The sequence below is a fragment of the Vitis vinifera genome, chromosome 2 (genome assembly GCF_030704535.1).
Source record: "Vitis vinifera cultivar Pinot Noir 40024 chromosome 2, ASM3070453v1".
In the NCBI taxonomy this organism is placed as follows: domain Eukaryota; kingdom Viridiplantae; phylum Streptophyta; class Magnoliopsida; order Vitales; family Vitaceae; genus Vitis; species Vitis vinifera.
The window spans coordinates 19,000,681-19,072,769 of NC_081806.1; the positions used below are offsets into that span (position 1 = coordinate 19,000,681).

General features: G+C 34.2%; 2 long non-coding RNA genes across 2 annotated transcripts; one reads left to right on the forward strand and one right to left on the reverse strand.

The window, feature by feature from the left end:
* The first annotated feature begins 6,102 nt into the window (after positions 1-6,102).
* LOC104882796 (uncharacterized) lies at positions 6,103-12,155 on the forward strand. Its single transcript, XR_009467318.1, has 8 exons — positions 6,103-6,222; positions 7,255-7,329; positions 8,743-8,919; positions 9,001-9,105; positions 9,173-9,242; positions 10,369-10,831; positions 11,815-11,907; positions 12,012-12,155. It is a non-coding gene; the product is annotated as an uncharacterized LOC104882796 (long non-coding RNA).
* Positions 12,156-31,640: 19,485 nt separating this feature from the next.
* LOC132253252 (uncharacterized) lies at positions 31,641-53,131 on the reverse strand. The gene is made up of 2 exons (XR_009465105.1): positions 37,897-53,131; positions 31,641-37,792 (listed from the first exon to the last, which is right to left on the reverse strand). It is a non-coding gene; the product is annotated as an uncharacterized LOC132253252 (long non-coding RNA).
* Positions 53,132-72,089: the final 18,958 nt, after the last annotated feature.

A 72,089-nucleotide genomic window follows, 5' to 3' on the forward strand; every position in this document is an offset into this window, starting at 1 on the left:
AAATATATTTATATCATGTTCAAAGGTTGCTTGTGTTTTTAGGCTCAGGAGTGACATCAGGACCACTGTTTTTGCAGGGTATCTTTGGTGGGGAGAGAGAGATGGATTATGGATGAGTAGGATGAAGTAGGAGGTGGTGGAAAGGGAAAACCAAATTTGGAAAGTAGCGTTCACATCCCCTGGACAAGTGACATCATGCCACATGCCACAAAAAATACAAGCATAAAATAGTGAAAGCCAGATTATTTTCCTCATGTGCGATGGCATCATTGTACAGGTTCCTGATTTGGATGGGAAATGTGGTGGAAATGGAATTTTACCATCAAAAAAATAATTCCCCTTGTCAGACTGAAGTCTTTGCTCCTGTTTCTTCTTTCTACTCTCATACCTTTTCATTGGGAATCAATCAGCTTCCTCGTGCATCTATGCAAACTACACCAAACCCCCCCTTTTTTTTTTCGAAGTATTTTTTTTTGTGTCAATATTCATACTGTCCCATGCAATGATTCTCCTTCCACCCATCCAACCCTTAGCCCCTTCCTGTTTATAATCAATTTGACTTTCAAAATCACATAATCCAATGTTTCAAAATGTAGGAATGAAAAATTAGTTCCTTATTCTAAATGTAATAATTTTTTCTGATAAACTAAAAATAAAAAGAATATTAAAAAAGAAATTTAAATTTTAAATTAAAAATCAATTTTCCCCCTTAAATTGCTTCTAACCAAACCCAAAAATCATATTTTGGTTTGTAGAAGTAAAGTATAAGGTTAAAATGAAGGAGTCAAGAATTAGTACTTACAAGTCACTACAACCATAAAATCTGAAAATTACTTATCATAATTCCTTTTATGACAACAAACGAAATAAAAAGTAGAAACAATCATATAATTTATCTCTTTTTGGGTGGGAGCTGGTGGAGGGGGCATGATGAGGGTGTTAGAGTTGTGAATCTAACTACTTGGATTTTATCTGATAGGCCACAGAACATAGGTAGGGTTGTGAAAAGTAATAGATTATTTATTTATTTATTTATTTAATGGGGCCTTTGAATCGAAGAGCAGAGAACATGGCTCATTTGTTGAAGGTAAGGATTATTCTATTCTCTATTGGGTGATCTGCCTCTCCTCCCCACCTTCATGCCTCCACTCTCCACCTTCTGCCTCTCCTCCCCATCTTCCTTTATTTTTTTCACTCCCACAACCTTTCACATGGACTGATGGGTAATTTTCAGTACTCCTACTTTCAGAGTAAGAAGAGAAACTTCAAGTTCTTTTCATCTATACTAAAATAATTGAGATAAAAAATTATGCACTGCAATTGATAAATAGAGAAAATATTTGTAATTGAAATGATGACTATATTAAAATCCAATAAGATCATATATGAATCCATGGCAAACACTCTGTTATGCCAAACGGAAGAAAATATAAGAAAGAACAATATTCCAATCAGGAATGAACCAAAAATGTCAAATATAACAGCATAATGAGACCAAGAAATCACTTATAAGAAAAACAATCTTAAATCTAAAGGGCCCAAGACAAGAAAATAAAAAAGGTCATCCATGAAAGGGAAAACCTGTCGGGATTAAAGAACTGCAACAGAAAAATCTTGGCAAGCCTCAAGAGACCTCATCCATGAAGTTCTTTTAGCATCTGAACGAGTTGTGGGTTGAATAAGGCTGAAGCTTGCTAGAATTCAGCTGCGCACTCGTCGTTTCTGCTCCTCATGGCACGTTCTGCTGGTACACATCCCATTCGTCTAGTGCCCATCGGATTCTCTTGTTGTTGCATGTCGGATTCCCCGCGGTGAGTTTCGATGGAGTTGACAATCGAGTTCTACATGATGACCAAAAAATGTTTGGGTCGAGCCATCCTCGCCACCTCTTCACAGATGATTTGCTGCATATTGAAACTGCTATGGTGTTCAGTTTGAAGGAAAGAAGAAGACGACATCATAGTGAGGCTGGGTGCTGTTGATCAAAATGTGCATGTGCGGAGGGATAAGGAGGGAGAATTAGTGGATGGGAAGCATGGGTGGCTATTCATTATGATAGATGGTTTTGGGCAGCCCAAAACATGGGCTGTGTCAGAAGAAAGACGTTTGATGTGTGGTAGAGATAGGTTTTTTTGATTGCCTAAAGAATAGGGTGTTGCAGGGTATGGCATGGTCTGAAGTACTTGTCTTGAGCAACTAAAAATAAGCTTTAAAGAGAGAGTGGTATGGGGTTAAGAAACTTAAGATACGTTTTAAGCCATCTGAAATATGAGCAGTAGCAAGTAGCAACAAAACACAATTGATGGGTGTGAGAAATGGGAAGCTAGGCTAACGACCTATGGAGAATATTGATGGACGGATGCATGGGTTAGTTTAAGGTGTGTTTGGTATGTTTTAAATGATATGAAAGCTAAGTATAAATATTTCATAAAATCATACAAGTTGCATATTTGTTTTTTATTTACAAAATTAAATTATTTTATGTTTTGATGTGTGATTTTTAATATCATGTACACTTTACTTATGATTCATGATATCTAAAAATAATAATTATTTTGGCATGTTTATTATAAAAAAAAAAAATAACACATTTTGTTTTATATTTTAATATATGAATTAGATAACCATAATAAACTCAAATTATAATTTTGTTTTTGGTTCACAAAGTATTAAAAAAAGAATTGCTTTGATATATATTAATAAACTCAAATCTTTATTTTGATTTAGGATTCGTGTGATGTTAAAAAATAAAATTATTTTATCATAAAATAAAGCTTTGAATATATATTTAATAATCTTAACATATTATTTCTCAATTTAATCATTCAATATATTGATTAATACCTCAATTTCTATAATTTATAAGATAAAGTTGACAAAAAAAAAAACTTGAATCTTATTAAATCATTTTTTTTTTAAAAAAAAATACCTCATTCCAATTCATTATCAAAACCTTATTGTATTTTATATTTTTAAAGAATATGATATCAATTATTATATTATTTTAAAACATGAATTTATTTGTAAGAATTGAGATTTTAGAATTCTAAACAAACCTAAATATGCTATAACTCAATCAAAAAAACAAAGTCCTAAATTAATAATTAAGGATCACTACACACGAAATAGGGATCCACTTAGTCTCTCCAAAATATCTAATTGAAAATCCAAAACTAGTCATCGATATAGTCTTAGTGGACCATCAATTAATAAGAGCTAAAAACAACTCAAAAAATAACCACAATTGCACATTAAAACATCAAAGGATATAGGAGGACAATCTTATATGGAATGTGTCAAAAGAACAAAATAGAGGGTTTATAATATTCTAAGAAAAAAAACACGTTACCGTATATACATAATCTTCTTTCTTAGTTTAGACTTTAATACGATAGTATAAAACTAAAATTGTTTTTTTGTCAGCCACTTTATTAAGCCAGGTTTAAGTCTTTTCATACTTCAACTCTATCCCAGTTCATTTATGCTATATCTTTATATTTTAATACTTAGGGTTCATTTGCTTTCATTCGTATTTTTCAATTTTATAATTTCAAAGAGATGCCCAAATAATATTACTTTAAGCGCTTTTTTAATTTTTAAAATTTTTGTTGGTTTTAGGATAGAAATTGTCTATTTGATAACTGTTTTTGAGAATAGTTTTTTTGTTCTCTAGAACAAAACAAAAAAAAAAAAAAAAACATTTGATAATAAAAAATATGATATTTTTAGATAACATCTTTTAATTATTTTCTATTATCTTCACTTGTTTTTTATGGTTATTTTTAAAAATAATTATACAAACATATAGAATTATTAAAAATAAAATATTAAATATAAAAATCATTTTTTAAAAAATATTAAAAACAGATTAAAAACATTTTAGGTTTTAAAATAAATATTTTTTTTTTCACATAAAACATTAGATAACAATTTTTAAAAAGTTTTTGAAAACTGTTACTAAATATACCCAAAACGTTTGAATTTTCAAAAATAGTAAACATGCATGTTGCGTGTGTAGTAGTTTAAAATTTGCTCTTGTATGGCAAAAACATGCAACATGTTAATTGTTGACTTTTTAATAAAGTGATTCCCGACAATGTTCCTAATGGCCATTGGAGAACTTTAATTTAGTAAAAAAAAAAAAAGATAAAGTACAGAACTCGTCAGTTGATTTTTCAATTGTTTAAAATTCATTTAGACATTTTGATAAATAAAAAAAGCACGAGTTAATCCGGTCAAAAAAAACAAACCAACAATTCCACAGTTTCCACTAAGTAATTACCTCACGGGTCATGTGTGAGCAATGGGGTGATTGTTTTTTACTTGCATGTGAAGCAACCTTACTCATTCTAAGGGAGCTAGGAGCCTAGGAGTAGGGCCTGTTTTCCCACCCTTCAATATTATTATTTTTCGAAAATAAGTTTATTTGGTGAATTGTTTAATTTTAAAAGCATTTTTCAATCTGCATCAAATAAAAACTTGTTTCCAAAAATAATCATTTTGTCTTTTGTCCAAGTTGTAATAGACACCACCATTGATTTTTCTTTGGTTAGAATACCCAATATATGTTGACTCTTTTTCCTATTAAGCGTGACAATTTATTTTGCAAATATTAAATATAAAAATTAATATAAAATTTATTTTAAAAATATATTTAAAATATTAAAAACAGTTTAAAAACATTTTAAGTTTGAAGTAGATTTTTATTTTATAAATGTGAAAGAATAATTTTTAAATGCTTGATATCTTTATGTTTATTATTTTGTACCATCAAATTTTAAAAAAGAAAATGGTTAACAAATATGAGTGATATATCTTAATTCTAAAAACAAAAAGGTAAAACCAAAAAAAAATTATAAATTTTATTATTTACCCATTTTTCTAAAGACAATTTCATAAAAAGGAATTATTACTTTGGACTGTATTTGGCAATTATTTCTGATAATAGATTTAAAAAAAATAAGTTTTAATATTTTGTGTAGTGGAGTCACATGTTATCTACATCCTAACTATCTAAGTGCTGAAATGCTGTTGCAGGTTAGATGGGAAGTGGAGACCTATTTATAGGCTATAAGATAGTAGTGAAGTGGAGAAGTGGAGAAACTGTCATATCCCCAATCATTATCCCTAAATTGTTAGCTACTTATAGCATGTCAAAATATTGAACATTACCACCCAATCGGTGGAGAAAAAAAAATAAAAAGCGGGAAAAAAAATCCATTAAAAAAGTGTTGAGGAAAAAAATTCATAAAAACTTATTGCTATATATTTAAACATTTCTGATATATATAATTAGAATCAAGGATAAAAATACCAATAATTATGGATATATCGATATTTTAATTTTAGGGATATATCAGAAATATCAGAGAAATATCAATGAATATTTTTTCACAAATATTGGTGGAGCAAAAATTATTTAACATTCATAGGAATGCTTGGAAAAACTGTAAAAATGATAAAATAAGCAAGAATACACATTTTTAAATTATTTTGTAAGTATAATTGATATAGATATGATAAAAAGAAAAAAAAATTAATAAACAAATATATATCGATAGATTCGATATTTCAATTTTAAGAATAACAAATATGCATTTTGGAAATGTATAAAATTAGAATTGAGTTCAAAATTTTTTTTATTGAATAAAAATAATTTATACATATGACATTGCAATAGGACTTAGTATCAAAATGAAGATTGATATGGTTCTATTATGTTGTTAGATGAAGGGAGCCTATCTTGTTGAAGACAATATTTATTTTCAAATTTTTAAAATACTTTTATTATAACATGTTTTATTACATTTTAAATGAAAAATGAAAAAAAAATTTATATAATATTTTATTTGAGATTTAATTTCTACAATTTTATTAAAAATATGTTGTAAAATTTTTTTCTATTAACATTAATTTATTTAAATAATTAAAATTATTAATAATTTATCTTATGAAATTAATTTTAATTTCTAAAATATGGCCTATAGAAAGTGAAATTTATGATTTCATCGAGATGGACAATTAATATATATTTTTATAGGGGGAGGAAAATTGTTCTCATAATTTGTTTCCTTGTTTTTTTATTTGTACTAAATCTAAAAATCAAAAGGCCACTCACTTCCTCTGACTCGGCCATGAAAAAGCCATTTCTCAAGTTGCCTTCCACAAGAGAGAATCCCTAAAAAGGCCATTTTTTCCTCTGCCACTCTCATTCAAACGCAGGTACTAATCTAATGAGGTTATTATTTCTATTATTATTATTGCAATCCTCATTTGATTCCCATTAAAATCCATTCCCCATTCCATTTCCGGGAAGATACTTCCTCGTTTGATTTTGGAGACAATCCATGCAAAAACCCCATGGAAAACCATAAAAAAAAATGTTTTTTTTTCTTTGCTCTGTGTGGTTTCTGGATGTGTTGTAAGGGTCTCTTAGCTTTTGTGCCATTGGATTTCAATTTTTTGAACCCTAACTCCACGATTTTTGAGGCAGGCTGAAAAACTCAACCTTTGCCTGCAAATCATGGTATTACCGAATAGAATCTGATGCTTTTTTTTTTTTTTAAAAAAAAAAAACGGATAGCTTTTGTATCCTGTGCGTGGGTTAGAGTGGTAGGAAATATCAATAAATTTTCCGAAAAATCGGTAAAAATACCAATTAATACCGAAATATCAGATAAATTTTGGAGAAATTACCGAAATTTCCGTGGACCAATAATTGGTTACGAATTTTGTGTTGGAGCCGGCTGATCAATGATATTTCTCTCCAAAATAGTATTTTATTGTTAATTATTATGAAAGCAATGATAAAAAAATTTATTAAAAAAATATGACAAATTTTATGCTAAAATTATTTATTAATCAAAAATTGTTTCTATGAAAAAGATAAACATGAAATATGAAAATTCTAAAATTATTGAAAGAAAAATATTATAAAATAAATATCATAAATAAATTAAAATGGATATTTTATAATTCTAATTTATTTATTACAAAATTCATTATAAAATATTTTATTGCTATGTAATAATGGTCCATAATTTCCATCCCATTGTAGAAATAAAGCAAAGCTTTCTTAAACTACATTGGTACGTAATGATGATCCCATTTTTTTAACCAAAAAGTAGAACAAGAAACATGAAACCTAGATAAGAAAAAAGCAAACAAACAAGGGGAAAAAGAACTAAGAGTTTTATTGGAGATTGATGTTCTATTTGTTGTTTAAAAGTTCATCTCCTTGTACCAAAAATGCAGGTCCTCCTAATCATGGGTTAGCTTTTTAATTTCTCAATCACTAGAGGACAATTTCAAGGGACAAGTCTTGTTAAGGTAATTCTTTACTCTAGTTTCTCTCTCTCTATACTTTGCAATGAAACTCCAACTTGTCAATACTTCATTTTTTTTAATGGACATTGAACATAAATAATCAAACTTGCAGTTGAGTTATTTGATGGTTAGTAGATTTGGTCTAGTGGGTGGGTTCACTTTTGATTTAATTTGATTCCATTGAATGTGACGTTGATGACTTTATATTTTGAGTATTAACTTTTGTTTGTTTGTTTCCAAGTGTAATTAAATTTCTCTACTCATGAGTTTTTAAGTAAATATATTTCCATTTTCCTTTACTAGGCAAATAACAAATATGTTAAAGGATTTAAATGTATTTCATTTTAATGTGTTTATGATACTTAGATAGGATTTAAATAAGTTCATGCATGAAACATTAGACTTCCCGTTCTAGCATCCTTGTATGACAAAAATTTCTCTTATTACATGCTAAGGACATTTAAGTTGTCAAAGAATGCAAATGGTTCATTGATGAACTAGTTTGACGTTGACAACTTCTAACTTTGTCTAGCATATGAATGAGACTTTTTCTTTTTCTTTTTTTTACAAATGATGCTTGAATTGTCCAATTGGACAATATAAGGAAAACATAATATCTTTGAAGTTATGCTCTTATGCTTCATTCATTTTTTAGAAATTTTGACAGTCGTTCCTTTTGTTCTCTGAGTGCATATTTGGACAAGGCTGAATAATATGCCTTCTCCATCTTGTTTATTTGGAGAACTATAGGGAAATGCTGTCGAAATTTTTCTAAAATGAAACGAAACATAATAGTAGTTGAAATGTAGGGATTATGTTTTCCTATATGGGATAGGAACCACCACCTAAACTAGGAAGTTGAAGATGTTATAATGCATAAGACATGTAGTTTAAGTTGATTTTAGTTTAACAAGATAGAATCATGAGAGTTAATTATGTCTCTTGGTTTAATATTTTGATATATAAATTTATTTTAATTTTATAGATATATGCATAATAAATGATCTTCGACGATTCGCTATTGAATAAAGACTTAAAAAAATGTAACATATATTTATTTCTCATTTGTATGGTAGTGCATAAACTAGATACAAGCATCCCCAAAGAAAATCAAATATGAGAATCCTAGAGATATACAACTATTTTCTAAAACAGTTTCAGCAATGTTGGAGGGTAAACCGGCACCTAAAGTTGACTTTCCAATCAATGTTTTTGGGATGAAATTTCAAACCTTCCTCTTGACAACTGAAATGAAGGATGTAATTTCTGCAAAAGAGTTGACTATGAATTTTATATGTTTCTATATTTGGTGATATTTTGTTGTAAATCTTTATGTTACATTCATGATATAAATAAGTAGAAACTGTTTTTTTTTTTTTTTTTTAAGTAATTCTAAATTGGGTGATATTTCATTAGGTGGCTGCATGAACATCTGGATGATACACTACATGAGAAAATTATATTTGTTCATCTAGGAATGGTGTCCAAGGTTGGAACAATAACCCCACAAATTGAAAAAAGAGCAAAGTTCATTGTTGATCGCCTAATTGACTCCAAATTGGCAGATTTGATTTTTCTTCCGTATAACCCAAGGTAAGTTGTTAATTATAATTGTTTTTAATTTCTTAGCCTTATAAATGCTATTTATCTAAATTATATGTTAATATATTGTAGGTTTCATTGGGTTTTGGCTGTAATTGACCTCAAATCACAAACAGTCTACTATTTAGACTCACTATTACAATAGCCATACCAAGATATAAAAGATATTGTGAACATGTAAGTCTACCATAATTTTAGTTTTCATGTCTCAAAATAAACACTAATGTAATCTTATTTTTTGTAGGGGGTTTCGAATTTTTGTATCTCAAAAGAAGAAAGGATCTAAAAAAAAGCTCAAGTGGATAGTTATTGAGGTTACATTTTTTTCTTCTAAACTTTTTGAAGACTTACCTACATTTAAGTTGCTTTCTTGAATTAAAGTTTACTTGATTTTTGAAATGTAAAGATTCTATATGGCTTTCTCTCACATGAATATATACCTATATATATATATATATATGAATTTTATTAGCTTATAATTGTTTTTGTTATTATTTCCTATTCCTAAGTTGAGTTGAGAAGGATACCATATACGTTTGTTTCACCACCTTATGAAAATATAATCTACATTGCTATGAATACAATGTACTCATTTGTCCATTATTCCACTAGTAATGAAGTAGTACTAAAAAAAACAAAACAAACCTATAGTATTTACAATCCTTTACAACGATTTAGATGTATGTGTGGGTAAGGAAGCAATGAGGATTCATTTAGATAGTTTTGATCATGTTACTTAGGTGTGAGTTGTTCTTTATATCTTTCTTATGGCCTTAGTATGTCTTATATACATCCTATTATTTAGTTTAAACATTTCTTGTAAAGCACAACCTCTCTCTCTCTCTCTCTCTTTCTCTCTTTAATCTAAACTTTTTACTCTTTTATCCATCTTCAATCAAATTGTTCAAATGTAAAACATTTATTCCTTATAATTACTAATTGCATTTCTCTTCTATAATGTCAATCTATGAGATATAAAAGGATGCTAATACTACATATTTCCAAATATATTATCGATAATTGCTCTTGAAGCTTGATTGGTATACCTTAATGAAGTCTTAAAAGTCATGATCTTTTCTAAGGGATATTTTCACACAAACAAAAGTTAACTATTTTTTTTTTCAAAGTTAATCACTATTCTTAAAAAATATAATTAATCATTACCTTTATCTATTCCTTTTTTTTGTCCATATTTCACATATACATGTTATTTGACATTCTTACATTTTACCCAATTTAACCCTCCAAGTTGTAAATAGGGGAGCTTAGGGTATTATGCTAGACATGTATTGACTTAATTTAGGTGCAAATTTTACTTGAAACTAACATTATGTCATTCATTGTTTTTTAAAATTTAAATGTGAAGGATGAAAAAATTGACCAAATTTATATGTTGTCATATTTGATCGTGAAAATTTATTGATATAATTTTGCTCATAGGGACCCAAACAGTTGGATGGTGTCATGTGCGGATATTTTGTCATGCGATACATGCGAGACATAATTGCAAATAGAAGTCTTCTAACATCTCAGGTTTATTTACCTATGTATTTTCATAAGTACATGATAACTTATACATATATTTAATGTTTCACTTTAACATATTTTCTCTTCTCATATATTTTAGTTTGAAGGGAAAAAAACCTATTCGTGAGCTGAGTTAGATGAAGTGAAATCTGAATGGGTCTCTTTTTTTAGCACTCTTATCTTAGACCAAGTATAGTGGGTATGTGAATTTTATAATTTTTTAATAAATTCTCAAACATAAATTTTAATTAATGTTGCATCTTTTCTCTTTGCAAGGTATAGGGTGACATTTGCAGTTGTTGCAATTTTGAGATTTCAAGATCATACGTAAGATCTTATTGTCATGCATAGATGCTGAAGTTTTGGATACTTTTAGGTACATACCTATATCTTTTAAAAGATACATTTGATGAAAGTACCAATTCATGTTTTTTTTATGTATGTTTGTTGGATTCTTTTAACATAAATTTTCGTACATGTTAATATCATTTTATCTACTTGCAAGAAGTTGCATAACATTTGTAATAGTTGGAATTTTGAGAATACAACATCAGCATAGGTTCTTCCTATCATGTATGTAAAGTTGCAATTAGTTTTTTCTTTTATTGGATATTTTTAGGTACATATCTTATCTATATTTTTTGCTTAAAAGTTCATTGCTAGATTTTTTTTTATTTTAAAATTTTTTTTATGTATTTTGGTACATGTTTATATCTTTTTAATTAGTACTTTTAAATATAAACATAAACTAATGTTGTTTTTTTCTTATTTGCAAGAGGTTGGGTGATATTTGCAACATTTACAATTTTTAGAGTACAAGATCATGCATAAGTTTTTGTCATCATGTATAGCTATTAGATTTTTTGGTAAATATTTGTTATTTTATATATATATATTTGATAAGAGTACAAGATCGTGTATAGTTGCTTAGTTGTTTATGAATACATTTGGATATATTTGGGTACATGCTTATATCTTTTTTTTTTAAAAGTTTGAAACATAAACATAAAGTAATGTTGTGTCTTTTTTTTTTACTTGCAAGAGGTTGGGTGACATTTGTAGCACTTGCAATTTTTAGAGTACACGATCATGTATAAGTTCTTCTTATCATGCATAATAATTTAATTTTTGGTTTTTTTTAGTAAATATCTTATATATATATATATATATATATATATATATATATATATATATATATATATATATATATATATGATAATAGTATAAGATCATCTATACTTGCTAGGTTGTTTGTGGATACATTTTGATATATTTAGGATACATATTTATATATTTTTAATGAAATTTTAAACACAAACATAAAATAATGTTACTTTTTTCTTTCTTGCTTGGGGTTAGGTGACATTTGCAGTAGCTGCAGTTTTTACAGGAGAAGATCACGCATAAATTTTTGTTATCATGTACAACTACTTGATATTTGGTTATTTTTGGGTAAATATCTATCATTTTTTCATATACATTTGGATACAATGTTTATATCATTTTATTAATCTTTCAAATATAAACATATACTGATGTTTTTTTCCTACTTGCAGAAGGTTAGGTGGCATTTGCAGCAATTATAGCACTTTTGAAGGCACAAGATCATGCATACATTATATTTATCATGTATAACTATTGGATTTTTGGGTCCATATTTGCCTTTTTTTTTTTTATGTATATGTGATGATAATACAAGATTATGTAAGGATATTAAGTTTTTTTTTTTTTTTTTTTTGTCAATATATTTGCCTACATGTTCATATTTTTAAAAAAAATATATATTTTATACATTCATGTAGTTTTTCCATATATATACACACACAACAGGGCTCAATTTTTATGTAGATCATTTGGGCAACATGTTAGGTTGTAATTGACATGTTCCATATGCAACCTTGATATGAAATAAAACAATTTCCTTTATATGAATAAAGAAATCTTGACATAAAAGACATTGTATTCCTTGACATAAGAATAAAGGAACCTTAACATATTAAAATTTCAACTTTCAAAAAAAAAAAAAAAAAAAAAAATATCCTTGACATATGTGTAAATTAAATTTAAAAGCATATACAACAACATTGACATATATCATACTTAAGCTTAACATATATTGAATATAATCTTGACAAAACAATGAGTCAACCTTCACATATGTTTAACCTAACCTTGACTGATGTGGAAGAAACATTAACATATGTCATATTAATAAGATTCCTATGTTGATAGAAATAAGGTATACCTTATTTCATGCATATGTCAAGCTAGCTTTTATCATTTCTTGACATTGGCATAGATAACATTTGTGAATATCGATCTACCTTAACAGATATACCTTATCTTGACGATGAAAAACTGTCAATGAAGACCTTTTTTCTTGTAGTGTGAGAGCATTAAAATCTAATGGATTTTTTTTATATATCTCAATTGAACTGCCTTAAGAACCGTCAAGTGCAACCATCGATGACATTGTGTCTATAAACATGAAAGGTCACCTCATGTCTATAGCCTTATCCAAATTAGATGAAGTATAATCATAGTGAGGTATTATCCACCCTAGATTATTAACAAGGTTAAATGAGTAAAGTCCATGATTCAAAAAATTATGTTGATCATTGGATATAGAATTGTTGGTTATGATGATAATCAACTCTCAACTTCAAAAGGGATTTGTGATATCCCCAAATAGTCTATTACTCAATGACTTGGTGAACCTTTAGCTATAGTTGATGAATTAGTAGTAACAGAATGTTGGGGTGCGCTACTTATGCATATCTTATAAGGCATAATGTATAGTGGCAAATTGATGCCCACACAATCTTATCAAAAATAATATATGTTCAAGTTTGATTCATAATGAAAAAAATGATCATATAGCAAATCATGATGTGTTTTGATTTGTAAGACTGTAACATTAACTGCAAAGACATGTAGATTTATTGAACTTGCTTTCTATTTATACTTAATTAATATCCATATGTGTGTGTGTGTGTGTGTATGTATATATATATATATATATATATATATAGAGAGAGAGAGAGAGAGAGAGAGAGAGAGACATATCACTACACAAAGTTATACAAGAATTGCATTGACATAGGTGATATCAAGGATTAATATCAGAAGCAAACAACACAATAACACCCTCTAAAATCTCCACATTTAGTCGATTTTCACCATAGTTTGCATAATATGCTATTGTAATGATCACGTGGTATCATTAGGTTGTAAAACCCATCCTCCAAAACCTAATAACAACCTGATTTATAGGATTATATCCATATGTGTATGTGTGTGTATAGAGAGAGAGAGAGAAATGAAAGAAAGAAAAAAGAGACATATCACTGCACAAAGTTATAAGATAATTACATTGACATAGGTGATACCAACGTTTAATATCAGAAGCAACCAACACAATAACACCCTCTGAAATCCCCATATTTAGTCGATTTTCACCAATTTTTATATCACGTCATTGATTTTATTTTTATTTTTTTACTTTCAAAATTTTGAATTGAGCACCCAAAACTCAGCCTAACCTAATTAGCTAAATACCAATTTTGGATGTTGTTTCTAGCTAATGTGGAATTTCACTTGAAAGAGGAAATGAAAAATAAGTTGGTGGTGTGGAGGGATATAAAAGGGAATGACTATATCACTAGGTTAACTTTGCTTTGAAATAAAATGGACATATGTATATATATACAGACATAAATACATATTATAAATTATATATGCATAAATCAATATTTATATTTTGTACATATATTATAAATTAATTAAAATAAAATTATTGTAAATAAATTAATTTAAATTATTGTGTATTTTGTATAATAAGTAAATATAAAATAAATATAAATTTATAAACAAAATTATCAACATTTTAAAATAAAAAATACTTATACATGTATCACCATTTATTTTATGTCATTGAATACATCCAAATTAAATAAATCTCTGCAAAATATGCTTTTAAATTTTGAATATTATTATTAGATCTCTCCCTCTATCTCTCTCTCTCTCTTCCTCTCTCTCTCACACACAAACACACACACACATACACACATCCAATTTCCATGTTATCGATATTTTATGACAGAATATCCACTAATATTTTTCAATATATTCCAATATATTTGTAAAATCGAGATACCAATACATCCGTAAAAACTTATATTTTTATCTTTAGGTGAATAACAATTCATTATATAGCTTTGCATAGTGTAACAATACTATGAACAAACTTTATCTGATTTGACCTCATGTTCACAGTATTACATAAGGATTATTAAACTACATATTATAATGACCTATCTTTAGTTTTGAAAGACCTCACAATTAGAGTACTAAAGTGACAATATAATTTATATTTTAATATACATATTATAAGAACATTATTGATCACGTGAATTGAATTGATGCGGTGGAACGAATCACATCTATAATGTTGAAATGACAATACATTTCACAAGTATTATCATATTGAAAAATAATATACTATAAACATGTTCATATAATATAATCATACTATTAGTAGTTATAAGATAATTTGTATTTTAATGTGCGTACCATGTGGCTTATGTGGTATGGTAAGAACACCATGCATCACAATTTATTTTTAAAAATAGTTGGTGGCTTCTATTATATTCACTTGTAGTTGTAGATTGAGCTAGGAACAAGGATGACCGCACTTCCATTATTGCCTATATTGCATACCTTGGTGGTAGCTACATTTTTTGTTGTTCTAAAAAGCAAAACATAGTCACTCACCCCTCTACTTCGATAGTAGCTAAAGTAATATGGATTCATTTACGTAGCATTCTCACTCACACTATTCATTCTAACAAAATTAGAGTCACTTCTTTAAGCTCTAACCTACTTATACATTCAAAGATGACCGAATGGCTATAAACTACCACTTTGTTGGTGAAAAAGAGACCAATAGGAATCTCAATATCTCCTATGTCTTTACCAATGATCAATTAGCCGATGCCTTAATTAAACAACTTGCTAAGCAACATTTTTTTCTCCTCTCATTCAAGGTTGGTATCTCTAATGGAGGATCATCTTGTGATGACATAATGGACAACCCAAATTATCTTCCTCCACCAATTTGGCCAAGTCAATAGTTACAAATTTTACATAACTTCACAAATTTTCTATCCATAAAGAAAGTCTTCCTCTACTTTAGGTTGTTAATGTATAAACCAAAAATAGCTTAATAGCCTTGTATACATTAGTCTTATAAAATCAATGCTAGTGACAACTTTTACACTATTTATATTCTCTCTCTCTCTCTCTCTCTCTCTCTCTATCTATCTATCTATCTATCTATCTATATATATATATATATATATATATATATATATATATATATATATATGTATTAGTTTGTCTAGAAATATTTTTAAGGGACTTATTCTTAGTCGTCATATTAAAGGTCGGAGTAGGGTCAATGAGTGTTGTCATTGTAAACAAAGGCCAAGAATCAAAAGAGTATATTTGCAGTCATGGTAGAGGGGTGTCCAATCTTTGGTCTCCAATTTTATGAGTCCTATCCTATTTAGTAAGAGAGGATTTGAACCATGCCAATTTCATGGAAAATAAAGAGACATGTTTTTTCTTCTTCTTGTTATTTTTTTTTTAATTACAAGAAAAAAAACAATAGTGTGTTATTAAGTTATTTTTAAAAACATGTTTCAAAAAACAAAAAACAAGAAACTTGTTTATAAAAGTTATTTTAAAAATACTTTTTTTTAAATTTTGATTTTATGAAAAAAAAAATTATAAATTCAATTTATAATATGAATGCTAATATTATGATAAAATCATAAATTATATTTTTCATAGAAAATTGATACTATTTTATTATATATTATAAAAATACAAATATTAACATTTTCATGAAAGCATGATTGATTTTTTTTTTTTTTACAAATAAATAATAATCATTTAAAAATAACAATGGTTAATAATATTTTATTTTAAAAATGAATACTTTTTTTTTAATATGTAAATAGGTTGAGTTTTTTTTATTATTATTATATGTGCACATTTAGTACTCAATTATAACACAATACATAACTGAGTATTTTGAACTATTCTTGATTTAGTCTATAATTAATTTGGTTAGTTTTTTAAAATTCTAAATTATTCTTAAAATTAGAAGATTCATTAAAAATTTAAAGCACTTAATTTAGAATCTATTTACTTTGCAAGACAAGTTAAAAAATATGGCTCGCACAAAAGTAAGAGTAAGTCATGATTTATTATATACTTGTTTAAGTCTATATTTCTAGTAGTGACTGGATCTATTTTTTAGTTCTAAATTACTTTAATAGTTATTAGAATCATTAATAAATTCAACACATTAAATTTTAGTTAATTTGAAATCCATTTGTTTAGCAAAAAAATCATAAAAATAGTTAAGGAATTAGTGGGGATACGGAAATGTGAGGAGGGTACAACAAATTTCATTTTCATTTCTTATACCCTCACGTTTCTCGTACCCTCTTCACATTCCTTGTATTATCCTCACATTCATTGTATTATCCTCACATTCATTGTACATTTATCATATTTTTTGTACCCTCTAATTTTTTAAATTTTTTATTTTTTTATTTTTTTTCACTTCACTTGAGGACAATATTGTGTAAAAAGACTAAATAAACTTCAAATTGAAGTAAATAATTTTCAAAAAAAGTTAAAATTAAAAGATTAAAATATTAGGAAATTAGTGGGGATACGAAGAAGGTGAAAAATGTACGAGATATGTGAGGAGGGTATGATAAATTTTGTTTTCATTTCTTATACCCTCACATTCCTCGTACTCTCCTCACATTCATTGTACCCTTCTCATATTTTTGTACCCTCCAAATTTTTTTTTTTCATCACTTCACTTGACGATAATATTGTATAAAAAGACTAAATAGACTTAAAATTGAAGCAAATAATGTTTGAAAATTAAAATATTTAAAGATTGTTGGTGGTATGAAGAATGTGAGGAGGGTATGAGAATTATTTTTTTTCATTTTTTATACCTTCACATTTCTCGTATTATCTTCACATTCTTCGTACCATTCTCAAATTCATTATACCCTTCTCACATTTTTTTTGTACCCTTAATTTTTTTTGAATTTTTTTTCATGTCGCTAGACGATAATATTGTGTAAAATAAACTTGAAGTTGAAGCAAATAATATTAAAAATATTAAAATATTAAAAAATTGGCCGGGATACAAAAAAATATAAGAAAAGTACAAGATATATGAGAAGAGAATGACAAATTTTGTTTTATTTTTTAAATATTAAAAAATTAGTGGGAGTACAAAGAATGTGAGGAAGGTACAACAAATTTTGTTTTCGTTTTTTGTATCCCCACATTTCTTGTACCCTTCTCACATTCATTGTACTCTTCTCACATTTTTTATATCCTCTAAATTTTAAAAATTTTAAATTTTAATTCTTTTTTTTTTTTTCACTTCACTCAATGATAATATTGTGTAAAAAGATTAAATAGACTTCAAATTGAAGCAAATAATGTTAAAAAATTTAAAATATTAAGATATTAATAAATTAGTAGAGGTTTGAAGAATGTGAGGAGGGTATGAAAAATTTTGTTTTCATTTCTTGTACCCTCACATTTCTCGTACTGTCTTCACATTTCTCGTGCCCTCCTCACATTCAGTGTAAAAAAACTAAATAGACTTGAAATTGGAGCACATAACGTTCAAAAAAATATATTAAAATATTAAAATATTAAAAAATTGGTGGATGTGTAAAAAGAATGTGAGGGTATGTGAAATATGAGGAGGGTTTTTTTGTTCATTTCTTGTATCCTCACATTCTTGTACCCTTTTCACATTCATTGTACTTTTTTCACATTTTTTATACTCTAATTTTTTTTTTTCATTTCACATCACGTTACAATAATATTGGGTAAAAATACTAATTACACTTGAAATTAAAACAAATAATGTTAAGAAAAAATTGAAAGATTAAAAAATAAAAAAATTGTCGTGGGTATAAAGAATGTGAGAAAGGTACAAAAAATGTGAGGGTCTTCATATTCTTCAGACCTTCCTCACATTTTTGTACCCTCTAAATTTTTTTAAAAATTAAATTTTAATTTGTTTTCACTTCACTTGTAAATGATATCGTGTAAAAACACTAATTATACTTGCAATTGAAGTAAATAATGTTTGAAAAAATAAAAATATTAAAATATTAAAAAAAAATGGGTTGGGGTACAAAGAATGTGAGGAGAGTACCAAAAATGTGAAGGTGTGTATCCTCATATTTTTTGTACTCTCTAAATGTTTCAAAATTTTTATTTTGGGCTTTATATTTTTTTTCCCCACTTTAAATGACAATAATATTTGTAAAGATTATCATTGTTTTTCGAATTTATGGAAATAATCTCCAAAAAAATTCAAAGATTAAAATACTAAAAGGGTATCATACAATTATGATTTTTCTATCATAATTTTATCATTTTGGTAAAAGTTTTATCATTTCACAAAAACATTTTCCACCAAATTTTCTTTATTTTATTGCTTGATGAAAAAATTCCAAAAAAGAAATTTATATTGATTGGTAACAATGCTAAATCTGAAGAATTGTTTTTTTTTTTTTTAATTACCTTGCATGTGTCTTAACCTTATTGGCCTAAAAAGGTGGGTATGGTACCGAAAAGTAAATTTCAATACCGTAGCATTGCCCATTAATTAATAGGGTCTTGCTACGGTACTGAAAAACACTTTTCGGTACCATACCCACTTTTTTGGGCTAATAGGGTAGAGACACATGGTGTGCTAAATTAAAAAAAAAAAAAAAAAAAAAACCTCTTCTTCAAGTCACCCAACCGGTTGCCATGGGAAATAATCCCATGCAACACACATTGTTACATTTATTACATTAACCAATTATAAATTTGTTTAATGTAATTATTTTGTTTAGGAAATTTTTTTTATGAAACATAAAAATAAAGAAAATTTTGAAAAAATAAATTACAGTTTATTTATTTTTGTACTATAAAGTGATTAAACCCCACATAAAAAATAAATTTAAAATAAATAAAAAAATATAAAGAATTTGGTGATATAATTTATAAATTAAGGAAAAGTAAATTTAATTTATTTTAACATCAAATAATTTGTTGACAAAAATTTGACGAATATTTGAAGTGTGAAAAGCAATATAATTGGTTTATGAAGTTAAAAAAATGGGAAAACTAGAACTAAATTTTATAAAATATATATTAAATTAAAATTAAATTAGTTGTGTACTAATTATTAATTGAGAATATATGATTAAATTATTTCTTAGCTTTTCAAAAAAATTGGTTGAAATATTGAAAATACGAAAAAGGTATAATTACTAACAATATGGAAATCCAAACCCCTCACATATTTTTTCGGTAAATTTCCATTTTGAATTTTTCGATCCATTTCATACCCTCAAAATGTACTGAATTTTTGAGTATTTTTGGATTTGGATTTTTCCGGAAATCATTTGACCACCTCCTAAGTGTAATGAACGTATTTAAACAATATCCAAGCCATATTAAGTTCCAAAAAAGTTTAAAAACTTCAAACAAGTGGAGAATCTGGAGGGTACGAAGCATATGAGAATTCCTCACATTCTTCGTACCCTTGTGAATTTTTTAGTATTTTTGGATTAGGATTTTTCTGGATATCATTTGATCACCTACCAAGTGTAACAAACTAATTTAAACAACATCCAAGCCATATGATGTCCCAAAATTTTTTAAAAAGTCCAAAGAAGTCGAGAATTGGGAAGGTACAAAGAATGTGATGAATCCTCACATTCTTCGTACTCTTATGAATTTTTTAGTATTTTTGGATTTGGATTTTTTCGGATATCATTTGATCACCTACCAAGTGTAACAAACTAATTTAAATAACAACCAAGCCATATGATGTCCCAAAAAATTTTAAAAAGTCCAAAGAAATGGAGAATTGGGAGGGTACGAAGAATGTGAGGATTCCTCACATTCTTCGTACCCTTGTGAATTTTTGAGTATTTTTGGATTTGGATTTTTTCAGAAATCATTTCACCACTTCCTAAGTGTAATGAACCTATTTAACAATATCCAACCCATATGAAATCCCAAAAAATTTTAAAAACTTCAAACAAGTGGAGAATTGGGAGGGTACGAAGAATGTGAGAATTCCTCACATTCTTCGTACCCTTTTGAAATTTTTAGTATTTTTGGATTTGGATTTTTCCAGATATCATTTAACCACCTTCTATGTGTAACGAACCTATTTAAACAACATCCAAACCATATGACGTCCCAAAAAATTTTCAAAACTCCAAAGAAGTGGAGAATTGGGAGGGTACGAACAATGTGAGGATTCCTTACATTCTTCGTACCATTGTGAATTTTTTAGTATTTTTTGATTTGGATTTTACCGGAAATCATTTCACCACCTTCTAAGTGTAACGAACCTATTTAAACAACATCCAAGCCATATAATGTCCCAAAAAATTATAAAAACTCCAAAGAAGTGGAGAATTGGGAGGGTAGGAACAATGTGAGCATTCTGGACATTCTTCGTTCCCATGTGAATTTTTTAGTATTTTTGGATTTGGATTTTTCCGGATATCATTTGACCACCTACTACGTGTAACGAACCTATTTAAATAACATCCAAACCATTTGATGTCCCTAAAAATTTTTCAAACTCTAAAGATGTGGAGAATTGGGAGGGTACGAAGAATGTGAGGATTCCTCACATTCTTCGTACTCTTGTGAATTTTTTAGTATTTTTGGATTTCGATTTTTCCGAAAATCATTCCACCACCTCCTAAGTGTAATGAACCTATTTAAACAATATCCAACCCATATGATGTCCCAAAAAATTTTAAAAACTCCTAAGAAGTGGAGATTTGAGAGGGTACGAAGAATGTAAGGATTCCTCACATTCTTCGTACCCTTGTGAATTTTTTAGTATTTTTGGATTTGGATTTTTCCGGAAATCAGTTGACCACCTTCCAAGTGTAACTAACCTATTTAAACAACATCCAAGCCATATGATGTTTCAAAAAACTTTAAAAACTCCAAAGAAGTGGAGAATTGGGAGGGTACGAACAATGTGACGATTCCTCACATTCTTTGTACTCTGCCGAATTTTTTAGTATTTTTGGATTTCAATTTTTTCGAAAATCATTTCACCACCTCCTAAGTATAATGAACCTATTTAAACAATATCCAAGCCATATGATGTCCCAAAAAATTTTAAAAACTCCAAAAAAGTGGAGATTTGGGAGGGTACGAAGAATGTAAGGATTCCTCACATTCTTCGTACCCTTGTGATTTTTTTAGTACTTTTGAATTTGGATTTTTACGGAAATCATTTCACCACCTCCTACGTGTAATGAACCTATTTAAACAATATGCAAGCCATATGATGTCCCAAAAAATTTTAAAAACTCCAAAGAAGTGGAGAATTGGGAGGGTACGATCAATGTGAGGATTCGTCACATTCTTCGTACCCTTGTGAATTTTTAACTATTTTTGGATTTGGATTTTTTCGGAAATCATTTCACCACCTTCCAAGTGTAACGAACCTATTTAAACAACATCGAAGCCATATGATGTTTCAAAAAATTTTAAAACTCCAAAGAAGTGGAGAATTGGGAGGGTACGAACAATGTGAGGATTCCTCACATTCTTCGTACCCTTGTGAATTTTTGAGTATTTTTTGATTTGGATTTTTTCAGAAATCATTTGACCACCTTCCAAGTGTAACGAACCTATTTAAACAACATCCAAACCATATGATGTCCCAAAAAAATTTTACAAACTCCAAAAGTGTGGAGAATTGGGAGGGTACGAAGAATGTGAGGATTCCGCACATTCTTCGTACTCTGCTGAATTTTTTAGTATTTTTGGATATCAATTTTTTCGGAAATCATTTCACCACCTCCTAAGTATAATGAAGCTATTTAAACAATATCCAAGCCATATGATGTCCTAAAAAATTTTAAAAACTCCAAAAAAGTAGAGATTTGGGAGGGTACAAAGAATGTAAGGATTCCTCACATTCTTCGTACCCTTGTGATTTTTTTAGTACTTTTGAATTTTGATTTTTCCGGAAATCATTTCACCACCTCCTATGTGTAATGAACATATTCAAACAACATCCAAGCCATATGATGTTTCAAAAAATTTTAGAAACTCCAAAGAAGTGGAGAATTGGGAGGGTACGAAGAATGTGAGGATTCCTCACATTCTTCGTACCCTTGTGAATTTTTGAGTATTTTTGGATTTGGATTTTTTCAGAAATCTTTCGACCACCTTCCAAGTGTAACGAACCTATTTAAACAACATCCAAACCATATGATGTCCCAAAAAAATTTAAAAACTCCAAAGAAGTGGAGAATTGGGAGGGTACGAACAATGTGTGGATTCCTCACATTCTTGGTACCCTTGTGAATTTTTTAGTATTTTTGGATTTGGATTTTTTCAGAAATCATTTCACCACCTTCCAAGTGTAATGAACCTATTTAAACAACATCCAAGCCATATGATGTTTCAAAAAATTTTAAAAACTCCAAAGAAGTTGAGAATTGGGAGGGTATGAATAATGTGAGGATTCCTCACATTCTTCGTACCCTGTTGAACTTTTTAGCATTTTTGGATTTCGATTTTTCCGAAAATCATTTCACCACCTCCTAAGTATAATGGACCTATTTAAACCATATCAGAGCCATATGATGTCCCAAAAAATTTTAAAACTCCAAAGAAGTGGAGATTTGGGAGGGTACGAAGAATGTAAGGATTCCTCACATTCTTCGTACCCTTGTGAATTTTTTAGTACTTTTGGATTTGGATTTTTCCGGAAAACATTTCACCACCTCCTATGTGTAATGAACCTATTTAAACAATATGCAAGCCATATGATGTCCCAAAAAATTTTAAAAACTCCAAAGAAGTGGAGAATTGGGAGAGTACGAACAATGTGAGGATTCCTCACATTCTTCGTACCCTTGTGAATTTTTAACTATTTTTGGATTTGGATTTTTTCGGAAATCATTTCACCACCTTGCAAGTGTAACGAACCTATTTAAACAACATCCAAGCCATATGATGTTTCAAAAAATTTTAAAAACTCCAAAGAAGTGGAGAATTGGGAGGGTACGAACAATGTGAGGATTCCTCACATTCTTCGTACCCTTGTGAATTTTTGAGTATTTTTGGATTTGGTTTTTTTCAGAAATCATTTGACCACCTTCCAAGTGTAACGAACTTATTTAAACAACATCCAAACCATATGATGTCCCAAAAAAATTTTAAAAACTCCAAAGAAATGGAGAATTGGGAGGGTACGAAGAATGTGAGGAATCCTCACACTCTTCGTACTCTGCTGAATTTTTTAGTATTTTTGGATTTCAATTTTTCCGGAAATCGTTTCACCACCTCCTAAGTATAATGAACCTATTTAAACAATATCCAAGCCATATGATGTCCCAAAAAATTTTAAAAACTCCAAAGAAGTGGAGAATTGGGAGGGTACGAACAATGTGTGGATTCCTCACATTCTTGGTACCCTTGTGAATTTTTTAGTATTTTTGGATTTGGATTTTTTCATAAATCATTTCACCACCTTCCAAGTGTAACGAACCTATTTAAACAACATCCAAACCATATGATATCCCAAAAAAATTTTAAAAACTCTAAAGAAGTGGAGAATTGGGAGGGTACGAACAATCTGAGGATTCCTCACATTCTTCGTACTCTGCTGAATTTTTTAGTATTTTTGGATATCAATTTTTCCGGAAATCGTTTCACCACCTCCTAAGTATAATGAACCTATTTAAACAATATCCAAGTCATATGATGTCCCAAAAAATTTTAAAAACTCCAAAGAAGTGGAGAATTGGGAGGGTACGAACAATGTGTGGATTCCTCACATTCTTGGTACCCTTGTGAATTTTTTATTATTTTTGGATTTGGATTTTTTCAGAAATCATTTCACCACCTTCCAAGTGTAACGAACCTATTTAAACAACATCCAAACCATATGATGTCCCAAAAAAATTTTAAAAACTCCAAAGAAGTGGAGAATTGGGAGGGTACGATGAATGTGAGGATTCCTCACATTCTTCGTACTCTGCTGAATTTTTTAGTATTTTTGGATTTCAATTTTTCCGGAAATCGTTTCACCACCTCCTAAGTATAATGAACCTATTTAAACAATATCCAAGCCATATGATGTCCCAAAAATTTTTAAAAACACCAAAGAAGTGGAGAATTGGGAGGGTACGAAGAATGTGAGGAATCCTCACACTCTTCGTACTCTGCTGAATTTTTGAGTATTTTTGGATTTGGATTTTTCCGGAAATCAGTTGACCACCTTCCAAGTGTAACTAACCTATTTAAACAACATCCAAGCCATATGATGTTTCAAAAAACTTTAAAAACTCCAAAGAAGTGGAGAATTGGGAGGGTACGAACAATGTGACGATTCCTCACATTCTTTGTACTCTGCCGAATTTTTTAGTATTTTTGGATTTCAATTTTTTCGAAAATCATTTCACCACCTCCTAAGTATAATGAACCTATTTAAACAATATCCAAGCCATATGATGTCCCAAAAAATTTTAAAAACTCCAAAAAAGTGGAGATTTGGGAGGGTACGAAGAAAGTAAGGATTCCTCACATTCTTCGTACCCTTGTGATTTTTTTAGTACTTTTGAATTTGGATTTTTACGGAAATCATTTCACCACCTCCTACGTGTAATGAACCTATTTAAACAATATGCAAGCCATATGATGTCCCAAAAAATTTTAAAAACTCCAAAGAAGTGGAGAATTGGGAGGGTACGATCAATGTGAGGATTCGTCACATTCTTCGTACCCTTGTGAATTTTTAACTATTTTTGGATTTGGATTTTTTCGGAAATCATTTCACCACCTTCCAAGTGTAACGAACCTATTTAAACAACATCGAAGCCATATGATGTTTCAAAAAATTTTAAAACTCCAAAGAAGTGGAGAATTGGGAGGGTACGAACAATGTGAGGATTCCTCACATTCTTCGTACCCTTGTGAATTTTTGAGTATTTTTTGATTTGGATTTTTTCAGAAATCATTTGACCACCTTCCAAGTGTAACGAACCTATTTAAACAACATCCAAACCATATGATGTCCCAAAAAAATTTTACAAACTCCAAAAGTGTGGAGAATTGGGAGGGTACGAAGAATGTGAGGATTCCGCACATTCTTCGTACTCTGCTGAATTTTTTAGTATTTTTGGATATCAATTTTTTCGGAAATCATTTCACCACCTCCTAAGTATAATGAAGCTATTTAAACAATATCCAAGCCATATGATGTCCTAAAAAATTTTAAAAACTCCAAAAAAGTAGAGATTTGGGAGGGTACAAAGAATGTAAGGATTCCTCACATTCTTCGTACCCTTGTGATTTTTTTAGTACTTTTGAATTTTGATTTTTCCGGAAATCATTTCACCACCTCCTATGTGTAATGAACATATTCAAACAACATCCAAGCCATATGATGTTTCAAAAAATTTTAGAAACTCCAAAGAAGTGGAGAATTGGGAGGGTACGAAGAATGTGAGGATTCCTCACATTCTTCGTACCCTTGTGAATTTTTGAGTATTTTTGGATTTGGATTTTTTCAGAAATCTTTCGACCACCTTCCAAGTGTAACGAACCTATTTAAACAACATCCAAACCATATGATGTCCCAAAAAAATTTAAAAACTCCAAAGAAGTGGAGAATTGGGAGGGTACGAACAATGTGTGGATTCCTCACATTCTTGGTACCCTTGTGAATTTTTTAGTATTTTTGGATTTGGATTTTTTCAGAAATCATTTCACCACCTTCCAAGTGTAATGAACCTATTTAAACAACATCCAAGCCATATGATGTTTCAAAAAATTTTAAAAACTCCAAAGAAGTTGAGAATTGGGAGGGTATGAATAATGTGAGGATTCCTCACATTCTTCGTACCCTGTTGAACTTTTTAGCATTTTTGGATTTCGATTTTTCCGAAAATCATTTCACCACCTCCTAAGTATAATGGACCTATTTAAACCATATCAGAGCCATATGATGTCCCAAAAAATTTTAAAACTCCAAAGAAGTGGAGATTTGGGAGGGTACGAAGAATGTAAGGATTCCTCACATTCTTCGTACCCTTGTGAATTTTTTAGTACTTTTGGATTTGGATTTTTCCGGAAAACATTTCACCACCTCCTATGTGTAATGAACCTATTTAAACAATATGCAAGCCATATGATGTCCCAAAAAATTTTAAAAACTCCAAAGAAGTGGAGAATTGGGAGAGTACGAACAATGTGAGGATTCCTCACATTCTTCGTACCCTTGTGAATTTTTAACTATTTTTGGATTTGGATTTTTTCGGAAATCATTTCACCACCTTGCAAGTGTAACGAACCTATTTAAACAACATCCAAGCCATATGATGTTTCAAAAAATTTTAAAAACTCCAAAGAAGTGGAGAATTGGGAGGGTACGAACAATGTGAGGATTCCTCACATTCTTCGTACCCTTGTGAATTTTTGAGTATTTTTGGATTTGGTTTTTTTCAGAAATCATTTGACCACCTTCCAAGTGTAACGAACTTATTTAAACAACATCCAAACCATATGATGTCCCAAAAAAATTTTAAAAACTCCAAAGAAATGGAGAATTGGGAGGGTACGAAGAATGTGAGGAATCCTCACACTCTTCGTACTCTGCTGAATTTTTTAGTATTTTTGGATTTCAATTTTTCCGGAAATCGTTTCACCACCTCCTAAGTATAATGAACCTATTTAAACAATATCCAAGCCATATGATGTCCCAAAAAATTTTAAAAACTCCAAAGAAGTGGAGAATTGGGAGGGTACGAACAATGTGTGGATTCCTCACATTCTTGGTACCCTTGTGAATTTTTTAGTATTTTTGGATTTGGATTTTTTCATAAATCATTTCACCACCTTCCAAGTGTAACGAACCTATTTAAACAACATCCAAACCATATGATATCCCAAAAAAATTTTAAAAACTCTAAAGAAGTGGAGAATTGGGAGGGTACGAACAATCTGAGGATTCCTCACATTCTTCGTACTCTGCTGAATTTTTTAGTATTTTTGGATATCAATTTTTCCGGAAATCGTTTCACCACCTCCTAAGTATAATGAACCTATTTAAACAATATCCAAGTCATATGATGTCCCAAAAAATTTTAAAAACTCCAAAGAAGTGGAGAATTGGGAGGGTACGAACAATGTGTGGATTCCTCACATTCTTGGTACCCTTGTGAATTTTTTATTATTTTTGGATTTGGATTTTTTCAGAAATCATTTCACCACCTTCCAAGTGTAACGAACCTATTTAAACAACATCCAAACCATATGATGTCCCAAAAAAATTTTAAAAACTCCAAAGAAGTGGAGAATTGGGAGGGTACGATGAATGTGAGGATTCCTCACATTCTTCGTACTCTGCTGAATTTTTTAGTATTTTTGGATTTCAATTTTTCCGGAAATCGTTTCACCACCTCCTAAGTATAATGAACCTATTTAAACAATATCCAAGCCATATGATGTCCCAAAAATTTTTAAAAACACCAAAGAAGTGGAGAATTGGGAGGGTACGAAGAATGTGAGGAATCCTCACACTCTTCGTACTCTGCTGAATTTTTGAGTATTTTTGGATTTGGATTTTTCCGGAAATCAGTTGACCACCTTCCAAGTGTAACTAACCTATTTAAACAACATCCAAGCCATATGATGTTTCAAAAAACTTTAAAAACTCCAAAGAAGTGGAGAATTGGGAGGGTACGAACAATGTGACGATTCCTCACATTCTTTGTACTCTGCCGAATTTTTTAGTATTTTTGGATTTCAATTTTTTCGAAAATCATTTCACCACCTCCTAAGTATAATGAACCTATTTAAACAATATCCAAGCCATATGATGTCCCAAAAAATTTTAAAAACTCCAAAAAAGTGGAGATTTGGGAGGGTACGAAGAAAGTAAGGATTCCTCACATTCTTCGTACCCTTGTGATTTTTTTAGTACTTTTGAATTTGGATTTTTACGGAAATCATTTCACCACCTCCTACGTGTAATGAACCTATTTAAACAATATGCAAGCCATATGATGTCCCAAAAAATTTTAAAAACTCCAAAGAAGTGGAGAATTGGGAGGGTACGATCAATGTGAGGATTCGTCACATTCTTCGTACCCTTGTGAATTTTTAACTATTTTTGGATTTGGATTTTTTCGGAAATCATTTCACCACCTTCCAAGTGTAACGAACCTATTTAAACAACATCGAAGCCATATGATGTTTCAAAAAATTTTAAAACTCCAAAGAAGTGGAGAATTGGGAGGGTACGAACAATGTGAGGATTCCTCACATTCTTCGTACCCTTGTGAATTTTTGAGTATTTTTTGATTTGGATTTTTTCAGAAATCATTTGACCACCTTCCAAGTGTAACGAACCTATTTAAACAACATCCAAACCATATGATGTCCCAAAAAAATTTTACAAACTCCAAAAGTGTGGAGAATTGGGAGGGTACGAAGAATGTGAGGATTCCGCACATTCTTCGTACTCTGCTGAATTTTTTAGTATTTTTGGATATCAATTTTTTCGGAAATCATTTCACCACCTCCTAAGTATAATGAAGCTATTTAAACAATATCCAAGCCATATGATGTCCTAAAAAATTTTAAAAACTCCAAAAAAGTAGAGATTTGGGAGGGTACAAAGAATGTAAGGATTCCTCACATTCTTCGTACCCTTGTGATTTTTTTAGTACTTTTGAATTTTGATTTTTCCGGAAATCATTTCACCACCTCCTATGTGTAATGAACATATTCAAACAACATCCAAGCCATATGATGTTTCAAAAAATTTTAGAAACTCCAAAGAAGTGGAGAATTGGGAGGGTACGAAGAATGTGAGGATTCCTCACATTCTTCGTACCCTTGTGAATTTTTGAGTATTTTTGGATTTGGATTTTTTCAGAAATCTTTCGACCACCTTCCAAGTGTAACGAACCTATTTAAACAACATCCAAACCATATGATGTCCCAAAAAAATTTAAAAACTCCAAAGAAGTGGAGAATTGGGAGGGTACGAACAATGTGTGGATTCCTCACATTCTTGGTACCCTTGTGAATTTTTTAGTATTTTTGGATTTGGATTTTTTCAGAAATCATTTCACCACCTTCCAAGTGTAATGAACCTATTTAAACAACATCCAAGCCATATGATGTTTCAAAAAATTTTAAAAACTCCAAAGAAGTTGAGAATTGGGAGGGTATGAATAATGTGAGGATTCCTCACATTCTTCGTACCCTGTTGAACTTTTTAGCATTTTTGGATTTCGATTTTTCCGAAAATCATTTCACCACCTCCTAAGTATAATGGACCTATTTAAACCATATCAGAGCCGTATGATGTCCCAAAAAATTTTAAAAACTCCAAAGAAGTGGAGATTTGGGAGGGTACGAAGAATGTAAGGATTCCTCACATTCTTCGTACCCTTGTGAATTTTTTAGTACTTTTGGATTTGGATTTTTCCGGAAAACATTTCACCACCTTGTGGACCCGCATTTTTCACGTGCGCCCCCACTCGATCGGCGAGACTCGCTTTTTATTGTGAAAAATTAATTTTTGAAAAAAAGTTGGAGTCGCCACCTATTTTATTTTTATTTTGAAGGGAAAATAAAACAAGAAAGAAAAACCCTAAAAAGTGACTCCATAGTTTTGGAAAAAGCATGTCTTTGAGAAACCCGAGTCTAAGTCCGGGGATCAGGTTACTTATTGGGAAGGTACCTCTAGGAGGTAGCACCCCTCTAAGCCCTAAAAAGGTCTCTACTGACTAAGTTAAGGGAAGCGTGACAATTAAATGGTTGATCATGGATACCTAAGTAGACTAGGTGATTTCAAATATTGCATGCCTAATAAGAAAACAAACCATGAGAGGGAATCGAAGTGCGTACCTGAACGACTTTTCAAGCGCTATCACAAGACATAAAAGTTAGTGTAGAAATATATCGCACAACATATGTTTTATCCAAGATAATAAAACAAGCATCAAATATGCATCAAGTCAATCAAGCATGTCATCAAGCAAGGGCATGGTACACAAAGATATGGATATTCATGGAATTTCGAAAAGTGGGGAGATAGAGAGCGTACCTAGATAGCAAGCTAATACTCCTCTATGGGAAACAAGGTTAGCCCAATAACAAATTCAAAATAATCTCATGCACCTCAAAGAGGAAGCACAATCAATCAGATATCAAACAAACAATATAGAAGAGAATATCATGGATGTCGGGCCCCCACCAAAGCCCTAATTAATTTTGCATGAATTGATTCTATGAATTCCATTATTTGGAATCATGAAGTTTATTCATGCTTGTCAAAAATCGAGAAAATCATAAAATAGTTCAAGATGATGAAAATGCATGCCAGAAGGGAAAATGGTAGCAAATAGTATGTTAAAATTTGGATTTTATGCCTAGAGACTTCTCGGGAATTTTAAATAAAACTAGAGTTATTTTTTACGGGAAAAGATTTTGAAATCCAGATTTAAAATGTGTAAGATAACAAAAAGAATAAGGAGAAACATTAGGAGGAGTATGGTGTGTGGCAAGGTGACCACTATATGAGTGAGGTCCGAAGGTGCACTTCAGACTAAATGGTTGAAACAGATTGCATAGGGAGGATTCTGTAGACCACTGGTTGTCTAGAAAGAAACTGAATGTGTTCGTTTCTGAGCCCATGTTCACCGGATTTTAGGGTGCCACCTCATTTAAAAAAAAAAGGGCTTCAATTCAATTCTAGTTTCTCAAGATCACAATCTGAATTATCAACAGAAGCTTCTGGTGAAGACATAATGCTCAATTTCAGATTAAATTTCCTGTTCTATAACTCGTTTTCTCTGAATTCCTTTAATGTCTATGCTTTCTGATCATATAAGTTGCCCGTCTGGTTCCTTGTTTGAGACTCTGCCGAACCTGGAATAATGCTTCTAGGTCTAGCTGAGGGGACCTACACCCCTTTTCATGGAACCTGAGGCATGCGTTAGTTCGAAACTCTATTACTTTGCCTCCCATTGCTTTAAGTCTTTTAGCCATCTCAGCCACAAATCTGGAGATTCATTTATCTTTCTTTAATATTCAAGCCAAATGTCAATTCAGTCCGCTTAAACCCCGATTTGAATGATTTTGAACCCTCTTTTTGCGCTCTTGATGTTTTTCATTTCAACTACAATGACAAACCACCCTTCGAAAAAAGAAGAAATCTGGACCGAATCCTAAACTTTTTCATTCACAACTTCTTGAGCCTGACTCTGAGTCGACACGATTGAATCACCTTGGATAAGAGTGCTTCTAAAAATCCTCCAGAATGTAGGCACAAGGCCATCAGAGAATCCGGTGGGGATGGTGGGCACCAAGGTGGCATCTGTATAGGTGAAGCCTGGAGACGTGACTGACTCCTCTGCTGGTGTTGAATCCTTGTATACATTCTTCTTTCTTTCGGCACTTTCCGGGACTCCCTGCTGTTCAAAGCTTTGGTGATATCTGGTAAGGATTGAAGAGTTCCAACAAACTTGGGTAGCTCTTGAGAAGTAAGAACCCTGGTGTAATTAGCTTTCCCCATCCGTGTCTCTGTTGGATCCATGGGCTCAAATTGAAGCAGTTACTGAATGGGTCACCAAGCAAAATATATGTCAGTGTCCTCGCAAACTGTTCGGGCTATTTGAAACCTTTGCTTCTGGCCTCCATTCATATTTATTCCTCTTTTACCTATTTCCGTGAGGTCACCGCAGGGGAAAAACTCAAAATCCTTAGTTATCATCATACTTAAAACTGTCATGTCGGTTCCCAAAGAGGATGCTCTCTTTGACATTTCCTGTTAGTATACATGGGGACTGAGATACATAGGCTTTTGTACCACCGATCTTACTGCAAGTTCTTGTTCTAAGGATTCCAAAGAGGCTGCCAATTCTTCAATTTCATCTCTCCCATCTTTACTATTAGATGCAGACTCCTGTAGTAGGCTCGGATCAAAGAACAATCCTTTCAAAACATTATTCTTCCTCAACAACCCAGTTTGAAGAGACAAATTTTCAGATACCAGCTTTTGAGCAAAGCACTCCAAACACTTGACTTCTTCTATGAACTCAGATGTCTTTTCTCAACTTTCACAAATCTCCTGAAACATTTTATCTACAACTGTATTGCTCTGTTTATCCCGAGTATTACATATTCTGTTGCCCATCATATCTGCATTTTCCACTGCGTCAACGCACTTGACCGTCTTCGAGCTTGACATTTGAAGTATTTCATACTGAATTTTCTCTTGAGAGCTTCACAAAAGCAATATGTGTTTCATCAACGTTCAGATCAGGTATTGGAGTTTTCTGTAAGCTGGCGGAACGGTTGGAGACTTTGGCATCATAAATTGCAGCAAGATTGAAATTCTGAATTACATCTCTAAGTGTCCCAGAGAACTTAGTCACGTCCTCCTCCTATGCCATTTCTTGATAATTCTCGTTCTTTCCAAATGCTTCCGAAGGTTGAAATTAGTACCCTTGTTTGTCTTAAGGAAACAAACCGTTGTACTGACTATTCTTGTACTTAGAACCTCCATGATCAACTAGATTCAGATTCTGAACCAGCACTTTGCAATTCTGAGTTTCACGTTCATCAAGAAAACCCAAGAGTGCTTCAATATCTTCTTTGCCCATTCTGATGGATTATTGTCTAAAGCATCAAAGACACTCTTCCTAATTCTGGCATAGCCTGTTATGCATTGTGCGAGTTTGAAAAATTGGGCATCAAAGTGGAGTTGGCTCTGGACATTGAATTGCTGAAATGGGAGCCTGATATGAGCATGAAGGAGGCCGCTGTCCAGCACATAAACTTTCTGGCATATTCAATGAGCCATCAAATCCAACTGCTGAGTATGAATATTCATCATTTAATCCACCGTCTTCTTCAACTGAAAGAAGCTCTATTGATTCTGGTTTGAATCTAACCTTTGCACTGATTTTATCCATGCGCTCATTGACAGTTTCTTCGGATGATAATGCCTCTCCTCTAATTTACTAACACGATCTTTGTAGTCAATTTTCGAAACATTGTCGCTGTTCACGTTATTGCCAGGGTCAAGAAATGGTAGGAGATTCATAAACTCCAACGTGCTTTCCTTTATCTAACCATCATGAAGAAGAAGCCTTAAATCAGCCACAAGTATCCTATATTCTGCAAAATGTGATGAAATTCTGGGGCGTTGACATTCATCAATTATGACAGCTTCCCATTTTGATTCATATTTCCATTCACCCTATCATCGACATTGAAAATTAAGTGTGCAACCTTTACAGGACCAATGGATGGCTTATTGACAAAAGGATCATAGTCAAGAAGGTAAGCTGCCATTTCTTTAAAACTTGTCTTCCCAACCCTCACTGAACGTTTCAGGTCTGATTGCTCAAAGGTTTTCCTTTTCCCAAAACAGTCTCATTCCATTTAAAACTGTGCTTCTCATTTTCCGAAGGCCATATCCGCGTGCCCAAATGTTTGGAATACATAATTCTGGTCAGAATGTCTCTACTGACAGCTGCAGAATCTGAACCAAGCCATTTCGAAAACCAGGTATCTCTTGGTCCCCGATCAAACCATGTCTCTTTCTATTATACAGAAGTTCGAGCAAGTCTCATAAAGCCTGAATTTCTGCATGTAGCCACTGCCGGTGTCGGGTTTATCCAAGCGTGCTGCTTCATTTCTGATGCCAAATTCCAGATTCCTTCTACGCGTTGACAGACCAATATGTTATCCTTACCAGGAAGCTGATATTCGATAGTATGAGATCGATTTGATGTCTCCACTGAACTCACTGTTCCTCAGCAGTCTTTAGTTTTGTTGCTCCCCATAAGAATCTCAAAAATACTGTCCTAACAATTTCTATGCAATAACTGACAGAAACATTCACCTCCTGTGCAGTTTCCACTGATCCAACCTTAATGTTGCTTGTTGTTACCTTCGACTCAGAATATGGTACAGGTTTTTGTTTTCTTTAACAGCTTCTAGAGATCTTGAGAAAATCGATTCTGATGACTTCTCTAAACAATGGGCATCTTGTTTGAACCCTTCAAGCAATTCACTTGCTCCTTGTCCTTCAGAATTGAATGAGGAAACCAGTTTTTCAGCTGTACAAAACATATTTTCCAGCAATTGACTCCCTTCAGCTCACCCTTTCCAGCAACCAAGCAACTAACCAACGTATCAAGAAGCTCGATAATCACCACTCAAGGGTTACCTGCTGTTTCTCCCATGGGGAAGTAACGATTCAGTTTGCCCGTCATCATTGCATGTTATCTTAGTCTTCACTTTTGTCAAGACGAGCCTTGTGGACAGCATGTTGGATTTGTTTTTCATGCTCTTTGAGAACTGCTGCACATCAGTTGATAATGCTGAACTGTTACCAAGGAGATTTATGAAGAAATCCAATGATCCCTCCAATACAGTAGGCATAATTCGAACATAGATTTTGAGAGCATCAAGCAACTTAGAAAGGAAGCATGTCTCCACATCCCTTAATGCAATACCAGCCATGGAGGATGGTTGCAAACCCCAGGTTTTTGCAATAATCTTTACATTATCCTTCCCACTGTCCATGTCATCTGCAGTAAATGTATCAAGAGCCTTGTCGCCTCCATGAAAAGCAATATCTAGACCAGAACTTATCCCACTGACAATCGTATCTGTGTCTTCATTCAAAACATCCGTTTTCAACTTCTTTCTATCATTTCTTCTATGCACAGTAAAATTTTCGAAACTTCTTTTCCTTTTCAAACCCAACTCTTGAATTGTGGATTGACTACTTAGTGAAGAAGGTAGTGTCAATAGAACTTGAGGAGCAGGGAGCAACATTCGAACCCCATTCTCAATTTCTTGCTTCAAAGGTGCCAGTCTATGCATCATTTGATTGCTGGAACAAGAAGTATGATTAATAGCGCTTATGAAGGAGTCCAAAAACTTCAGTTCCTCCAAGAGAAGCCTTAAAGTTCCATGCTTCACAAAAACATTAGGGTGAAGTAAACCCCTTATTGACAACCAATCGGCTAGATGGATAACAACAAATACATTCCATAATACTCTGCACATCTGAGCTATCAAAGGATGGCAGATCTTGAGACTCGGAATTGATGAAATTGAAGGGCAGGCCAATACCAACTAAGGAAACCAAATCTGCAACCAGAGGAACAGCAGTAAACCAGGTAGGTGACGTACGGTCTTCAAGGTTGCAAGGAAACTCATCTATGTATGCTGAACAAAAGGAGGTCTCCCTTTAACAAAAGATAAAAGTATATCTCTGTGATAGGCAACCTCTGTTACTTTAAGCTCCTTCATGAGACTCAAAAATCGCTTTGGATCACTCCTGAATGGACATGGGTGTCTCTTCAAATCTGGCATCAGTCCGTTACAAAGATTGGTACAAAGTATAACCAGAACCCTGTGTGCCGACTCTGGAGCAGGGCTACCTTCTTCCTTTCCAGAAGTACTGACCAACTGTTCTGGAGTGACACTCCCAAATAGCATACTCTAAAGACCTGGAGGCGCCAATGATTCTGGAATAAGAACTCTGTCCTTCAATGTAAACAGAACATAAACAACTATTTCGTCATCATCATTTCCGGGCCCATGAAGAACGCCTGAATGCATTTCTTTCTGCTGTAGGATCCGCCTCAATAATCCTGGTTTACCCACTTCCAAAAATGACATTGCAAACCCAATAAATGATTTTCTTGTCGAATGCTTCCTTTTCTTTTCAGCTTGCTTCAATTTATACCCCGCAGACTTTGGAAAGATTGGGAATTCGAAATTAAAACTCTTTGCAACCTCAGAAGTCAGACTTGAGCTACGTCTAACTATTGAAGCCATCAGCAGGAGAACAGCCTTCTGGCGCTTCCCTTCTTTACTGTTCAGTTCTCTATAAATATCTTCCAACTTTTCTTCAACAATCAAACGAGCAAAACTTATCAATAATCTTACTAATAACAATCCTCCTGGTGTCATTTGGTCCATAGATTCCATCAGGATGACTCAATACAACAGACATTAATGACAAGATATATGACATTCCAGGTTTCCCCTGCCAACGCTTCCATAATGTTGTATCGAACTTGTTCATAGTTTTTCTGTTACTCCCTTTTCCCTTCCGAGATTCCTCTCCGTGTAGTCCAACTTCACTTGGACAAAATACCTGAAATAAGAAGCCATGTGCGTCATACCAACACGCATTTCAGCACAAGTGCAACCGGTCTAAGGTCAAAGCAGAACTTTGCTTGTGGCAAACTATATTCTATACAGAGAATCCCAGTCCTCAACAAGGGAGTCCAGAACAGGAGAATGAACTTTCACTGACTTGTTAAACCGATGCAGGGACCTGAAAAGAAAGAAGAACTGGAGCTTTATTACGAAATTGCTACTCTTCTTCTTCTAGTGATCACGAAGGTTTATGCGGGTCAGCCGTCACTGCACTCAACGATCTCTCTGTATTTCTCTCTTTTTCTCTAAAACCGCAGAAGTATTTTCTTTTCTCTATCCCTCTCACCCACATTTATCATTGCAATCTAGAAAACCAAATTTCTTCTCATTGGTATTTCTTCAAATAACTCTCGTGCTCCTCAATTTGCCCTCAATGTATATACCCTGAACTGGTGGAATTCCGAGAAGCCATATCTCTGATCTCCATATGAATCCACAAATTTACATGGCTGCCACTAACCTTAACAAGTGCATAAACGACCATCAAGCCACTTGGACATGACTACGTGGAAGAATCTCTTCTGGGTCCCGAATTGTGACGGCAGTTTTTACAACAAGGGCTAGAACAGAACATTAACAGGAAAAGAACGGCAACTATCACGGGCTTTCTTTTATATGAACTCACAATATGGCATGTCTAGCCAGAATTTTGAAAGAGCTGATCCCTTTGTTGAATTCTTGTGATTGCATACCCAAGCTTTGGAGTCACCCCCATATGAAGAATTGATGACTACGTGACGGGTAGGAAGAAAGGCAAAACAGATATGGTAGAGAGTAGAGGAAACGATGGGAAAACAGACATGGGAGATTAAAAGAAAATAAAACCACATCTCATGATTTTTCAATAGGCTCAGGTTAGTGGGAACAGGCATGGAGTTATATGCTTCCGAAGACATTAATGACATCCAAAATCAAAACAAGGCAAACAGGCAAGTAACCAATCTCAACAAAGCAAATTGTGGCCCTTTTCGTCCACACAAAAATCAACAAAACAATCAAATATTCAGGAATCAGACACACGAAAAAATCAAATATAGGTAAGAATTCCAAAAGCAACGAGATGCATACCTGGACAGCTTTGGTTGCAATTGCTCCTTGCTCGTTGCTGCGTGCTTTTCCTCCCTCCTTCTCCAATGCCTCCAATGCGTCTGCTCCAGAAAGAATCTCCTCTCCTTAATAAAAAAAAAAGCTCCCTTTTCTCCTTCCTCTCTCACGTATATATACGCCTTTCCCTAAAACTAAATCTCCCTAAAAAAAAGGCCAAATCTCCTATTTTCTCTCTTCTTTTCTCCTTATCCTTTTTTAAATCTTCCAATTCAAAAGCAATCTTCCCAACTTCAAATTCTCCTCCAAAACCTTCCAAGGAGAGTCCCACTTTCCTTAAACTCCAATGGTAAGTTTCCTTGCAAAAACATGAAATTTTAGAAGTTAAATAATTGCATGAATAGATAAATAAGTAAATAAATTAGAAAATGGTAAAAATAATAAATAAATAAATAAGTTGAGGAAAATAATATAAAGAGGAAAACGAAATAAAATAAAATAAAATTAAACAAATTAACAAAAAAAAATGGGCCCTACAAACCATGCAAACACGCAAGTCAAATAAGTCACGCTAAAAATGTCCAAATGGGTCAAGTGTGCCTAAACGGGCCTATGATGAGACTAAGCGGGCCTAGGATGGTGCCTAATGGGCCAAGTGTATCTAAAGGCTATCCTAAAAAAATAAGAAAAGCCTAAGTCTAAATTAGGGCTGCCAAGGGTCACGATAAGGGATCAAATAATCCCTTAACCAAAGTCTCCAAGGTGACTCAGAAAAAGGTAAGTCGTACGAGTAGTAATGGGCCACCAAGGAACTACCGTGGAGCACTAGAAGTGGATTTAAAGACATGTGCTAAAAGGGCAAAATTGAGGGTCTACAAATATGCCCCTCTTCGGTATAGATCACGAGTGTAGAGAATGCAAGTAGAAGCACGAGCAATGAGCGAAATGAAGTGAACTATACTGAAGAATTAAAGAAGGACCAGAGATTTTGTCCTAGCGCATGAAGAGGTAAGGTCAAAAGATGGGGTCTCAACGATATGGACGGGACAACTCTATGCGGGGGAATGACAAAAGAGAGAACAGTATGTGACGAGTAACACAAAAATGGAAAGAGGTGGAAGGGATGATTCAAAGTCATGGATGACATGAATGACTCTGGATCATGGACAAGGTGAACGACTCTAGATCCAAAATAGGATAAAAGACTCTGGGTCATGAGCTCAGGGCTCTAATAGGAAAGAATGACTCTGGGTCAAGATGGAAAACGACTCTAGGTCGAGAGCCCTAGGCTCTAAATGGGAAAGGAAATGACTCTGGGTCAAAATGGAATATGACTCTGGGTCGAGAGCTTTGGGCTTTAAATAGGAAAGAATGACTCTGGGTCGTAATGGAAAGTGACTCTGGGTCGAGAGCTCCGGGCTCTAAAATAGGAAATAATGACTCTGGGTCGAAATGGAAAGTGACTCTGGGTCGAGAGCTCCGGGCTCTAAATAGATAGCCGATCAGGATACTTTCCGACTCAAGATGTCGGGTCGAGGCCACTCACAAGTGGCTAGAATGATGAAAACGAAACAATCTCAGGGATGTGAATGATGCAAATGACTCCGGGTCGTGAGCTCAGGGCTCGGGGTGCTATGAATGACTCTGGGTCAAGATGGAAAATGACTCTGGGTCGATGAATAGCTCTGGGCTATGAGCTCCGGGCTCTATGACTGATCGGCTAGAAGGAGAATGCGATACGCAAACTCCAGGTCAAACCACTCATGGGCGACCAAGTGATGAAAGCTCAGCTAAGAGCTGGAAAGACTCTGGGTCTATAGGAAATGATAGCTCAGGGCTAGCGGGCTCAGGGCCTAAGGGAAAAAAGATAGCTCAGGGCTATAAGACTCAGGGTTTAGAAGGAATGGATAACTCATGGCTACGAGGCTCAGGGCCTAAAAAAAGGAAAGATAGCTCAAGGCTAGTGGGCTCAGGGCCTAAGGGAAGAAGAATGCTCAAGGCTATAAGACTCGGGGTCTAGAAGGAATGAATAACTCAAAGCTATGAGGCACAGTGCCTAGAAGGGAATAATAGAGAAGACCAACTCGAAAGTGGTCATGAAATAAATTGGCTCAAAGCCACATACTCAAAATGTCAAGGGTCGGACTACTGAAACCAAGAAGGGGAATATGTCCCAGTATCCAGGGTGCTCATACTGCCGAAACAACCAGTAAATCAATCATCCGCTGAAATCAATAGGTCAGAAACTGATGCATCGTGACAAACCTCTGAAAAGTCTAAACTGAAGGAACCCTCTATGTCTGAAAAGCTGCTCTGTCGATGAATCTCAAAAGGTAAATCTCAAAGAATGTATATCACGGCTCATCTAAAAGTAAACCTCAAAGTGTGTAAAATGCTGCTCATCTGGATAATCCAATCTGCAAGGTAACAATGACGAAAACAAATCTGTCTCATGAACATCTGGCTAAAGGATCCGCCCACACTCCTCGGGTGAAACCTGATGCAACCCATCTCTATCTCAACAAATCCATATAAGGAGGCTCTGATACAGTCGATCGTCGAAAGCTCTGGGCTAGTACTCAATCTAAAACCAAGCTGGCCACTGTCTCAATCTCAAGGATACTCAAAGAAAATGGGGGAAATATGCCCCAGTATAAGATCCGATATCAAAGTCATGAGGTAAACAACCGACACTAATCATCCATCCTCGTACCACTGCCTAAACACAATCTCATCGAGGAGAGTGGAATATGCCCCAATATGGGTATCTGATGTCGAAGTCGTGAGGCAATTACCTAACAATGATCATCCATCCTCGTACCACTGCCCAAATACAATCTCATCAAGGAGGGGGTAATATGCCCCAGTGTGGATATCTGATGTACAATAAAGAGTCTGTCAAGATCAACCAAACATCTCTATAACCATGAATAAAGATAGTCATGTCGTCCAATAACAGATAGGAATCTCAGAAAAGGGGGGATATGCCCCAGTGTGAATATCTAATGCACAACCAAAGAGTGAATCCAACATCATCAGTCAACTGTCCTCAGCTCAACAATAATCTGCTAGGAAGTCAGAATAAAGTACCGACCAATACCTCAAGGAAAACTCTCTAAATCTGATCTCAAATGAATAACCAAAATGATGAGGAATATGATAATCTCGAGAGTAGAAGCACGTCTCTGATGAATCCTTGACTATATCCAACATGAATCTGGTAACCTCAAAATGGGGAAATATGTCCCAGTATGCCAGATCTATACACTGCACTGAAAACTGCCTCCAACTCAGTAATAATCCACTAGTCTATCTTAGAAATACTCCGCAAATGGAAACACTAGGGGCTCAACAATGCTCCACTAGAACTGATATAATCTCAACATACCCCACTACGGATCTCTAATCGGTGAAAATGACCAGACTCAAAGAAAGTGCTCCACTAGGGGCTCATCTCAACCAAATGAAAGGGGAATATGCCCTAGTATGGATATCTGATGTACAGTAGAAGCCAGACAACATCAAATATCATCCATAAAATGAAGCAATCATCCACATCCATCACCAAATCACCTCCAAGCATCAAAGAAGCATCTCCCAGAAGAAGAAACATGACAACATCTATATATCAACCAAATCCCAAACGCCAACCTAAGTAGAGGCTGTCAAAGATAACATCTGATCTCATGGTCTCAGGGTGGTCTTAAGACACGGGACGTAACGTAGGCCAGGGTGATAGGGTGAAAGAAATGAAGGGAAACTCGGCTCAAATACCCAATGATCAAACCCATACCCTCGTGTATAAGATGTAATGCATAGATAAATCTCATGAGCCATGGACCTAAAGGTAACCAAAGGAAATGTCGATGGCGAAATGAGAGAAAGATGAGTAGTCAAACCATCAATGAAATATGTGAATGATGTGAAAAAGGTATCAAATCAGTAATGGGTATCGATAAGTAGGGAATGGATAAAAAGTGGAACGAAGATCTGGAAAGAGGTAATGGGATACAAAAGAAAACAATGAGAAAGTGGAATGAGTGATGATCAACCCATGTTAGTACAATAAAGAAAAGTCATATCACCAATGATGGAATGGTGGGTAAGACAATGATCCGGAGACCCTAGTAAAAGGTCACTCATATCTCATACTTAATACATATCAACCATGGTCCAAGAAGCATAGGATACCATAGAACTCTCACATGAACCCTCGAGACTCCAAATGCATGACAAGAATGGCTTAAGGAGTGAAAACTCATATAAAAAATCTCACAAGAACCCACAATGACAAATATACCCAATAAACAAACCTCAGAAGGTGACATAAGTGCCCAATGGAGTAAGATGCCATATACAAACATATCATTGCGCTTTTTCTTTCTTTCCTTTTTTTTTTTTTTCTCTTTTTTTTTTTTTGTTTTTTTTTTCTTTTTTTTTTTTTTTTTCTGTTTTCTGTTTTGTGTTTTTTTTTTTTTTTTTTTTTTTTTTTTTTTTTTTTTTTTGGCGCATGCTCTGATCATCAATAAGTCAAACTCCAATGGGAAAGATACAAGAAATGAATAAACTCTCTCAAATCACTGATGAATACATGAACCCCAACCCATGAGACAACCTCTCAAACTAAGATCTCCGAATCAATGTCAAATGATGGAATGAATAGAGTGATATGACTGCCCTTTTTGCACTAAGACGTGAAGAATCATCAACCCAAGGAAGAGAATAGATAAAATGAAGTAAATAATGATAGAGTCAAGAAAGAGAATGAACATGTGGTGATAATAAAATAGAACAAATAGGGTGATAAGAGGATGGTAACAAAATGAGAAGATAGACCTATAAGTCTAAAGCTCATGAGACTTTCCTAGCAAAGCATGCATATACATCAAAGGGTCCCAACCTAGGTGTAAAAAATGGTAATCAAGGCTATAAGAAAGAAATAAGGCTATAACATACCACGTGAGGCTCAATGGGCTAGCAATGGTTCAATATATCAATAAAGGTGATAAGGTGTAAGGCTAACCGAAATAATGGCCACCCATCCTGCGACCATGGTCTCAAATGTAATACTTCTTCAACTAATCCACATTGGTGGGGTTTGAGAACTGGTCTCTATCCAGATATGTCAATCATATTTCCTCTCTAGGGTCAACTCTCTAATGACAAGTGTTGTACTCCAAGTAAGTCCATAGGGTCTCCTGGAATAGATGAATCTCCATGACCATAACCGGGCTAATATCGTCCTCAAACATATCATCAACATAAGCGGGATGCCCCAACATAAATAAACTGAATCTCTTATGAACTCTCAATAATGAAGATCTCAAGCATATCAAGAGAGTGAACTATCTCTGGCTAATATGTGTCAAGCATCCAACTATCATCCAATACGTCCATCTCATGCTCGTCATGAAGAAAGTCATGTCAATCAAATCTCCCATCTGATAAAAACTAACATCCTCTATAAGATCTCTCATCTGATAAACTTTGACTCATAATCCACTAAACTCATCATATGTACGAAGTCACCCTCAACAATGTCACTGGCTAACTGGGTGGTAGGGGTGGGTGGTAATGAATCATATGACATCTCATCCTGAACTGGATGATATCTATCTCACTGTCCATCTCTGGCTCAAACCTGCTAATGTCTCTTGAATAGAGTCATGGTGACTGTAAGTCGATCAACTGTATCATGCTAAGGATCCATACTTGACTGCTTTGAAACCTTGACCAATCTATCTCCAACTCTAATATAAAGAGTCGAATCCAAACTGAAGCGAATAACATTCCTATAAGGTACAAAGACACGGAAAGAGAAATGACATGAAGGAAGCTCAGAAGAGGTGGAAACACACTAATCACAATGTAGAAAGGTGGCCCAACTGAGACTCAAACATGTATCAATCTCTGAGCACACCAAAAAGAGACCATGAAGAGGATAACTGAACCCAATTGTGACCAAGGCAGCTTTGAAAGTCCACAGATGCACCCACGTGTAGGAATGAAATCTTAATTGGATCTAGGCTAACCTACAAGGTTAAGGTGGCTCTATAAGGTAAAATGGGTGGGTTAAAGGATCCCTAGCAGAAGCGATCGTACCCTCCGGCGGTACGCAACCCTCTGCACGCCTCCAAGGAGACGGGGTGCTTCCATGCAAGGTAGTCATCACCTCCACACATGCACTTCCTCGCGTTCCCAGGGGGTTTCTTAATGGTGAAGGCTCTCCCATCTCTCAACACTCAGGGATAATCTAGAGTGCACAATGAAGGATGTGGGTGCATCCGAAAAACCTAAGATCTAAAGTGAGATAGTGAACAAAGACAAGCAATCGTACAATCATGCAAGAGAAAAGGGTTGTCATGCAACAAACAGTCATGTGAAGCGGATATGTATCATACAAACAAGGTCCTATCTAGCTTATGTGAGAGTGAATCATGCTAGAGTGAGCAAAACAATCAAGTGATCATCCAAGGCAATCAATCATGTTAAGATAGCAAACCAAACAAGCAAGCAAATCAAATCACCTTGCCTAAAAAGAGAGGTATCCACTAATCGACCAATTAAACGCCACATTTTCCTTAACTAGTGTTCAAGCTTGATCCTCAAAATCCCCAGCGGAGTCGCCAATTTGTGGACCCGCATTTTTCACGTGCGCCCCCACTCGATCGGCGAGACTCGCTTTTTATTGTGAAAAATTAATTTTTGAAAAAAAGTTGGAGTCGCCACCTATTTTATTTTTATTTTGAAGGGAAAATAAAACAAGAAAGAAAAACCCTAAAAAGTGACTCCATAGTTTTGGAAAAAGCATGTCTTTGAGAAACCCGAGTCTAAGTCCGGGGATCAGGTTACTTATTGGGAAGGTACCTCTAGGAGGTAGCACCCCTCTAAGCCCTAAAAAGGTCTCTACTGACTAAGTTAAGGGAAGCGTGACAATTAAATGGTTGATCATGGATACCTAAGTAGACTAGGTGATTTCAAATATTGCATGCCTAATAAGAAAACAAACCATGAGAGGGAATCGAAGTGCGTACCTGAACGACTTTTCAAGCGCTATCACAAGACATAAAAGTTAGTGTAGAAATATATCGCACAACATATGTTTTATCCAAGATAATAAAACAAGCATCAAATATGCATCAAGTCAATCAAGCATGTCATCAAGCAAGGGCATGGTACACAAAGATATGGATATTCATGGAATTTCGAAAAGTGGGGAGATAGAGAGCGTACCTAGATAGCAAGCTAATACTCCTCTATGGGAAACAAGGTTAGCCCAATAACAAATTCAAAATAATCTCATGCACCTCAAAGAGGAAGCACAATCAATCAGATATCAAACAAACAATATAGAAGAGAATATCATGGATGTCGGGCCCCCACCAAAGCCCTAATTAATTTTGCATGAATTGATTCTATGAATTCCATTATTTGGAATCATGAAGTTTATTCATGCTTGTCAAAAATCGAGAAAATCATAAAATAGTTCAAGATGATGAAAATGCATGCCAGAAGGGAAAATGGTAGCAAATAGTATGTTAAAATTTGGATTTTATGCCTAGAGACTTCTCGGGAATTTTAAATAAAACTAGAGTTATTTTTTACGGGAAAAGATTTTGAAATCCAGATTTAAAATGTGTAAGATAACAAAAAGAATAAGGAGAAACATTAGGAGGAGTATGGTGTGTGGCAAGGTGACCACTATATGAGTGAGGTCCGAAGGTGCACTTCAGACTAAATGGTTGAAACAGATTGCATAGGGAGGATTCTGTAGACCACTGGTTGTCTAGAAAGAAACTGAATGTGTTCGTTTCTGAGCCCATGTTCACCGGATTTTAGGGTGCCACCTCATTTAAAAAAAAAAGGGCTTCAATTCAATTCTAGTTTCTCAAGATCACAATCTGAATTATCAACAGAAGCTTCTGGTGAAGACATAATGCTCAATTTCAGATTAAATTTCCTGTTCTATAACTCGTTTTCTCTGAATTCCTTTAATGTCTATGCTTTCTGATCATATAAGTTGCCCGTCTGGTTCCTTGTTTGAGACTCTGCCGAACCTGGAATAATGCTTCTAGGTCTAGCTGAGGGGACCTACACCCCTTTTCATGGAACCTGAGGCATGCGTTAGTTCGAAACTCTATTACTTTGCCTCCCATTGCTTTAAGTCTTTTAGCCATCTCAGCCACAAATCTGGAGATTCATTTATCTTTCTTTAATATTCAAGCCAAATGTCAATTCAGTCCGCTTAAACCCCGATTTGAATGATTTTGAACCCTCTTTTTGCGCTCTTGATGTTTTTCATTTCAACTACAATGACAAACCACCCTTCGAAAAAAGAAGAAATCTGGACCGAATCCTAAACTTTTTCATTCACAACTTCTTGAGCCTGACTCTGAGTCGACACGATTGAATCACCTTGGATAAGAGTGCTTCTAAAAATCCTCCAGAATGTAGGCACAAGGCCATCAGAGAATCCGGTGGGGATGGTGGGCACCAAGGTGGCATCTGTATAGGTGAAGCCTGGAGACGTGACTGACTCCTCTGCTGGTGTTGAATCCTTGTATACATTCTTCTTTCTTTCGGCACTTTCCGGGACTCCCTGCTGTTCAAAGCTTTGGTGATATCTGGTAAGGATTGAAGAGTTCCAACAAACTTGGGTAGCTCTTGAGAAGTAAGAACCCTGGTGTAATTAGCTTTCCCCATCCGTGTCTCTGTTGGATCCATGGGCTCAAATTGAAGCAGTTACTGAATGGGTCACCAAGCAAAATATATGTCAGTGTCCTCGCAAACTGTTCGGGCTATTTGAAACCTTTGCTTCTGGCCTCCATTCATATTTATTCCTCTTTTACCTATTTCCGTGAGGTCACCGCAGGGGAAAAACTCAAAATCCTTAGTTATCATCATACTTAAAACTGTCATGTCGGTTCCCAAAGAGGATGCTCTCTTTGACATTTCCTGTTAGTATACATGGGGACTGAGATACATAGGCTTTTGTACCACCGATCTTACTGCAAGTTCTTGTTCTAAGGATTCCAAAGAGGCTGCCAATTCTTCAATTTCATCTCTCCCATCTTTACTATTAGATGCAGACTCCTGTAGTAGGCTCGGATCAAAGAACAATCCTTTCAAAACATTATTCTTCCTCAACAACCCAGTTTGAAGAGACAAATTTTCAGATACCAGCTTTTGAGCAAAGCACTCCAAACACTTGACTTCTTCTATGAACTCAGATGTCTTTTCTCAACTTTCACAAATCTCCTGAAACATTTTATCTACAACTGTATTGCTCTGTTTATCCCGAGTATTACATATTCTGTTGCCCATCATATCTGCATTTTCCACTGCGTCAACGCACTTGACCGTCTTCGAGCTTGACATTTGAAGTATTTCATACTGAATTTTCTCTTGAGAGCTTCACAAAAGCAATATGTGTTTCATCAACGTTCAGATCAGGTATTGGAGTTTTCTGTAAGCTGGCGGAACGGTTGGAGACTTTGGCATCATAAATTGCAGCAAGATTGAAATTCTGAATTACATCTCTAAGTGTCCCAGAGAACTTAGTCACGTCCTCCTCCTATGCCATTTCTTGATAATTCTCGTTCTTTCCAAATGCTTCCGAAGGTTGAAATTAGTACCCTTGTTTGTCTTAAGGAAACAAACCGTTGTACTGACTATTCTTGTACTTAGAACCTCCATGATCAACTAGATTCAGATTCTGAACCAGCACTTTGCAATTCTGAGTTTCACGTTCATCAAGAAAACCCAAGAGTGCTTCAATATCTTCTTTGCCCATTCTGATGGATTATTGTCTAAAGCATCAAAGACACTCTTCCTAATTCTGGCATAGCCTGTTATGCATTGTGCGAGTTTGAAAAATTGGGCATCAAAGTGGAGTTGGCTCTGGACATTGAATTGCTGAAATGGGAGCCTGATATGAGCATGAAGGAGGCCGCTGTCCAGCACATAAACTTTCTGGCATATTCAATGAGCCATCAAATCCAACTGCTGAGTATGAATATTCATCATTTAATCCACCGTCTTCTTCAACTGAAAGAAGCTCTATTGATTCTGGTTTGAATCTAACCTTTGCACTGATTTTATCCATGCGCTCATTGACAGTTTCTTCGGATGATAATGCCTCTCCTCTAATTTACTAACACGATCTTTGTAGTCAATTTTCGAAACATTGTCGCTGTTCACGTTATTGCCAGGGTCAAGAAATGGTAGGAGATTCATAAACTCCAACGTGCTTTCCTTTATCTAACCATCATGAAGAAGAAGCCTTAAATCAGCCACAAGTATCCTATATTCTGCAAAATGTGATGAAATTCTGGGGCGTTGACATTCATCAATTATGACAGCTTCCCATTTTGATTCATATTTCCATTCACCCTATCATCGACATTGAAAATTAAGTGTGCAACCTTTACAGGACCAATGGATGGCTTATTGACAAAAGGATCATAGTCAAGAAGGTAAGCTGCCATTTCTTTAAAACTTGTCTTCCCAACCCTCACTGAACGTTTCAGGTCTGATTGCTCAAAGGTTTTCCTTTTCCCAAAACAGTCTCATTCCATTTAAAACTGTGCTTCTCATTTTCCGAAGGCCATATCCGCGTGCCCAAATGTTTGGAATACATAATTCTGGTCAGAATGTCTCTACTGACAGCTGCAGAATCTGAACCAAGCCATTTCGAAAACCAGGTATCTCTTGGTCCCCGATCAAACCATGTCTCTTTCTATTATACAGAAGTTCGAGCAAGTCTCATAAAGCCTGAATTTCTGCATGTAGCCACTGCCGGTGTCGGGTTTATCCAAGCGTGCTGCTTCATTTCTGATGCCAAATTCCAGATTCCTTCTACGCGTTGACAGACCAATATGTTATCCTTACCAGGAAGCTGATATTCGATAGTATGAGATCGATTTGATGTCTCCACTGAACTCACTGTTCCTCAGCAGTCTTTAGTTTTGTTGCTCCCCATAAGAATCTCAAAAATACTGTCCTAACAATTTCTATGCAATAACTGACAGAAACATTCACCTCCTGTGCAGTTTCCACTGATCCAACCTTAATGTTGCTTGTTGTTACCTTCGACTCAGAATATGGTACAGGTTTTTGTTTTCTTTAACAGCTTCTAGAGATCTTGAGAAAATCGATTCTGATGACTTCTCTAAACAATGGGCATCTTGTTTGAACCCTTCAAGCAATTCACTTGCTCCTTGTCCTTCAGAATTGAATGAGGAAACCAGTTTTTCAGCTGTACAAAACATATTTTCCAGCAATTGACTCCCTTCAGCTCACCCTTTCCAGCAACCAAGCAACTAACCAACGTATCAAGAAGCTCGATAATCACCACTCAAGGGTTACCTGCTGTTTCTCCCATGGGGAAGTAACGATTCAGTTTGCCCGTCATCATTGCATGTTATCTTAGTCTTCACTTTTGTCAAGACGAGCCTTGTGGACAGCATGTTGGATTTGTTTTTCATGCTCTTTGAGAACTGCTGCACATCAGTTGATAATGCTGAACTGTTACCAAGGAGATTTATGAAGAAATCCAATGATCCCTCCAATACAGTAGGCATAATTCGAACATAGATTTTGAGAGCATCAAGCAACTTAGAAAGGAAGCATGTCTCCACATCCCTTAATGCAATACCAGCCATGGAGGATGGTTGCAAACCCCAGGTTTTTGCAATAATCTTTACATTATCCTTCCCACTGTCCATGTCATCTGCAGTAAATGTATCAAGAGCCTTGTCGCCTCCATGAAAAGCAATATCTAGACCAGAACTTATCCCACTGACAATCGTATCTGTGTCTTCATTCAAAACATCCGTTTTCAACTTCTTTCTATCATTTCTTCTATGCACAGTAAAATTTTCGAAACTTCTTTTCCTTTTCAAACCCAACTCTTGAATTGTGGATTGACTACTTAGTGAAGAAGGTAGTGTCAATAGAACTTGAGGATCAGGGAGCAACATTCGAACCCCATTCTCAATTTCTTGCTTCAAAGGTGCCAGTCTATGCATCATTTGATTGCTGGAACAAGAAGTATGATTAATAGCGCTTATGAAGGAGTCCAAAAACTTCAGTTCCTCCAAGAGAAGCCTTAAAGTTCCATGCTTCACAAAAACATTAGGGTGAAGTAAACCCCTTATTGACAACCAATCGGCTAGATGGATAACAACAAATACATTCCATAATACTCTGCACATCTGAGCTATCAAAGGATGGCAGATCTTGAGACTCGGAATTGATGAAATTGAAGGGCAGGCCAATACCAACTAAGGAAACCAAATCTGCAACCAGAGGAACAGCAGTAAACCAGGTAGGTGACGTACGGTCTTCAAGGTTGCAAGGAAACTCATCTATGTATGCTGAACAAAAGGAGGTCTCCCTTTAACAAAAGATAAAAGTATATCTCTGTGATAGGCAACCTCTGTTACTTTAAGCTCCTTCATGAGACTCAAAAATCGCTTTGGATCACTCCTGAATGGACATGGGTGTCTCTTCAAATCTGGCATCAGTCCGTTACAAAGATTGGTACAAAGTATAACCAGAACCCTGTGTGCCGACTCTGGAGCAGGGCTACCTTCTTCCTTTCCAGAAGTACTGACCAACTGTTCTGGAGTGACACTCCCAAATAGCATACTCTAAAGACCTGGAGGCGCCAATGATTCTGGAATAAGAACTCTGTCCTTCAATGTAAACAGAACATAAACAACTATTTCGTCATCATCATTTCCGGGCCCATGAAGAACGCCTGAATGCATTTCTTTCTGCTGTAGGATCCGCCTCAATAATCCTGGTTTACCCACTTCCAAAAATGACATTGCAAACCCAATAAATGATTTTCTTGTCGAATGCTTCCTTTTCTTTTCAGCTTGCTTCAATTTATACCCCGCAGACTTTGGAAAGATTGGGAATTCGAAATTAAAACTCTTTGCAACCTCAGAAGTCAGACTTGAGCTACGTCTAACTATTGAAGCCATCAGCAGGAGAACAGCCTTCTGGCGCTTCCCTTCTTTACTGTTCAGTTCTCTATAAATATCTTCCAACTTTTCTTCAACAATCAAACGAGCAAAACTTATCAATAATCTTACTAATAACAATCCTCCTGGTGTCATTTGGTCCATAGATTCCATCAGGATGACTCAATACAACAGACATTAATGACAAGATATATGACATTCCAGGTTTCCCCTGCCAACGCTTCCATAATGTTGTATCGAACTTGTTCATAGTTTTTCTGTTACTCCCTTTTCCCTTCCGAGATTCCTCTCCGTGTAGTCCAACTTCACTTGGACAAAATACCTGAAATAAGAAGCCATGTGCGTCATACCAACACGCATTTCAGCACAAGTGCAACCGGTCTAAGGTCAAAGCAGAACTTTGCTTGTGGCAAACTATATTCTATACAGAGAATCCCAGTCCTCAACAAGGGAGTCCAGAACAGGAGAATGAACTTTCACTGACTTGTTAAACCGATGCAGGGACCTGAAAAGAAAGAAGAACTGGAGCTTTATTACGAAATTGCTACTCTTCTTCTTCTAGTGATCACGAAGGTTTATGCGGGTCAGCCGTCACTGCACTCAACGATCTCTCTGTATTTCTCTCTTTTTCTCTAAAACCGCAGAAGTATTTTCTTTTCTCTATCCCTCTCACCCACATTTATCATTGCAATCTAGAAAACCAAATTTCTTCTCATTGGTATTTCTTCAAATAACTCTCGTGCTCCTCAATTTGCCCTCAATGTATATACCCTGAACTGGTGGAATTCCGAGAAGCCATATCTCTGATCTCCATATGAATCCACAAATTTACATGGCTGCCACTAACCTTAACAAGTGCATAAACGACCATCAAGCCACTTGGACATGACTACGTGGAAGAATCTCTTCTGGGTCCCGAATTGTGACGGCAGTTTTTACAACAAGGGCTAGAACAGAACATTAACAGGAAAAGAACGGCAACTATCACGGGCTTTCTTTTATATGAACTCACAATATGGCATGTCTAGCCAGAATTTTGAAAGAGCTGATCCCTTTGTTGAATTCTTGTGATTGCATACCCAAGCTTTGGAGTCACCCCCATATGAAGAATTGATGACTACGTGACGGGTAGGAAGAAAGGCAAAACAGATATGGTAGAGAGTAGAGGAAACGATGGGAAAACAGACATGGGAGATTAAAAGAAAATAAAACCACATCTCATGATTTTTCAATAGGCTCAGGTTAGTGGGAACAGGCATGGAGTTATATGCTTCCGAAGACATTAATGACATCCAAAATCAAAACAAGGCAAACAGGCAAGTAACCAATCTCAACAAAGCAAATTGTGGCCCTTTTCGTCCACACAAAAATCAACAAAACAATCAAATATTCAGGAATCAGACACACGAAAAAATCAAATATAGGTAAGAATTCCAAAAGCAACGAGATGCATACCTGGACAGCTTTGGTTGCAATTGCTCCTTGCTCGTTGCTGCGTGCTTTTCCTCCCTCCTTCTCCAATGCCTCCAATGCGTCTGCTCCAGAAAGAATCTCCTCTCCTTAATAAAAAAAAAAGCTCCCTTTTCTCCTTCCTCTCTCACGTATATATACGCCTTTCCCTAAAACTAAATCTCCCTAAAAAAAAGGCCAAATCTCCTATTTTCTCTCTTCTTTTCTCCTTATCCTTTTTTAAATCTTCCAATTCAAAAGCAATCTTCCCAACTTCAAATTCTCCTCCAAAACCTTCCAAGGAGAGTCCCACTTTCCTTAAACTCCAATGGTAAGTTTCCTTGCAAAAACATGAAATTTTAGAAGTTAAATAATTGCATGAATAGATAAATAAGTAAATAAATTAGAAAATGGTAAAAATAATAAATAAATAAATAAGTTGAGGAAAATAATATAAAGAGGAAAACGAAATAAAATAAAATAAAATTAAACAAATTAACAAAAAAAAATGGGCCCTACAAACCATGCAAACACGCAAGTCAAATAAGTCACGCTAAAAATGTCCAAATGGGTCAAGTGTGCCTAAACGGGCCTATGATGAGACTAAGCGGGCCTAGGATGGTGCCTAATGGGCCAAGTGTATCTAAAGGCTATCCTAAAAAAATAAGAAAAGCCTAAGTCTAAATTAGGGCTGCCAAGGGTCACGATAAGGGATCAAATAATCCCTTAACCAAAGTCTCCAAGGTGACTCAGAAAAAGGTAAGTCGTACGAGTAGTAATGGGCCACCAAGGAACTACCGTGGAGCACTAGAAGTGGATTTAAAGACATGTGCTAAAAGGGCAAAATTGAGGGTCTACACACCTCCTATGTGTAATGAACCTATTTAAACAATATGCAAGCCATATGATGTCCCAAAAAATTTTAAAAACTCCAAAGAAGTGGAGAATTGGGAGAGTACGAACAATGTGAGGATTCCTCACATTCTTCGTACCCTTGTGAATTTTTAACTATTTTTGGATTTGGATTTTTTCGGAAATCATTTCACCACCTTGCAAGTGTAACGAACCTATTTAAACAACATCCAAGCCATATGATGTTTCAAAAAATTTTAAAAACTCCAAAGAAGTGGAGAATTGGGAGGGTACGAACAATGTGAGGATTCCTCACATTCTTCGTACCCTTGTGAATTTTTGAGTATTTTTGGATTTGGTTTTTTTCAGAAATCATTTGACCACCTTCCAAGTGTAACGAACTTATTTAAACAACATCCAAACCATATGATGTCCCAAAAAAATTTTAAAAACTCCAAAGAAATGGAGAATTGGGAGGGTACGAAGAATGTGAGGAATCCTCACACTCTTCGTACTCTGCTGAATTTTTTAGTATTTTTGGATTTCAATTTTTCCGGAAATCGTTTCACCACCTCCTAAGTATAATGAACCTATTTAAACAATATCCAAGCCATATGATGTCCCAAAAAATTTTAAAAACTCCAAAGAAGTGGAGAATTGGGAGGGTACGAACAATGTGTGGATTCCTCACATTCTTGGTACCCTTGTGAATTTTTTAGTATTTTTGGATTTGGATTTTTTCATAAATCATTTCACCACCTTCCAAGTGTAACGAACCTATTTAAACAACATCCAAACCATATGATATCCCAAAAAATTTTAAAAACTCTAAAGAAGTGGAGAATTGGGAGGGTACGAACAATCTGAGGATTCCTCACATTCTTCGTACTCTGCTGAATTTTTTAGTATTTTTGGATATCAATTTTTCCGGAAATCGTTTCACCACCTCCTAAGTATAATGAACCTATTTAAACAATATCCAAGTCATATGATGTCCCAAAAAATTTTAAAAACTCCAAAGAAGTGGAGAATTGGGAGGGTACGAACAATGTGTGGATTCCTCACATTCTTGGTACCCTTGTGAATTTTTTATTATTTTTGGATTTGGATTTTTTCAGAAATCATTTCACCACCTTCCAAGTGTAACGAACCTATTTAAACAACATCCAAACCATATGATGTCCCAAAAAAATTTTAAAAACTCCAAAGAAGTGGAGAATTGGGAGGGTACGATGAATGTGAGGATTCCTCACATTCTTCGTACTCTGCTGAATTTTTTAGTATTTTTGGATTTCAATTTTTCCGGAAATCGTTTCACCACCTCCTAAGTATAATGAACCTATTTAAACAATATCCAAGCCATATGATGTCCCAAAAATTTTTAAAAACACCAAAGAAGTGGAGAATTGGGAGGGTACGAAGAATGTGAGGAATCCTCACACTCTTCGTACTCTGCTGAATTTTTGAGTATTTTTGGATTTGGATTTTTCCGGAAATCAGTTGACCACCTTCCAAGTGTAACTAACCTATTTAAACAACATCCAAGCCATATGATGTTTCAAAAAACTTTAAAAACTCCAAAGAAGTGGAGAATTGGGAGGGTACGAACAATGTGTGGATTCCTCACATTCTTGGTACCCTTGTGAATTTTTGAGTATTTCTGGATTTGGATGTTTTCAGAAATCATTTCACCACCTTCCAAGTGTAACGAACCTATTTAAACGACATCCAAACCATATGATATCCCAAAAAATTTTTAAAAACTCGAAAGAAGTGGAGAATTGGGAGGGTACGAACAATCTGAGGATTCCTCACATTCTTCGTACTCTGCTGAATTTTTTAGTATTTTTGGATATCAATTTTTCCGGAAATTGTTTCACCACCTCCTAAGTATAATGAACCTATTTAAACAATATCCAAGCCATATGATGTCCCAAAAAATTTTAAAAACTCCAAAGAAGTGGAGAATTGGGAGGGTACGAACAATGTGTGGATTCCTCACATTCTTGGTACCCTTGTGAATTTTTTAGTATTTTTGGATTTGGATTTTTTCATAAATCATTTCACCACCTTCCAAGTGTAACGAACCTATTTAAACAACATCCAAACCATATGATATCCCAAAAAAATTTTAAAAACTCTAAAGAAGTGGAGAATTGGGAGGGTACGAACAATATGAGGATTCCTCACATTCTTCGTACTCTGCTGAATTTTTTAGTATTTTTGGATATCAATTTTTCCGGAAATCGTTTCACCACCTCCTAAGTATAATGAACCTATTTAAACAATATCCAAGCCATATGATGTCCCAAAAAATTTTAAAAACTCCAAAGAAGTGGAGAATTGGGAGGGTACGAAGAATGTGAGGATTCCTCACACTCTTCCTACTCTGCTGAATTTTTTAGTATTTTTGGATTTCACTTTTTCCGGAAATCGTTTCACCACCTCCTAAGTATAATGAACCTATTTAAACAATATCCAAGTCATATGATGTCCCAAAAAATTTTAAAAACTCCAAAGAAGTGGAGAATTGGGAGGGTACGAACAATGTGTGGATTCCTCACATTCTTGGTACTCTTGTGAATTTTTTATTATTTTTGGATTTGGATTTTTTCAGAAATCATTTCACCACCTTCCAAGTGTAACGAACCTATTTAAACAACATCCAAATCATATGATCTCCCAAAAAAATTTTAAAAACTCTAAAGAAGTGGAGAATTGGGAGGGTACGAACAATCTGAGGATTCCTCACATTCTTCGTACTCTGCTGAATTTTTTAGTATTTTTGGATATCAATTTTTCTGGAAATCGTTTCACCACCTCCTAAGTATAATGAACCTATTTAAACAATATCCAAGCCATATGATGTCCCAAAAAATTTTAAAAACACCAAAGAAGTGGAGAATTGGGAGGGTACGAAGAATGTGAGGATTCCTCACACTCTTCGTACTCTGCTGAATTTTTTAGTATTTTTGGATTTCAATTTTTCCGGAAATCGTTTCACGACCTCCTAAGTATAATGAACCTATTTAAACAATATCCAAGCCATATGATGTCCCAAAAAATTTTAAAAACTCCAACGAAGTGGAGAATTGGGAGGGTACGAACAATGTGTGGATTCCTCACATTCTTGGTACCCTTGTGAATTTTTTAGTATTTTTGGATTTGGATGTTTTCAGAAATCATTTCACCACCTTCCAAGTGTAAGGAACCTATTTAAACAACATCCAAACCATATGATATCCCAAAAAAATTTTAAAAACTCTAAAGAAGTGGAGAATTGGGAGGGTACGAACAATCTGAGGATTCCTCACATTCTTCGTACTCTGCTGAATTTTTTAGTATTTTTGGATATCAATTTTTTCGGAAATTGTTTCACCACCTCCTAAGTATAATGAACCTATTTAAACAATATCCAAGCCATATGATGTCCCAAAAAATTTTAAAAACTCCAAAGAAGTGGAGAATTGGGAGGGTACGAACAATGTGTGGATTCCTCACATTCTTGGTACCCTTGTGAATTTTTTAGTATTTTTGGATTTGGATTATTTCAGAAATCATTTCACCACCTTCCAAGTGTAACGAACCTATTTAAACAACATTCAAACCATATGATATCCCAAAAAAATTTTAAAAAGTCTAAAGAAGTGGAGAATTGGGAGGGTACAAACAATCTGAGGATTCCTCACATTCTTCGTACTCTGCTGAATTTTTTAGTATTTTTGGATATCAATTTTTCCGGAAATCGTTTCACCACCTCCTAAGTATAATGAACCTATTTAAACAATATCCAAGCCATATAATGTCCCAAAAAATTTTAAAAACTCCAAAGAAGTGGAGAATTCGGAGGCTACGAAGAATGTGAGGATTCCTCACACTCTTCGTACTCTACTGAATTTTTTAGTATTTTTGGATTTCAATTTTTCCGGAAATCGTTTCACCACCTCCTAAGTATAATGAACCTATTTAAACAATATCCAAGTCATATGATGTCCCAAAAAATTTTAAAAACTCCAAAGAAGTGGAGAATTGGGAGGGTACGAACAATGTGTGGATTCCTCACATTCTTGGTACCCTTGTGAATTTTTTATTATTTTTGGATTTGGATTTTTTCAGAAATCATTTCACCACCTTCCAAGTGTAACGAACCTATTTAAACAACATCCAAATCATATGATCTCCCAAAAAAATTTTAAAAACTCTAAAGAAGTGGAGAATTGGGAGGGTACGAACAATGTGTGGATTCCTCACATTCTTGGTACCCTTGTGAATTTTTTAGTATTTTTGGATTTGGATTATTTCAGAAATCATTTCACCACCTTCCAAGTGTAACGAACCTATTTAAACAACATCCAAACCATATGATATCCCAAAAAAATTTTAAAAAGTCTAAAGAAGTGGAGAATTGGGAGGGTACAAACAATCTGAGGATTCCTCACATTCTTCGTACTCTGCTGAATTTTTTAGTATTTTTGGATATCAATTTTTCCGGAAATCGTTTCACCACCTCCTAAGTATAATGAACCTATTTAAACAATATCCAAGCCATATGATGTCCCAAAAAATTTTAAAAACTCCAAAGAAGTGGAGAATTCGGAGGCTACGAAGAATGTGAGGATTCCTCACACTCTTCGTACTCTACTGAATTTTTTAGTATTTTTGGATTTCAATTTTTCCGGAAATTGTTTCACCACCTCCTAAGTATAATGAACCTATTTAAACAATATCCAAGCCATATGATGTCCCAAAAAATTTTAAAAACTCCAAAGAAGTGGAGAATTGGGAGGGTACGAACAATGTGTGGATTCCTCACATTCTTGGTACCCTTGTGAATTTTTTAGTATTTTTGGATTTGGATTATTTCAGAAATCATTTCACCACCTTCCAAGTGTAACGAACCTATTTAAACAACATCCAAACCATATGATATCCCAAAAAAATTTTAAAAAATCTAAAGAAGTGGAGAATTGGGAGGGTACAAACAATCTGAGGATTCCTCACATTCTTCGTACTCTGCTGAATTTTTTAGTATTTTTGGATATCAATTTTTCCGGAAATCGTTTCACCACCTCCTAAGTATAATGAACCTATTTAAACAATATCCAAGCCATATGATGTCCCAAAAAATTTTAAAAACTCCAAAGAAGTGGAGAATTCGGAGGCTACGAAGAATGTGAGGATTCCTCACACTCTTCGTACTCTACTGAATTTTTTAGTATTTTTGGATTTCAATTTTTCCGGAAATCGTTTCACCACCTCCTAAGTATAATGAACCTATTTAAACAATATCCAAGCCATATGATGTCCCAAAAAATTTTAAAAACTCCAAAGAAGTGGAGAATTGGGAGGGTACGAACAATGTGTGGATTCCTCACATTCTTGGTACCCTTGTGAATTTTTTAGTATTTTTGGATTTGGATTTTTTCAGAAATCATTTCAGCACCTTCCAAGTGTAACGAACCTATTTAAACAACAACCAAACCATATGATATCCCAAAAAAATTTTAAAAACTCTAAAGAAGTGGAGAATTGGGAGGGTACGAACAATCTGAGGATTCCTCACATTCTTCGTACTCTGCTGAATTTTTTAGTATTTTTGGATATCAATTTTTCCGGAAATCGTTTCACCACCTCCTAAGTATAATGAACCTATTTAAACAATATCCAAGCCATATGATGTCCCAAAAAATTTTAAAAACTCCAAAGAAGTGGAGAATTGGGAGGGTACGAACAATGTGAGGATTCCTCACATTCTTCGTACCCTTGTTAATTTTTGAGTATTTTTGGATTTGGATTTTTTCAGAAATCATTTGACCACCTTCCAAGTGAAACAAACCTACTTAAACAACATCCAAACCATATGATGTTTCAAAAAATTTTAAAAACTCCAAAGAAGTGGAGAATTGGGAGGGTACGAACAATGTGAGGATTCCTCACATTCTTCGTACCCTTGTGAATTTTTGAGTATTTTTGGATTTGGTTTTTTTCAGAAATCATTTGACCACCTTCCAAGTGTAACGAACCTATTTAAACAACATCCAAACCATATGATGTCCCAAAAAAATTTTAAAAACTCCAAAGAAATGGAGAATTGGGAGGGTACGAAGAATGTGAGGAATCCTCACACTCTTCGTACTCTGCTGAATTTTTTAGTATTTTTGGATTTCAATTTTTCCGGAAATCGTTTCACCACCTCCTAAGTATAATGAACCTATTTAAACAATATCCAAGCCATATGATGTCCCAAAAATTTTTAAAAACTCCAACGAAGTGGAGAATTGGGAGGGTACGAACAATGTGTGGATTCCTCACATTCTTGGTGCCCTTGTGAATTTTTTAGTATTTTTGGATTTGGATGTTTTCAGAAATCATTTCACCACCTTCCAAGTGTACCGAACCTATTTAAACAACATCCAAACCATATGATATCCCAAAAAAATTTTAAAAACTCTAAAGAAGTGGAGAATTGGGAGGGTACGAACAATCTGAGGATTCCTCACATTCTTCGTACTCTGTTGAATTTTTTAGTATTTTTGGATTTCAATTTTTCCGGAAATCGTTTCACCACCTCCTAAGTATAATGAACCTATTTAAACAATATCCAAGCCATATGATGTCCCAAAAAATTTTAAAAACTCCAAAGAAGTGGAGAATTGGGAGGGTACGAACAATGTGTGGATTCCTCACATTCTTGGTACCCTTGTGAATTTTTGAGTATTTCTGGATTTGGATGTTTTCAGAAATCATTTGACTACCTTCCAAGTGTAACGAACCTATTTAAACAACATCCAAACAATATGATGTCCCAAAAAAATTTTAAAAACTCCAAAGAAATGGAGAATTGGGAGGGTACGAAGAATGTGAGGAATCCTCACACTCTTCGTACTCTGCTGAATTTTTTAGTATTTTTGGATTTCAATTTTTCCGGAAATCGTTTCACCACCTCCTAAGTATAATGAACCTATTTAAACAATATCCAAGCCATATGATGTCCCAAAAATTTTTAAAAACTCCAACGAAGTGGAGAATTGGGAGGGTACGAACAATGTGTGGATTCCTCACATTCTTGGTGCCCTTGTGAATTTTTTAGTATTTTTGGATTTGGATGTTTTCAGAAATCATTTCACCACCTTCCAAGTGTACCGATCCTATTTAAACAACATCCAAACCATATGATATCCCAAAAAAATTTTAAAAACTCTAAAGAAGTGGAGAATTGGGAGGGTACGAACAATCTGAGGATTCCTCACATTCATCGTACTCTGTTGAATTTTTTAGTATTTTTGGATTTCAATTTTTCCGGAAATCGTTTCACCACCTCCTAAGTATAATGAACCTATTTAAACAATATCCAAGCCATATGATGTCCCAAAAAATTTTAAAAACTCCAAAGAAGTGGAGAATTGGGAGGGTACGAACAATGTGTGGATTCCTCACATTCTTGGTACCCTTGTGAATTTTTGAGTATTTCTGGATTTGGATGTTTTCAGAAATCATTTCACCACCTTCCAAGTGTAACGAACCTATTTAAACAACATCCAAACCATATGATATCCCAAAAAATTTTTAAAAACTCGAAAGAAGTGGAGAATTGGGAGGGTACGAACAATCTGAGGATTCCTCACATTCTTCGTACTCTGTTGAATTTTTTAGTATTTTTGGATTTCAATTTTTCCGGAAATCGTTTCACCACCTCCTCAGTATAATGAACCTATTTAAACAATATCCAAGCCATATGATGTCCCAAAAAATTTTAAAAACTCCAAAGAAGTGGAGAATTGGGAGGGTACGAACAATGTGTGGATTCCTTACATTCTTGGTACCCTTGTGAATTTTTGAGTATTTCTGGATTTGGATGTTTTCAGAAATCATTTCACCACCTTCCAAGTGTAACGAACCTATTTAAACAACATCCAAACCATATGATATCCCAAAAAATTTTTAAAAACTCGAAAGAAGTGGAGAATTGGGAGGGTACGAACAATCTGAGGATTCCTCACATTCTTCGTACTCTGTTGAATTTTTTAGTATTTTTGGATTTCAATTTTTCCGGAAATCGTTTCACCACCTCCTCAGTATAATGAACCTATTTAAACAATATCCAAGCCATATGATGTCCCAAAAAATTTTAAAAACTCCAAAGAAGTGGAGAATTGGGAGGGTACGAACAATGTGTGGATTCCTCACATTCTTGGTACCCTTGTGAATTTTTTAGTATTTTTGGATTTGGATTTTTTCAGAAATCATTTCACCACCTTCCAAGTGTAACGAACCTATTTAAACAACATCCAAACCATATGATATCCCAAAAAAATTTTAAAAACTCTAAAGAAGGGGAGAATTGGGAGGGTACGAACAATCTGAGGATTCCTCACATTCTTCGTACTCTGCTGAATTTTTTAGTATTTTTGGATATCAATTTTTCCCGAAATCGTTTCACCACCTCCTAAGTATAATGAACCTATTTAAACAATATCCAAGCCATATGATGTCCCAAAAAATTTTAAAAACTCCAAAGAAGTGGAGAATTGGGAGGGTACGAAGAATGTGAGGATTCCTCACACTCTTCGTACTCTGTTGAATTTTTTAGTATTTTTGGATTTCAATTTTTCGGGAAATCGTTTCACCACCTCCTAAGTATAATGAACCTATTTAAACAATATCCAAGCCATATGATGTCCCAAAAAATTTTAAAAACTCCAACGAAGTGGAGAATTGGGAGGGTACGAACAATGTGTGGATTCCTCACATTCTTGGTACCCTTGTTAATTTTTTAGTATTTTTGGATTTGGATGTTTTCAGAAATCATTTCACCACCTTCCAAGTGTAACGAACCTATTTAAACAACATCCAAACCATATGATATCCCAAAAAAATTTTAAAAACTCGAAAGAAGTGGAGAATTGGGAGGGTACGAACAATCTGAGGATTCCTCACATTCTTCGTACTCTGTTGAATTTTTTAGTATTTTTGGATTTCAATTTTTCCGGAAATCGTTTCACCACCTCCTAAGTATAATGAACCTATTTAAACAATATCCAAGCCATATGATGTCCCAAAAAATTTTAAAAACTCCAAAGAAGTGGAGAATTGGGAGGGTACGAACAATGTGTGGATTCCTCACATTCTTGGTACCCTTGTGAATTTTTTAGTATTTTTGGATTTGGATTTTTTCAGAAATCATTTCACCACCTTCCAAGTGTAACAAACCTATTTAAACAACATCCAAACGATATGATATCCCAAAAAAATTTTAAAAACTCTAAAGAAGGAGAGAATTGGGAGGGTACGAACAATCTGAGGATTCCTCACATTCTTCGTACTCTGTTGAATTTTTTAGTATTTTTGGATATCAATTTTTCCCGAAATCGTTTCACCACCTCCTAAGTATAATGAACCTATTTAAACAATATCCAAGCCATATGATGTCCCAAAAAATTTTAAAAACTCCAAAGAAGTGGAGAATTGGGAAGGTACGAACAATGTGAGGATTCCTCACATTCTTCGTACCCTTGTTAATTTTTGAGTATTTTTGGATTTGGATTTTTTCAGAAATCATTTGACCACCTTCCAAGTGTAACAAACCTACTTAAACAACATCCAAACCATATGATGTCCCAAAAAAATTTTAAAAACTCCAAAGAAGTGGAGAATTGGGAGGGTACGAACAATGTGTGGATTCCTCACATTCTTGGTACACTTGTGAATTTTTTAGTATTTTTGGATTTGGATGTTTTCAGAAATCATTTCACCACCTTCTAAGTGTAACGAACCTATTTAAACAACATCCAAAGCATATGATATCCCAAAAAAATTTTAAAAACTCTAAAGAAGTGGAGAATTGGGAGGGTACGAACAATCTGAGGATTCCTCACATTCTTCGTACTCTGTTGAATTTTTTAGTATTTTTGGATTTCAATTTTTCCGGAAATCGTTTCACCACCTCCTAAGTATAATGAACCTATTTAAACAATATCCAAGCCATATGATGTCCCAAAAATTTTTAAAAACACCAAAGAAGTGGAGAATTGGGAGGGTACGAAGAATGTGAGGATTCCTCACACTCTTCGTACTCTGCTGAATTTTTTAGTATTTTTGGATTTCAATTTTTCCGGAAATCGTTTCACAACCTCCTAAGTATAATGAACCTATTTAAACAATATCCAAGCCATATGATGTCCCAAAAAATTTTAAAAACTCCAACGAAGTGGAGAATTGGGAGGGTACGAACAATGTGTGGATTCCTCACATTCTTGGTACCCTTGTGAATTTTTTAGTATTTTTGGATTTGGATGTTTTCAGAAATCATTTCACCACCTTCCAAGTGTAAGGAACCTATTTAAACAACATCCAAACCATATGATATCCCAAAAAAATTTTAAAAACTCTAAAGAAGTGGAGAATTGGGAGGGTACGAACAATCTGAGGATTCCTCACATTCTTCGTACTCTGCTGAATTTTTTAGTATTTTTGGATATCAATTTTTCCGGAAATTGTTTCACCACCTCCTAAGTATAATGAACCTATTTAAACAATATCCAAGCCATATGATGTCCCAAAAAATTTTAAAAACTCCAAAGAAGTGGAGAATTCGGAGGCTACGAAGAATGTGAGGATTCCTCACACTCTTCGTACTCTGCTGAATTTTTTAGTATTTTTGGATTTCAATTTTTCCGGAAATCGTTTCACCACCTCCTAAGTATAATGAACTTATTTAAACAATATCCAAGCCATATGATGTCCCAAAAAATTTTAAAAACTCCAAAGAAGTGGAGAATTGGGAGGGTACGAACAATGTGTGGATTCCTCACATTCTTGGTACCCTTGTGAATTTTTTAGTATTTTTGGATTTGGATTATTTCAGAAATCATTTCACCACCTTCCAAGTGTAACGAACCTATTTAAACAACATCCAAACCATATGATATCCCAAAAAAATTTTAAAAACTCTAAAGAAGTGGAGAATTGGGAGGGTACAAACAATCTGAGGATTCCTCACATTCTTCGTACTCTGCTGAATTTTTTAGTATTTTTGGATATCAATTTTTCCGGAAATCGTTTCACCACCTCCTAAGTATAATGAACCTGTTTAAACAATATCCAAGCCATATGATGTCCCAAAAAATTTTAAAAACTCCAAAGAAGTGGAGAATTCGGAGGCTACGAAGAATGTGAGGATTCCTCACACTCTTCGTACTCTGCTGAATTTTTTAGTATTTTTGGATTTCAATTTTTCCGGAAATCGTTTCACCACCTCCTAAGTATAATGAACCTATTTAAACAATATCCAAGCCATATGATGTCCCAAAAAATTTTAAAAACTCCAAAGAAGTGGAGAATTGGGAGGGTACGAACAATGTGTGGATTCCTCACATTCTTGGTACCCTTGTGAATTTTTTAGTATTTTTGGATTTGGATTTTTTCAGAAATCATTTCACCACCTTCCAAGTGTAACGAACCTATTTAAACAACATCCAAACCATATGATATCCCAAAAAAATTTTAAAAACTCTAAAGAAGGGGAGAATTGGGAGGGTACGAACAATCTGAGGATTCCTCACATTCTTCGTACTCTGCTGAATTTTTTAGTATTTTTGGATATCAATTTTTCCCGAAATCGTTTCACCACCTCCTAAGTATAATGAACCTATTTAAACAATATCCAAGCCATATGATGTCCCAAAAAATTTTAAAAACTCCAAAGAAGTGGAGAATTGGGAGGGTACGAAGAATGTGAGGATTCCTCACACTCTTCGTACTCTGTTGAATTTTTTAGTATTTTTGGATTTCAATTTTTCCGGAAATCGTTTCACCACCTCCTAAGTATAATGAACCTATTTAAACAATATCCAAGCCATATGATGTCCCAAAAATTTTTAAAAACACCAAAGAAGTGGAGAATTGGGAGGGTACGAAGAATGTGAGGATTCCTCACACTCTTCGTACTCTGCTGAATTTTTTAGTATTTTTGGATTTCAATTTTTCCGGAAATCGTTTCACGACCTCCTAAGTATAATGAACCTATTTAAACAATATCCAAGCCATATGATGTCCCAAAAAATTTTAAAAACTCCAACGAAGTGGAGAATTGGGAGGGTACGAACAATGTGTGGATTCCTCACATTCTTGGTACCCTTGTGAATTTTTTAGTATTTTTGGATTTGGATGTTTTCAGAAATCATTTCACCACCTTCCAAGTGTAAGGAACCTATTTAAACAACATCCAAACCATATGATATCCCAAAAAAATTTTAAAAACTCTAAAGAAGTGGAGAATTGGGAGGGTACGAACAATCTGAGGATTCCTCACATTCTTCGTACTCTGCTGAATTTTTTAGTATTTTTGGATATCAATTTTTCCGGAAATTGTTTCACCACCTCCTAAGTATAATGAACCTATTTAAACAATATCCAAGCCATATGATGTCCCAAAAAATTTTAAAAACTCCAAAGAAGTGGAGAATTCGGAGGCTACGAAGAATGTGAGGATTCCTCACACTCTTCGTACTCTGCTGAATTTTTTAGTATTTTTGGATTTCAATTTTTCCGGAAATCGTTTCACCACCTCCTAAGTATAATGAACTTATTTAAACAATATCCAAGCCATATGATGTCCCAAAAAATTTTAAAAACTCCAAAGAAGTGGAGAATTGGGAGGGTACGAACAATGTGTGGATTCCTCACATTCTTGGTACCCTTGTGAATTTTTTAGTATTTTTGGATTTGGATTATTTCAGAAATCATTTCACCACCTTCCAAGTGTAACGAACCTATTTAAACAACATCCAAACCATATGATATCCCAAAAAAATTTTAAAAACTCTAAAGAAGTGGAGAATTGGGAGGGTACAAACAATCTGAGGATTCCTCACATTCTTCGTACTCTGCTGAATTTTTTAGTATTTTTGGATATCAATTTTTCCGGAAATCGTTTCACCACCTCCTAAGTATAATGAACCTGTTTAAACAATATCCAAGCCATATGATGTCCCAAAAAATTTTAAAAACTCCAAAGAAGTGGAGAATTCGGAGGCTACGAAGAATGTGAGGATTCCTCACACTCTTCGTACTCTGTTGAATTTTTTAGTATTTTTGGATTTCAATTTTTCCGGAAATCGTTTCACCACCTCCTCAGTATAATGAACCTATTTAAACAATATCCAAGCCATATGATGTCCCAAAAAATTTTAAAAACTCCAAAGAAGTGGAGAATTGGGAGGGTACGAACAATGTGTGGATTCCTCACATTCTTGGTACCCTTGTGAATTTTTTAGTATTTTTGGATTTGGATTTTTTCAGAAATCATTTCACCACCTTCCAAGTGTAACGAACCTATTTAAACAACATCCAAACCATATGATATCCCAAAAAAATTTTAAAAACTCTAAAGAAGGGGAGAATTGGGAGGGTACGAACAATCTGAGGATTCCTCACATTCTTCGTACTCTGCTGAATTTTTTAGTATTTTTGGATATCAATTTTTCCCGAAATCGTTTCACCACCTCCTAAGTATAATGAACCTATTTAAACAATATCCAAGCCATATGATGTCCCAAAAAATTTTAAAAACTCCAAAGAAGTGGAGAATTGGGAGGGTACGAAGAATGTGAGGATTCCTCACACTCTTCGTACTCTGTTGAATTTTTTAGAATTTTTGGATTTCAATTTTTCGGGAAATCGTTTCACCACCTCCTAAGTATAATGAACCTATTTAAAACATATCCAAGCCATATGATGTCCCAAAAAATTTTAAAAACTCCAACGAAGTGGAGAATTGGGAGGGTACGAACAATGTGTGGATTCCTCACATTCTTGGTACCCTTGTTAATTTTTTAGTATTTTTGGATTTGGATGTTTTCAGAAATCATTTCACCACCTTCCAAGTGTAACGAACCTATTTAAACAACATCCAAACCATATGATATCCCAAAAAAATTTTAAAAACTCGAAAGAAGTGGAGAATTGGGAGGGTACGAACAATCTGAGGATTCCTCACATTCTTCGTACTCTGTTGAATTTTTTAGTATTTTTGGATTTCAATTTTTCCGGAAATCGTTTCACCACCTCCTAAGTATAATGAACCTATTTAAACAATATCCAAGCCATATGATGTCCCAAAAATTTTTAAAAACTCCAAAGAAGTGGAGAATTGGGAGGGTACGAACAATGTGTGGATTCCTCACATTCTTGGTACCCTTGTGAATTTTTTAGTATTTTTGGATTTGGATTTTTTCAGAAATCATTTCACCACCTTCCAAGTGTAACAAACCTATTTAAACAACATCCAAACCATATGATATCCCAAAAAAATTTTAAAAACTCTAAAGAAGGCGAGAATTGGGAGGGTACGAACAATCTGAGGATTCCTCACATTCTTCGTACTCTGTTGAATTTTTTAGTATTTTTGGATATCAATTTTTCCCGAAATCGTTTCACCACCTCCTAAGTATAATGAACCTATTTAAACAATATCCAAGCCATATGATGTCCCAAAAAATTTTAAAAACTCCAAAGAAGTGGAGAATTGGGAGGGTACGAAGAATGTGAGGATTCCTCACACTCTTCGTACTCTGCTGAATTTTTTAGTATTTTTGGATTTCAATTTTTCGGGAAATCGTTTCACCACCTCCTAAGTATAATGAACCTATTTAAACAATATCCAAGCCATATGATGTCCCAAAACATTTTAAAAACTCCAACGAAGTGGAGAATTGGGAGCGTACGAACAATGTGTGGATTCCTCACATTCTTGGTACACTTGTGAATTTTTTAGTATTTTTGGATTTGGATGTTTTCAGAAATCATTTCACCACCTTCTAAGTGTAACGAACCTATTTAAACAACATCCAAAGCATATGATATCCCAAAAAAATTTTAAAAACTCTAAAGAAGTGGAGAATTGGGAGGGTACGAACAATCTGAGGATTCCTCACATTCTTCGTACTCTGTTGAATTTTTTAGTATTTTTGGATTTCAATTTTTCCGGAAATCGTTTCACCACCTCCTAAGTATAATGAACCTATTTAAACAATATCCAAGCCATATGATGTCCCAAAAATTTTTAAAAACACCAAAGAAGTGGAGAATTGGGAGGGTACGAAGAATGTGAGGATTCCTCACACTCTTCGTACTCTGCTGAATTTTTTAGTATTTTTGGATTTCAATTTTTCCGGAAATCGTTTCACGACCTCCTAAGTATAATGAACCTATTTAAACAATATCCAAGCCATATGATGTCCCAAAAAATTTTAAAAACTCCAACGAAGTGGAGAATTGGGAGGGTACGAACAATGTGTGGATTCCTCACATTCTTGGTACCCTTATGAATTTTTTAGTATTTTTGGATTTGGATTATTTCAGAAATCATTTCACCACCTTCCAAGTGTAACGAACCTATTTAAACAACATCCAAACCATATGATATCCCAAAAAAATTTTAAAAACTCTAAAGAAGTGGAGAATTGGGAGTGTACAAACAATCTGAGGATTCCTCACATTCTTCGTACTCTGCTGAATTTTTTAGTATTTTTGGATATCAATTTTTCCGGAAATCGTTTCACCACCTCCTAAGTATAATGAACCTGTTTAAACAATATCCAAGCCATATGATGTCCCAAAAAATTTTAAAAACTCCAAAGAAGTGGAGAATTCGGAGGCTACGAAGAATGTGAGGATTCCTCACACTCTTCGTACTCTGCTGAATTTTTTAGTATTTTTGGATTTCAATTTTTCCGGAAATCGTTTCACCACCTCCTAAGTATAATGAACTTATTTAAACAATATCCAAGCCATATGATGTCCCAAAAAATTTTAAAAACTCCAAAGAAGTGGAGAATTGGGAGGGTACGAACAATGTGTGGATTCCTCACATTCTTGGTACCCTTGTGAATTTTTTAGTATTTTTGGATTTGGATTTTTTCAGAAATCATTTCACCACCTTCCAAGTGTAACGAACCTATTTAAACAACAACCAAACCATATGATATCCCAAAAAAATTTTAAAAACTCTAAAGAAGTGGAGAATTGGGAGGGTACGAACAATCTGAGGATTCCTCACATTCTTCGTACTCTGCTGAATTTTTTAGTATTTTTGGATATCAATTTTTCCGGAAATCGTTTCACCACCTCCTAAGTATAATGAACCTATTTAAACAATATCCAAGCCATATGATGTCCCAAAAAATTTGAAAAACTCCAAAGAAGTAGAGAATTGCGAGGGTACGAACAATGTGAGGATTCCTCACATTCTTCGTACCCTTGTGAATTTTTTATTATTTTTGGATTTGGATTTTTTCAGAAATCATTTGACCACCTTCCAAGTGTAACGAACCTATTTAAACAACATCCAAACCATATGATGTCCCAAAAAAATTTTAAAAACTCCAAAGAGGTGGAGAATTGGGAGGGTACGATGAATGTGAGGATTCCTCACATTCTTCGTACTCTGCTGAATTTTTTAGTATTTTTGGATTTCAATTTTTCCGGAAATCGTTTCACCACCTCCTAAGTATAATGAACCTATTTAAACAATATCCAATCCATATGATGTCCCAAAAATTTTTAAAAACTCCAACGAAGTGGAGAATTGGGAGGGTACGAACAATGTGTGGATTCCTCACATTCTTGGTACCCTTGTGAATTTTTTAGTATTTTTGGATTTGGATGTTTTCAGAAATCATTTCACCACCTTCCAAGTGTAACGAACCTATTTAAACAACATCGAAACCATATGATATCCCAAAAAAATTTTAAAAACTCTAAAGAAGTGGAGAATTGGGAGGGTACGAACAATCTGAGGATTCCTCACATTCTTCGTACTCTGCTGAATTTTTTAGTATTTTTGGATTTCAATTTTTCCGGAAATCGTTTCACCACCTCCTAAGTATAATGAACCTATTTAAACAATATCCAAGCCATATGATGTCCCAAAAATTTTTAAAAACACCAAAGAAGTGGAGAATTGGGAGGGTACGAAGAATGTGAGGAATCCTCACACTCTTCGTACTCTGCTGAATTTTTTAGTATTTTTGGATTTCAATTTTTCCGGAAATCGTTTCACCACCTCCTAAGTATAATGAACTTATTTAAACAATATCCAAGCCATATGATGTCCCAAAAAATTTTAAAAACTCCAAAGAAGTGGAGAATTGGGAGGGTACGAACAATGTGTGGATTCCTCACATTCTTGGTACCCTTGTGAATTTTTTAGTATTTTTGGATTTGGATTTTTTCATAAATCATTTCACCACCTTCCAAGTGTAACGAACCTATTTAAACAACATCCAAACCATATGATATCCCAAAAAAATTTTAAAAACTCTAAAGAAGTGGAGAATTGGGAGGGTACGAACAATCTGAGGATTCCTCACATTCTTCGTACTCTGCTGAATTTTTTAGTATTTTTGGATATCAATTTTTCCGGAAATCGTTTCACCACCTCCTAAGTATAATGAACCTATTTAAACAATATCCAAGCCATATGATGTCCCAAAAAATTTTAAAAACTCCAAAGAAGTGGAGAATTGGGAGGGTACGAAGAATGTGAGGATTCCTCACACTCTTCCTACTCTGCTGAATTTTTTAGTATTTTTGGATTTCAATTTTTCCGGAAATCGTTTCACCACCTCCTAAGTATAATGAACCTATTTAAACAATATCCAAGTCATATGATGTCCCAAAAAATTTTAAAAACTCCAAAGAAGTGGAGAATTGGGAGGGTACGAACAATGTGTGGATTCCTCACATTCTTGGTACCCTTGTGAATTTTTTATTATTTTTGGATTTGGATTTTTTCAGAAATCATTTCACCACCTTCCAAGTGTAACGAACCTATTTAAACAACATCCAAATCATATGATATCCCAAAAAAATTTTAAAAACTCTAAAGAAGTGGAGAATTGGGAGGGTACGAACAATCTGAGGATTCCTCACATTCTTCGTACTCTGCTGAATTTTTTAGTATTTTTGGATATCAATTTTTCTGGAAATCGTTTCACCACCTCCTAAGTATAATGAACCTATTTAAATAATATCCAAGCCATATGATGTCCCAAAAAATTTTAAAAACTCCAAAGAAGTGGAGAATTGGGAGGGTACGAACAATGTGAGGATTCCTCACATTCTTCGTACCCTTGTGAATTTTTGAGTATTTTTGGATTTGGATTTTTTCAGAAATCATTTGACCACCTTCCAAGTGTAACGAACCTATTTAAACAACATCCAAACCATATGATGTCCCAAAAAAATTTTAAAAACTCCAAAGAAGTGGAGAATTGGGAGGGTACGATGAATGTGAGGATTCCTCACATTCTTCGTACTCTGCTGAATTTTTTAGTATTTTTGGATTTCAATTTTTCCGGAAATCGTGTCACCACCTCCTAAGTATAATGAACCTATTTAAACAATATCCAAGCCATATGATGTCCCAAAAATTTTTAAAAACACCAAAGAAGTGGAGAATTGGGAGGGTACGAAGAATGTGAGGATTCCTCACACTCTTCGTACTCTGCTGAATTTTTTAGTATTTTTGGATTTCAATTTTTCCGGAAATTGTTTCACCACCTCCTAAGTATAATGAACCTATTTAAACAATATCCAAGCCATATGATGTCCCAAAAAATTTTAAAAACTCCAAAGAAGTGGAGAATTGGGAGGGTACGAACAATGTGTGGATTCCTCACATTCTTGGTACCCTTGTGAATTTTTTAGTATTTTTGGATTTGGATTATTTCAGAAATCATTTCACCACCTTCCAAGTGTAACGAACCTATTTAAACAACATCCAAACCATATGATATCCCAAAAAAATTTTAAAAAATCTAAAGAAGTGGAGAATTGGGAGGGTACAAACAATCTGAGGATTCCTCACATTCTTCGTACTCTGCTGAATTTTTTAGTATTTTTGGATATCAATTTTTCCGGAAA